The 72,089-nt window shown below is 36.7% G+C and overlaps 1 protein-coding gene across 1 annotated transcript; it reads right to left on the bottom strand.

Moving 5' to 3' along the window:
- Positions 1–23,566: 23,566 nt before the first annotated feature.
- On the bottom strand, positions 23,567–31,085 carry LOC141717829 (succinate dehydrogenase [ubiquinone] flavoprotein subunit 1, mitochondrial). Its single transcript, XM_074520034.1, has 16 exons — positions 30,867–31,085; positions 29,582–29,749; positions 28,983–29,070; positions 28,647–28,793; positions 28,414–28,554; positions 27,911–27,996; positions 27,733–27,825; positions 27,595–27,658; positions 27,378–27,521; positions 25,986–26,173; positions 25,719–25,893; positions 25,464–25,634; positions 25,118–25,187; positions 24,911–25,031; positions 24,789–24,826; positions 23,567–24,126 (listed from the first exon to the last, which is right to left on the bottom strand). The coding sequence occupies exons 1-16, from the start codon at positions 30,954–30,956 to the stop codon at positions 24,024–24,026; spliced, it is 1,887 nt and encodes a 628-aa protein (XP_074376135.1). The 5' UTR covers positions 30,957–31,085; the 3' UTR covers positions 23,567–24,023.
- Positions 31,086–72,089: the final 41,004 nt, after the last annotated feature.

The raw sequence follows: 72,089 nt of genomic DNA on the forward strand, positions 1-72,089 counted from the left end.
TAGCGGCCCAAGGTTTCCCTTCGTGCTAAGCTAACTCCTTGACCCCTTAACACTCGGGGCCTTGATGAATGTTACACAAAACTGCTAAGGTAAAAATAAAGCCGAAGATGCGATAAAACTATGCAAAATTGTTAGGCAAAAACAAAAAATGCTGACAAAGAAAATATGCATTTAAATTAAAACTTTGCCTGAAGGCAATTTGAAGTATAACGCCCCAAGGTAGGAAGTACCAACTACAAACAAAATTAAATTACAAGTCCAAATTTAGGATTAAATGTCTTCATCAAAAAGCTCCTCATCTTCACCATAGGAGACTTTGGGAGCTTCCACGGCTGCCCGACCAATGGGATCCTCCAGGATGTCATTCAACAACTACTTATAGCCCCAGCCAAGGCCATGAGCATTCTCCAAGACATAATCAGTGCCGAACTAGAAACAACGCTCTTCCTTCTGGTCTAACTGCTTCTTCGTCTTTCGTAGTTCCTTTCGGGACTTCTTTAGCTGGCCATTCTGGTGGATGATCCTCTTGTTTGCCTTAGCTAAGTCACGCTCCTGTCGCTGCCTATCCTCCTGCAGCACCGTATCCTGGTCGATCAAAGTCTCATTACGTAGCTGAACTCTTTTGAGATCCTTTTCGGCTGTAGTGGTCCTTCGCTCGAGCTCCTGCACTTGGGCCATTCTGCCTTGCATATCCTGAACCTTGTCCGCAACAACAGTAACACAAGGTTTGGCCAATAATATCAGTAAAGACCGAATGATAGAAATGACAGTGAAAAAACTGAAAGAAAAGTAAAAAATAAATCTTACAAGGGATAAGAAATACATAAGCTCTGTGCAGGCCTCCGTCAGAGAAGCCACCGCGAAGAGCGAGCGATCGGCCGGAAGCTGGAGACCTTGGAAGAGGTCGGAAGCCACCTCCTTTGTTGCTGTCATGGCCGGGTGCACCGTGTGATCGGTCATCAAGACACCCCAATCTGGGACAAAGGCCTGGACGATCCCATCCCGATTCTGAAGAATTTTGCTGGAGCCCCTTCGCCCATGAACTCCAAGTCATCCCCCTGGCTATCCTCCAAAGTGGGCGGGGCTTGCTGAATTGGAACCGCCTTCTCGACCTCCTCCTCTCCATCAGCAGTCGAAGGGTCTGGCACGATCTTCTTCCCTGCCGCTTTGGCCCTCTTCGCCTCCTCATCGGCTCTCTTCTCAGCCGCTCTGGCCTTCTTCCTTTCAATCAAAGCTTCTGTTAAAGACATTGAAAAAGACGACAGAAGAAGGATTAATACGAACTAATATGGCAATTACCAAGTATAAGATAAAAGGCAGAATAAAAAAGGAAAATCAGCCATGCAGTAAGCTAAAAGTAAAAGAAGACGATGAAAGAAAAGCTTTTACCCCCACCCCACAAACTCAGCAGCCAATCTTTATCCCGAAACTCTTCGGGGCTGAACTTATCTATCTTAGCGTCCACCAAGGCGGTGTATATGTCCTTCTCCTCATCGTCAAATTTGGCATCAGGAGCTTCGAGGGATCGACCTCATGCCATTCCGAAAACTCGACTAGTTTAGCCCACTGATGAAGCACCAGTATGTATGGGTAGTCTTATTGCTGGAGTTTGTGGCCGTCCAATCTGCTCGGCCATCCTGACGAGCGATGTTGTAGAAACCCGGGCTCCTAGGGTTCTTCCAAAAGTCATAATGGAACCAAAAGAGCCGGGTGAGTGGCTGAACACCGGCCTGGAGACATCGGTTGTGGAAACAATTAATGTGGATGAACCAATTCCGGTCCATCAATGTGATCCCCATCTGTGTGAAGAGCCTCTTCAAAATCATCAGTAAGGGCATTCTGAAGCCGCACTTGAAGGCCGCTTCGGATATACCAATGGCCCGATCACCATACCCCTTCGATACCGGTGGGGTGTCATAAATTCGCTCACGGGAAGCCGCGGGGTATAACCAAAAATAGCCCCGAAGGATCGAGTAGTCGGAGCACATAAGCCCCACCATCTCTTCGGATAGCTCCGACCGATTGTTGGCCGCCGGATATGCAACTATCGAGCTGAAGAGTCTCCTCCCTGTCAGTTCAGGTTGGGAGGTAGAAGTCGCCGTCAAAGTGTTCGCTCGGTCCATGTCCTTGTATTCGAAAATAAAAAGACTGGTTAGTCCATGTACTCGGATAAGCGACGAAGGAAAAATTAAAAAAGTACATGTCCTGGGACCGACCGAACGACTCACTAAAAGAAAAGAAAGAATGCTTAGAGTCGGCTCGGAAGGATGTTCTGCAAACAAGGTTTCCCGAAGGAAGTTCTTGCCTCCAGAGCACTTCGCATGCCATCTTTAAACTCAACAGGCTAAATAAAAGGAAAACCAAACACACTGGGTCGGCTTCCGAAGGATGTTCTGCAACCAAAAACCCCCCGAAGGAAGTTCTTGACCTAGAACATATCGCATGCCATCTTTAAACCCAGTGGTACCCCAAAAAAAGAGGAAACAAGTACCCAGAAAACCACTGACTACCAACCCGAAAAACTACCAACCATCTACCCACAAAAATTAACTCAAAAACATAAATAAACATGCATTGCAGGAAAAACACCCAAGACGGAAAACAAAAACAAAACATGTAGTACAGAAAAATTACTTCAAAGAGAGAAACTGAAAGCATCACTTATTGATTTCAAAATGTTGCTCTACTAAAATGGGATGATCCGGGAAAACGGAGTTAACACTTCCCGTCTTGAAGATTCTGGAGAGTATTGTTGTTGTTGTTGGTGTTGGGTTGTAAAAGTGGAGATAAGAAAAATTAAAATGATTGTGAAATGTATATATATAGGCGCCCAAAAAGAAACCCAAACGTTTGGGTGCCAAAAAACCATCCCTGGCCGTTTTTAAAATCAACGTCTTAGATCGAAACATTTGGGATTCAACAACCACGATCTTACCATAAAAAGACGTGGGTGACAGTTGTCCCACTTATTAAACCCCACGATGCCGCCACGTGGTCGAGCGAACCCATGGGAAGTCAGAACGAAGGCCCTAGGGTCTACCCAAAATGGGTCGAGATTAATGTCTATCGACCGACCGAAGAACAAGATGAAAGATTGGGACATGTTAGATATAGGCCCAATAAGGCCCAACAAGCGAAAGCCCAGCGGACATCCAAACCATTGGGCTGAAGGCCCAAGTCGCTCATGGACCGAAGGCCCACTTAGCCTATAACAAAGCTGTTCTTAGAAACATGATCAAAACGGCTCCCACTCTTGCTCCTCCAATGTTCATCCGGATTATACTCGTAACGGATAAATATTTATTACATGTTTTGGGTTTAAACACCCCATGGAATGTAAGAAACTGACAATTCTACACACACTCTCACAATCTCTCTGCATTTTTGTATTACCAAAAACCTACTTTACTTCCAGATTACTGATTTTGACATCGAAGGTGAATCGGGGGAACAATCCCTCGCATTCTCTTCTTTTCAGGTCAAAGCCGAAGGCTGTTCTTGAATGGCCGGAGACTGTTCTCCCACCCAAAGGAATCTGGGTGTAACACTTCATATGTTTAACCAAGGAAATAGAATCGTAAATAAATAAAAAAAATTACCGCCGAAGTTATACCGTTATTGTCTAGAATATTTGGTTGGCCGAGGCCGCGAGGTAGCGCAATATTCACATCTTTATTCAAGTGTAAAACTAAATAACTAATTTAATACATCCAAAAAAATGTAGCCAATTTAAGTCTTTTTGCAAGGGCGCAACAAAGATGAATTGTGGTCTTCATTTTTTATCCCTTTTGAGCCATTATTATAAATTCTATTACCAATCCGCATTATTGCCCCCACAATTTTTAATTATAAATTACAGCCTTAATCATTTTATTCGCTTCTTTTTCTTGTCACTAGTTGAATATAATAGTATCTTGCAAGAACTATAGAGTCCAACTTTAAACTTTATCGTAATATTATAATTTTTAGGCTATTTTTCTTTAACAATGGCGAACTTGTTGGTACCCCGCAGTGATCTTATTATTGTTAAAACAAAGCTATTGCTCTCTGAACAACTTAACTATTATTGATAGATAGCATTGGCTTATATAAAGCCTGACAAAACGAGAAATACATAAGTGTGCCGATAAACCAGCAACGAGCCTATGTGCCTATAAAATAGCAACAATCTAATTCTTATTTAAATAAACTTTGACTGACTAACAACTACTTACCTAAATAATAGAACAACTTTATTCAAATCAAAACTAATGCTAACTACTTCATTTCCTCCTCTAAACTAAACTGTATTTCATTACAGTTAGTTTACTTCAGGTACTTGGCATACTCCCAACTGTTCTCTCATCCTTCGGAAAGACTCCAACTTCAATGGCTTGGTTAACACATCGGTAATTTGATCATGTGTACCACAATACGTCAGCTGTATAATTCCATTATTCTGCAGATTGCGCAGAAAGTGAAAACGTACCTCTACATGCTTACACTTACCATGAAAAACAGGGTTTGTGGCCAACTTTATAGTTGAGCTGTTATCACAAAAAATAGCAGTACTTTCGTTGCCATCATAACCGAGGGTCCCCAGTATTCTCTTCATCCACACGACTTGAGTTGAACATCCGGCAGCAGCTACAAACTCTGCTTCAGTTGTGCTTAGAGTGACAATAGGTTGCTTTCGCGAGGACCAAGCTACTGCAGCTGAACTCAAAATAAATGCATAACTAGACGTACTCTTCCTATCATCGATGTCACCAATATAATCACTATCAGTGAATCCGACCAGCTCCCTATTTCCATCCCTGTTATAAAATAGCCCAAAATCAGAAGTTCCTTGTAGATAACGTAAAATTCTCTTGGCAGCCAATAAATGAATCTCTGTTGGTCTGGACATATATCTACTGATCACACTGACTCCATAAGCAATATCAGGCCTTGTGGCTGTGATATACATAATACTACCCATGATTTTCTAGTACAATCATCAATAAAAGAAATAAGATACCTCTTACGACCGTTTGATATAGGAGTGATTGGTCCGCATAGATCAGAATGAACAAACTCCAATCTCTCCGATGCTCTCCATGTGGTCTTCTTAGGAAACGGATTTCGATATTATTTACCTTTCAAATAATCAGTACACACAGCTCCACTTTCATCGATCTTAGGAAGCCCAATTACCATTTCCTTTTGTTGCAATGTCTTAAGACCTTTATAGCCAAGGTGGTCGTATCGTCGATGCCAACACTTTGTTAAGTCTTGAGCTTCCGTATTTAGACAAACCTCCGGATTTATTTCCTTATGCGATCGTCCTTCAAACAGCAAAGCGAACATTCTTTTTGCAGTCATGTTTGCTTGAATAAGTAAACCCCTTGATGGATGATAAATTCGGCACTGATTTGATCCGAATAAGACATCTAATCCTTTCTCTTGTAATTGACCAATGCTAATGAGAGGATTCTTTAACTCCGGCACATAGTAGACATCCGAAAGAATAAAGCTAGTGCCTTTTAACCATAACTTTACGTTCCTTTTTCCGGAAACATCCATCTTGGCATTATTTCCAAGTCTCACAACGTGTTTAAAACTTTCATCGATATTATTAAATATAGAATGATCACCACACATCTGATTACTACATCCAGAATCAAGAAACCATAGACCTTTAAAATTACCTCCGTTCATCTCTACAGATGCCATTAGCAATAGTTCCTCTGACTCCTCATGTTCTGCATAGTTGGCCCTCTTCTCCCACCTTGGACTCTCATATTGATAGTGTCCAAGAGTATGACACTTGTAACATTCAACTGTGGCTTTGTCAAATGCTTGTCGGCCTCCTCCCCTGCCTCTACCTCCTCGATATGATACTCGTCCACGTCCTCTTAAACTATATTTAGCTTCATGAGTAATCTTGAGTGCCTGCTCCTATTCATTATTCCTATATTTGAATTTTTGTTCATGAACCAATAGTGAGCTTTGCAAAGCATCCAAAGACAACTCATCAATATCCTTCGATTCTTCGATTGAACAAATAATAAAGTTCCATTTATTCGTGAGAGTTCTCAAAATTTTCTCAACTATCTTAGAATCCTACATGTCTTCTCCACAATTCCTCATGTCATTTGCAATGATTATAACTCGACTAAAATAGTCTACAAGTGGTTCATCTCTCTGCATTTCTAGCACCTCAAAGTTCCTGCGAATACGGTTGAGTTGAGCTTTCTTTACCCGCGTGTTGCCTGACACTTCATCTTCATGGAATCCCAAAGCTGCTTTGACGACTCTTTTTGTGTAATTGTTTTCAAAATCGTCTTATCAAGAGACTGAAACAAATAGTTTTTAGCCTTCAAGTCTTTCATCTTTGATTCCTCTAAAACTTTCCGTTGTTCAGCCGTCAGCTTCTCTGGTTTGTCAGGCTGCTCATAACCTGATTCCACCACATTCCAGTACTCCTTGGATCTCAACAAGTTTTCCATGACCATACTCCAATGATCATAATCTCCATCAAATTTCGGAATAGCAGGTTGAGCAAAATTGTTATTTGCTTCTGCCATACCCTTTTCACTCTATATTGTTTACCTCGCTCTCAACTTATATATTCAGATATAGCTCTGATACCAAAATATTAAAACAAAGCTATTGCTCTCTGAACAACTTAACTATTATTGATAGATAGCATTGTCTTATATAAAGCCTGACAAAACGAGAAATACATAAGTGTGCCGATAAACCAGCAACAAGCTTACGTGCCTATAAAATAGCCACAATCTAATTCTTATTCAAATAAACTTTGACTGAGTAACAACTACTTACCTAAATAATAGAACAATTTTATTGAAATCAAAACTAATGCTAAGTACTTCAATTATGAGAATAATAGTAAGATGGTTTGGTGAAGACTTATATCGGATAATAGGATTGAATAAAATTTGATTAATTCCAGTAAAATGGTTTGGTGGAAACTTATATGAAAAAATAGGGTTGAATAAAATTCGATCAACTCACATAAATCTATTTAACCCACCCTTTATTTCAGCAGGACGAATTGGACCATTATAAAGCTTAATTTAACTGTTATATCATTGTAGTAACTAAATAAACTATATGATATAAGTTAATCTATCATAAACCGGGTCCATATGACATGCACACTGGCAGAGTTGTTTTATTGAACCAAAAATGACCAATATTGTTATGAGTATTCGAGGAATAAAAGGGGAGACACAAGGATTGCGTCTGGAATTATAGCCAAATTTCTCTCTGACTTTTGGATAAAATATGAGACATTTATAGTGGGACATACTGTTCTATTTTCTCTCACGAACTTACAATCATCAAATTCACTCGATATTGTGTTAGGTTTCATTTCTTCATTCAATCATTTATTTTGATACTCCTACGTGGCTTATCCCTTTTCCCGAATTTTAAAAAGAAAGTAAAATAAGCATTAGGTAACTAAATTTTTTTACTTTCACTCGTAATCATGCTTCCAAATTTAAAAAAAAATGAAAACAAGTGATGATATATATAAATTTGACATACTTACTTTTACTCCAAAAATATGATGAAAACACTTTATTTTCTAATGACTTACTTAGCCCATTCTAAAAATTCGGGAGTGTAACATCCCCAGATCCGGGGTCGGGGATCCGGGTCATCACGGTCTTTCTTTCCACAATATCACTTAACTTAATTAATAATAAATAACCTCATGATGTGACCCCACACTAACACACACCACAACACGTTATAGTCTCAGAGATGAAATTGAAATAAGTACAAGTCCTTGAATCCACAATTTTAAAAGTTATTACAACCCAAAATGATTACTTGATAAGTTTACAGTTAATTGCCATTATCTACCACAAGTTATAATTATACATAATTGATTCCCAAAAGTAGAATGCCTGATCTACAAATAGATCTACCTCTGCAGCTATAGCAGCTACGATATCAATGGGAAGACGCGGGACGCTTCCCACGCGCTTGCGCTGGGTCTGCTTGAGTCTGGCCATCTTTCCTAACTGTTGTTGTGTGATGAAGAAATGAAGCAAGAGTGAGCATTACAGCTCGCAAGATAATATATAGCGTAAACAATAATGCAAGTATCTAAATGGATAACTTACTAGAAACCCTTATCAAGTGTAAGGTAATTACTTACTGGATATAAGCTTAAAGGAAGATGAAGTTACCAATTACTTCACTATACTTATACCATTTTAGAAAACTACTTGAACTACCACTGTTCAAAGTATAATAAGTTTTCGAAGTTCATCCCATAGATGAGACCGTAAGTTAAGACTTAAATAGATTCAATTTTTGAAATATTATTGAATAAAATGAAGTTACGAGATACTTTATTTAGTCCCGATATATATATCCACATATATATCTCTTATACATTTTCTGGAAACCTCTGTTATGTAAAGTATGAACAGAGTTTGCAATATCCAATGAATTTTGGAAAGGAAAGAATTTTGGCATAAACCCGATATCTTGTTGATCAGGCAAAGATACCAATATGTAACCTTTTCTATTAGTAGATGGATGAATCCCCCACCGGTCATCACCCTGGCCTCATTAGGACCTTGTGCTGGACCGCCACCCGGCCTCTTACGCGTTGATGGGCTGCCACCCAGCCACTTACACTTTGATATACCGTACCCCGGCCTTTCGCTTATGCTGACTCAATTTGATGGACTTACTTCCCGAACGTTGGGTAAGTAATCAATTCATTTATCAAAACAACAACCTTGTTGCTGTTTATAAAATACACCACAGAGCCGGATCCCTCAGGTTTTGAGCGAGTATTTAAATCCCCTTCGAAAGGAGGATCTTAAATATAAAAATGAGTTTTGGGATCCGCCCTAACTTTTAAAATCATTTTGAAGACTCGAAAACATTTTTTAAGAATGTTTGGAGTAATGCTGATTTAATAAAATAAACCAGTCTCAATATATTAGAAAATATCTGAATATTATTACTTAAATAATATTCTCATAAAGAATGATCTTTATAAAAATAATTGAAGTAAAAGTTTCAAAAACTCATACTTGAAATGAATAATAAATAACCAAAGATATACTTATACGAAAGTACGATCTTTATTTGAATAATCGAAAATAAGTTTGATTATCAAAACATTATTCCTTAATAAAATAAAGAATATTATTTAATAAAATAAGCGGAGTCATAAGTCCTCGAATGAATATTCAAAATAATATTCATTAAGTAAAATAAACAGAGTCATAAGTCCTCAAATGAATATTCAAAATAATATTCATTAATTAAAATAAAGTTATCGAATAAACCTTATTCGATTAATAGTTTTGGAAACTATATCTATATATATATAAATATATATATATATATATATATTATACTCGGGAACATCGACTCCCGGTTTAGAAAATGTTCATATTCGGGTCCCCTATACTAAGGGTATACGCAACTACTGCTTATCTCTAGCATAGGTATTATGCAACTTATAAGCATGAATCAACAATTAGATATCAATATTATGAAACATGTATGCATATAAACCATATCAGCATGCTCCAATATATCGCAAGATTTTGCTAATAACAATCATGCATCTATCACGAGATAATGCATATACATATATACATCACAACAACAGTATAACGGGTAGAAAACTTGCCTGAGCGACTGGGGGTGATAAAAGGCTTGGGACGAGTCTGGAAACCTATAAACAACATATAAGTTGGAATTAAACCAAAGTCGCTTATGAATCTATACTTTAACCAATTAGACCCTAACGTTCGCTTTCGCGCTTAACGATTCACTTAGGTCGCTCGAGTACCCTTGGCTCCACCATTTTTAATAAATTAATCATTAGGAATTTTAAGGCGATTCTTTCGCGAGTACCCTACCAACTGCCTAATCCACTTTACATAATTGTTTTATATCCCAATTAGTCATTTAAAGTCCTTAACCAATGTTTCAAAGTAAGGCGAAGGGTAATGGTTCGGTCGCGAAATGCCGTTACTTAAAACGGTCGTTTCTCCTAAACCGTACATCGGATTCAAGCGAACCACATATCAAAACGAAGCTCGTAACATGAACTATCTAATCATGGCATTGGTCAAAACCTAACAGTGAGTTCACGGGTCCTGATGTTAAGAACAAAAGCAGTTCTAAAGTAAATCGGGCATTACGACGACTATATTTACGCGATTACCAAATTTAAACCATTTCAATCAATTCACAATTCAACCCACAACACCACTACAACCAAACTTCATCCATTTTTTACTACAACATCCCCAACAACTCAATATTTCCAATTTATACTACTTCTCAATCATGAACTAAGAGCTTACTTAAGTTCATTAACTAATCATCAAGATTTACAACTCCAAAAACATTACAAAACCAACCAATATCTAAATATTCAATAATCATGCCTCTCATGAACTATACTACTCATAATAAACTCTTAACATTCGATAATTATGCTAGGTTAAGAGATTATACCTTTCTTGTGAGTAGGAGTAAGTAATGAGCTTGAAACAACCTTGGAAAATCCTTACTAAAGCTTTATCTAAACAAAAACACAAGACCAAAATTTCAAGTTCTTGAAAAATACTATTCACTCTCTTCTTCCATGAATTATAGGAAGAGATTGTGAAGGAATTTGAAGCTTAAACTTATAGGATATCTATATCTATGTACAAGGAACCTTAAATAATTACCTCACTAATTAACAAGGCTTGGAACTTGAATTTGAGTTTTTCTTTCTTTGAAAAATAAAAGGGGCCGAGAGCTTCTTGTGGAAAAGATGAAGTCAACTTGTGTTTTGTATTATGAATTGTTTTGCTTGGTTGTTTTGCCTTTTGTTTTGCTTAATTACCTTTTAACCATGGTAAATTTTGTGTGGTTTATAATCAACCAACACTTCCTTCCCTTTGGTCATGCTTATGTCATCCTCCTATGTCATCTTCCCACACTTGTCCTTTTCTTGTTGGTGTGATGACATCATCATCATTAACCTCTTTGATTAACTCCTAATTACTTAGCTAATGACCGCTGATCTGTTATACGGTTCGCTTAACTTTCGTTCTCGTTTATCGTTTGAGGGATCATACCCGGGATCTTATTACTTGGGTTTCCTTAACCTTTCTCAATACATTATATTCCTTTTATGATCCTCTCTATAATCCTTGAATTTAAATCCTTTTTATCCTGTTACCTTATATTCAATTCTTTTGGTATCTGGTGGATTTTCGGGAAAAATCAATGTGTTCGAATTTGGATTCTGACGATCTTTACATACACTTATATACCATATAGAGTACTAATAAGATCTCAGAATAACAATAAAAGAACCTCTACAAGGTGTGGCATGAAAAGTTTTCTTATTCAGCATAATCAGCAAAAACACTATTCACAAGGGTTACAAAAAAGTTAAAAATTTTGGGGTTATTACAGGGAGTATAAGGCTTATCAAAATAAATGAATGTGTTAAGAGATATTATTAATATATTAAAATAAAAAAAATATTGGGAGATAAATTAGAATATTAGGAAGATATGATTTGTTTATATTATTAGGATATATTATATTTATTGACCAAGTCTTGAAATTTCTATATATTAAATTTTTGTGAACGGGAAAAATATAATCTTAAGAGTATATTCAATCATAATGAAATATTTTGAGTCATATTCATATATTTAATTGAATATAATTTCAGTGTTAGTAATAATTTCAGTCTGATGACTTAAATAGTTAAATGCATTAACTTGATCCTTCAATTTTATGCCTTGATAAACTATTAACTCACGAGTTATATACATCGAAATGATATTGTACTCAGCTGGCCCTGACCTCAGGACAAGTTATGACATGCTATGTTCATTATATAAGGGTAAATATTTTTTTAAAAATAAATTTAGAAAGTAGTATGAATTTTTATTTTTTTTAAAGAAAGCCCATGGCGAATAAGCATTGAGAGTGCATCTGCCGTTGGATACCAAATTCTGAGATAAAAAATACACTCGTTCACTTGACATAAATAAGAGATAATCCTAATGAACGTACTGAAACTCAGGCCTTACATAGAAATAAATGAATTCTAATTTTTGAGTTTTTATTTAGTATAATTATTTGACACAAAATTATTGTTCTCTATCAAATTTATTAGCATGTTTTTGCAATATGAAAATATAAATATAATAGTTAGATAATTTATTTTGCTAGATAAATAAGATGACTGATTTTATTGCAGAGTCAAAATTTTTTGACACCTCATTGTGCATCTTGTAACTTTGTTCAAATATCATTAATTTATTTATTTTTCACACGCTTCAAAGTGTTTTTTTACTATAGTTAAGATGATAGATTTTAATTTTTTCTTGGATTGAATTAAAATTTATAATTCAAATGTTGATTTAATAAAATTTGAATCAGCTATGTCTTTCTTTAATTCCAACCTCATATATAATATTTAGTTGATATTTTGTTTCCTTCAATCCCATTCCTTAAACCCAATATATGGGCTTTTCATATTACAGGGGGAGATGAGCATGAGAGACATAAATTAACTTTATTTTATTATTTTCATCATTATCATTGTTTGATCAATTAATTTCAAATGTTTGATGTAAAACTTAATTAAAAAATTTAAAAAATATCAATAACATAAATTGAATTAATTTTGAATCATTGACAAAAAAATAAAAATTGTATATATTAATATCATAAATGATATCTCAATTTTATACTACTTTAACCCCAATACTGATTTCAACCCAATATCTTTTGCTGCACCAAACAAACCTGTAAAAGTGTGTGTATAAAAAATTTAAAGGGATTTTTTCCTAAGAATATGTGTATAAAAATCAAACGACCAAATAAGGCGAGGGAGTATACGTAATCTTGTAAAATCACCCAATTTGATAGCTTAATATAAAGCTCCCGGACATATTTGACACAGTTGAACATAAACTTCATTTTTTTTGGCACAGGTGTTCAAAAAATTCCAAAAGTGGCACATAACGCCACTTCCTCCAGGGTTCAACCCCCGAGGCCCAAAAGAAGTGGCGTTCTGGGGTAATTCTTTTTTTTTGTTTTGTTTTTTTTTCTTTCCTCCCAGATTGAGTTGTACTTGGTTGAATTGTTTGTAAGTTTTTAAGTGGGAAATATGTAATGGAGACCTAATTTTGAGTCTTCATATTAAATTGGGAAAAAATTATTTTGGTGTAATTTTTTTTTGTTGGGTAGTTCTGCAAGCCTATTTTTAGTACGTAATTTTTGTTTTAAAAAAAAGTGTATGTATGATTTGTTGTGCCCTCAAAAAGGGTACCTTGGTAGTCGGCAACGAAAATTTTCAATGAAGACTTAATATTGAGTCCTAATATTAAATTGAAAAAAAAATATTTTGGTGTAATTTTTTTTATTGGGGAGTCATGCAAGCCTATTTATAGTACGTAATTTTTTATTTTTTTTAAAAGTGTTTATATGACCTTTTGTGGCTTCAAAAAATGGTACCTTGCGAGTCGGTAAAGAAATATTTTTATGAAAGGGTAGCTAGTTTTTTTTGTTGTAATAGAAAACAATAACATCTTTTAGTAAAAATAACACGATGAAATCGACTTGTCAACTTTTAGAAGTCCGAATCTTCAGACAAATATGAAAAGTTAAAAGAAGTACTGTGTGTACGTAAAGGAAATGCAGATTTCCTAAATTCACGGGAGTAGTCACATGCAAATTTTAAAATGAATGACAGAGGTGAATAATTTCATTTTAAAAATTATAGGGTCAATAATATCAATTATTTCTTGATAGTCGGCAACGAAAATATTCAATGAATACCTAATTTTGAGTCCTAATATTAAATTGGGAAAAAAGCATTTTGGTGTAATTTTTTTTATTGGGGTACCTTGCGAGTCGGCAAATAAATATTTTAATGAAAGGGTAGTTTGATTTATTTTTGCTGTAATAGAAAACATCTTTGTAGTACGTAAATTGTACTTTAATTTTAAATTTTGTTTTGTAATGTTTTAGTTTCATGGAATAGTGTATGATAGGGGAATATTTTTTGTTGACGAGGCCTTATATTTGATATGAACTAATTTGCTGATAATGAATACTTGACTTGAAACACAAATTCAATTACATAACATCAGTTACATAATAGAACACTGTTGAAAAACTGCGTAGTTCGATACAGAATAAGATGATACATAAATAAAAATGAGTACGATGCAATAATACAAATATTAAGAGCCAACAATTTATGAACCGGATCAGTCATCTGCATCATCGGAGTCATCATCATCGAAGTCATAATCATCTTCATTGATTTTTCAGGTATAAGACTCGATGAACGCCTTCATTCTCTGCAATTCTCTCGTTGACTCCTCAAGTTCACGCTGCAACTCGCGGATTTCTGCAGAGTGGGCTACATTCTCTGTGGTAATTTCTTCCCTAAGAATTTTAATGAGAAATGCTGCACGGGGCTCCAGCGGCTCTTCGATCCAACATTCGTAAATGTAAGCACCGTCGGGACATTTGATAAATCGCCTTCTCGCGTCACTACCCTTCCAGTAGTGCGCTACAACAGCTAATTTTTCACAAAAATAATAATCCAAATTTGGGAGTGAAGACATAATTACTTTTAACGAGTGTGACTTTATGAGGTTGTAACTCTCTATTTATAAGTGATTTGGTAAAGAAGACATGAGGTACTTTGAAGGACAGTTCACGTGCTAAACATAGTATAAAATTATAGTTCATATTCAAAACTTGATTGTGACTTGTCATTGTTGCTCTCACATGCATTAGTTTAAAAATTATGGAATCATATATGCTGTAAACTCTGTACATGCAATGACTTTACATACAAAGCCTTATCTCTTCCTCTTTATGTCATGTATAGGATTTGACGTGTCATTTACTGTTTGAAAGTGTCAATTCACTTTAACTTTTTCACTGCTGACCTCAAATTATTGAAAATGCTTGCATGTAGTTTAAACTGTTTACTAATACGAAACAGTAATTCCAAAAAAAACTGAAATGAGCACCCAAATATTAATGATAATAATATTACAACAAAGAAATATACGACTAATATAGAGCCAGACAGCATAAATCCAAATAGGAAAATAAGGCCACTCAAATCAGAACACAATAATTCTTGTCAAGTTTGTTCATCAGATATGTAATCATCAGAAATGTAATCCTCATTCTGTAATAGTCTGTGTTGTTCTGCTTCCGTAAGCTCTCTACCGGAAGCACGAACTGAATCTTGTGCTAGTTCGAACATATAATAACGACTCCTACGCAACAACATTATGTTGTTTTCCCGTCGAATAAGGGTCACGGCTTTAACCACTTTTCGCCTAAATTCAGACCAAGGAAGATTTTCATGAGGCCGAGGATATATGGATAGAGAATGACGAAGCGGAACCCTTACACTCATCGCAATAAGATCATGTGTAAGGCTTTCAGATTCTTCACGTCGAAATGCCCATTCTCGGCGTACACCGGCAAAGTACTCAACTGGATCGCTTACCCTAAGACTATGGTAATCGTCATCTCTTTCACTTAGCAACCACTTCTTATTTGTGAATGATGATATCGTAGTACTGCTTGGATGTAATATGTGTGAGGGTGTATAATTTATATAGTGTAATTAGTCGGGTGATAACTAAAAGTTAATAAGACTAAGAGTTGTGGAACATAAAAGTAATGAAGATGTAAAGGCTATTAGTGTTGTTGATGTACGTGTCATTACTCCCACCCATGTGAAATATGGCAATAATTTATAGACCCTTTTCCCGTGAGTACATAGTAGAAAGCACATGCAAGCAAATTAAATAATTGTGCAGGAGGAATACTGAAAAGGGCCATGTGGATGTCAAATCATATTAATGAAATATAGAGGAAAGTATAACTATTTGATATGAGTTATCATTTTTTGCAGATGAAATCAATTAAAGTAATTGCATTGACGGTGGTCATGTTGTGATTGTGTTTTCATTTCACTTATTATGTTTTCGTTCATGTATTAGTTTATTTATTTTGTTTCATCCGTTTAACGTTATTTAGAGAATGTGACATTTTTAATTTCTTAAAGTATGTACATCTTGAATATTACTTAATAAACATCATGAAATATAATACCGTGAATTGAAGTGACTAGATTGTGGGGTAAGAAAAATAACAAGTTTGAAAATGACGAGAACTAATAAAAATAAGTCTGAACTGAATATGTAATGAAAAAATGGGAAACTAAAAATAACAAGTCTGCAAATATGGGAAACAGTACTGATCAGCCACAGAACCTCCCGCCAGTGTGGCATAGCCTCCCATTTCCTTTCACTGCTCTATGGGGTTGTTGTCTGAGCTGTATAGGAGGATCAGCTTCCTCATCATCGTCATCCTGCTCCTCACTATCACCCTCGACATCTGCATCCTGCATGATTGGGGGTGTATGCATCTCACGCCCCTGCTCATGACTCTGTGCGGAGGAATCACGTACTGACCAGGGGTCGAAGCCCCTAGGGGGGGTCTGGAAAGAGAATCCCGAACCACCTGTCTCGGGCGGGAAACTGTATGTAGGCTATGGAAAAGCCTGAACCAGATGACCGTAATGAGTCTGAGTAGAATGACCCCAACTAGATCCATTAGCCCAGGCACTAGGAACAGCATAAGAGGCCTGAGTAGTGTGGCCCATAGTAGATGCATCGACATAAGGGCTGTGGCGCTGAGTGGGGTGGCCAGAAGTAGATGTACCCGCATCATAACTCTGAGTGCTCTGCTCCCAAGAAGACCCACCAGCATCATGCACCTGTGAACTGTGACCCCAAGTAGTCGTATGAGGATCTCCCTCTCCCTGAATGAAGTGGTCCCAAGTACGGTCAGTATGTCAATGGCCCTGAAAGCTATGCTCCCAAGCTGAGCCAAAGGAGGTGTAGAACGAAGAATCCTTTCCACCTGATGGACGAGGCCAAGGCTCCCAACCATCCCGAGAAGCTGGTGCAGCATGAACCACACAAGTCTCCAAGCATGATGCATACATGACAAGGATTGGTGAAATTTCCCCCCTGGCCTTGACTATCTTGCAAGAATACCCGTTGAAAGGTGGACACTTTCCCACGATAATGGTGTTCGCTATGGTCAAACGACCACCAACATGCTTGCGGGTTTCAACGGAAACATAAGAAGGGCTCGTTTCCTTCCGGTAACAGCGATGATGGAGTACCTCTTCTACAAGGCGGTCATGATTATTGACACACATAGAAATAAAGTAGATGACGGTGTGCAACAGGGTCAACAGTTATGTGCGCGTTCAGCCGCCATGTTAGCAAAAATTCAAAGAAAGGCAACTGAACATACGGTTATTACTTTTCACCGTGCACGTGGTATCTTGAAATTAGTTACACATCAATACATAGCTGCTAAGGGAAGGGTAAAGGGAGGTAAGACCTAGGTCATCAACCTCAACGACCGTACATGCACGTGTGGAAAATGGGCGACGCATCACATGATGTGCTCTCACGCAATGGCTGGTTGTATAAGACATGGACTGAGTTGGGATCATTTCATTAAAAATTGCCATAAAAACCAGATAATGGAGAACTTGTACCGGCCAGTAATTTATCCCTTGCAACCAACCGAATACTGGAACTATGAATTACCCCCACTTTGGTAGGGGTATGGAAAGTTGGTAGCGGATCAATCATTGAAGAAACTTAAGCAAAAACGTGGAGATAAGGGCCAATCAGAGCGGATCCGAACGGAGATTGATGGTCCGCGGTCAGGAAAGAAATGTAGTGTATGCAACCAAGAAGGTCACACCAAGCGTAGCAAGAAGTGCCCAGGGCGCCCACACTTAACAACGTGAACTTCTACTTGCTCATTTCTTAGCTTCATTACATTTTCTTAACTTCATTTCAAATGTTGTACTACCATTATTATTTGTATAATCTAAGTTTTCTATCTTGCTATTTCGAACATTACATGCAAAAGTTGGTTATTATGTTGTTCGTTCGAGCTTCAAAATATGGAACTACTATCAGGTTTATCCCATTCAAAATAAACATTCCAATTAGGCGTTCAAATTGTTACTAAAATTATGCAACAAACATCAGAAAGAAGTTAAAAATCTGCAAGGTTTACAACATATTGATCCTCATCAGTTCCTGCACTCTCTACAACTTCACCCTCTTCTTCATCTGCATCTTCTCCAACGTCATGCCAGACCTGATGACCTTCAACATACCATGCAATTTCACTATCTTCTCTTTCAATCAGGTTGATTTCCATTTTGTCATATTTTTTATACACTTCATCGATCTGATGGATGCGTTCGTCCTCCGGCAGGGACCGATCATTGTAAGCCTTTCGGAGCTTTTCTTTATCAGCTTTTATCTCGCCCAAAATGTTTTGATTCACGCACTTCTTCTTCTTTCTGCCACTCTCATCTTCTTTCATTTTCTTTTCGTGACCGATACATTCCGCGATACTAAGCTGACGCCAAATGGACTTAGATGTGCTTGACGATGATCTTTTTTTACCCTTATCCATTTTATGCTTTCCAATTGAAATGACCAAGACATTTATAGGGCATGCTAACAACTACGTAACATTACATTTGTACAGTACTTCATACTAAATTTATCATAAACACTCACACACTATCTGAGTAGTCAAATCATTCAGAAATATAAAATAATAATTTTAAAAGTTCAAATTAATAAAGTACACTATCAAAATACAATATTCAGAAATATTACTCATCATCGGACAAGTAGAAATCGAAAATATAGTCGGGACTCGTAGCGAAATGATGATACATTCTTGCGCTGTGATGGTCACCATCTTCAGCAAACTCCCTACATTTTCTTTCTAGATCCATCCGGTTTAAACGCATTCTCATTCGATTCTCTTCCTCTCTTGCACGGAATAAAGCTAGTTCCAGTTGTTGAGCGGTGTCTCGCTACATGTGTATGGCGCGTTGTTTAGTTACTCGCACTCCATGTTCTTGACATTGGGCTACACATATTTGCGAACACCCTACACGCCATTCCCACTCCCTATGCATCGTGATTACTGAACCTCTTGAATAACGTAAATTTGGATCCATTGAATATCTAAAATCGTCATCACAAAACCATTTCCGACCAGTAGCTCGAATAATATCACCAGGAGTATAGCTCATTGCTCTTCTATTAGTATACAACATTAACTTCCGAACAACTTCATATTTACATAATATACAAGGACGAAATGCCACACAAATTAAGTAGACATGCCTGTAACATTCACGTGCTACTTACGTCTCATACTGCTTCGAAAGAGTTAACATTCATTTGTCACATCATACAGCTTTTACAACTTCTACTGCATTTGACAAGACTACTCAATTACTTTCTTGCAGTCTGCATGTGGCTACCTATCTGTGGAGGACCCTTCCAACTTTGCAGTTGCAGACTGGCATTCGTAAAAGTAACTTCTTTAACTTTCATCTCTAAAAAGTGAAAACTTCAGTCAAACTGTTGCATGTGATTTCTACTATGTATTCACGGGATACCTAACTCATTTCCTTGTCATTTTCCTTATCATCATTTTATACTTCCATTTTGGAATAGTCAAAACTCATAAATTTACCAACAAGTAATAATACATGCCTGTAAGATTCACGTGCTACTTACTTTTCCAAAAATACTAATACGTGGAATAAACTTTTTCCAAATATAAATTTACAACCACTTTTAAAAAAGTCATCAACTTTGGGAATATTATCACAATTAGTACAAATGTTTATGTAAAGTAGTAAACAAAAAAATGCAATAACGAGTGCATTTTCCATTCATCGTGGGAACAAATTACATTGCAAGGGAACATTGATTATGTAAACATATAATAAGAGAAATACATTACAGCTGAAAATTGGAAAATGAATGAAGCTCGCAATTTTTTTAGTCATCCGCAAGATTAACTACGTACTGATCAAACTCATCATCAACGTCCTCATCCTCTTGTATGTGAGGGGATGTTTGCATATGACCTCCCTCCCCATATCCGTAGGTCGAGGTGGACGTACTCGACCGAGTATCACGCGATGGCAATGCGTGGGGCCCCTGATTTCCATGACATATAGTTGTAGCCATACCAGCATCATCGTGTCCTTCAGAAAAATCCCCAAATTTGATGATATATTTCGCATATTTTTTGTCCCACTCCTTGTGCTCTTCACGTATCCTTTCAGCCCTACGTTTTGCGTATGCCCTCGTACTCCTTTTTCCTCATCTCAAGCTCGTCCTCCATGAAGTGGTAATGTCGAGACATTTCATTTAACTCGTACTCATGTTCCTCCTTTGAAATGTGACCAGAGTTGAAATTCTTATTAATGTTCTCTTCATACTCGATCGATGATTTCATAAACTTCAAGTGCATTTCCCCATAGCCAACGAACTGTTCATTATCACGTACGGCATGCCCTTGTGCGGCCCGTATACCTCGCATTCTTCTCACAAATTGTTTGACCTACCAAATTTCTGCTTGTTGAGCTTCATCCCGTGCTTAAGATTCGGTCCATTTATACCAATTAACTTCCCCGTAATCATGAATATCAGAACTAGCATCTCCCTTGCCCTTGTCCATGACCTGACTGTAGCAGCCTCAAAATTTAGAAACTAATGTACTACAAAGGGGGAAATTTAGTTGATGGCTTATAGTTTTGCAGCTATTTATAGGCATAATTTTACAAACATAGCATGTCGCAACAAAAGCTTGATTCAAGGCGTCAGCAAAACACTGCCGTCTGTTCCAAAAACAAAAGCTCCTTAGCGCCCCGGGACGGGAGTGGGGGACGGCCCTACGCGCAGGCAACAGCAGCACCGGCTCTACGAAGTCAGAATCGAATCTTTCTGTTGGCTTTCCCAATTCCATTCGTGAATGATAATTCAAGGGCGTGAAGCGAGCGCTTCTAGCTGCTTCGCCTGCTTCTTATTAAGGCGGCTATGTTGGCGTGGCGGAAATGAACGAAAAGCGAGACGAACGTGCTATTTTAAAATGGATTGATAGATATCCTTATTTTTTTTGATAGATCGAAAGATATAGAGAGGAAATCTATCAAGAATAAGGGGAAATCCCCTATATTCTGAATTCTTTAATTCAGAATAAAAGAAAGGGGCTCGCTTTGACGTTAAGAGTAGGTAATCCCTTCCCCGTCTTTGTTTCTATTGCATCTTGTTCTATCAAGAGAGCGGTATTGCTCCTTTTTTTATTTATTGGCCGGGATAGAACCAGCGCTTAGTAAGCGGCGGCGACAGCCCCTTGTATAGGTTGGAGCTATGAAGCTGACCTTATTCGTTATTAGAGAAAGGAGAAAGACCACCTATTTGTTCGTTTACCGGGTTCGGCACGAAATCATAAATAAGCTCTACCAAGGATTGCCAAGCAGATCTCAATCTAGCGACGGGCACCTGGAACCACACTGCTGCCTGTAGTTACGAATGTGGAAATAATTGATATTATTGACCCTATAAATTTTAAAATGAAATTATTCACCTGTGTCATTCAGTTCAAAATAAAAGTTGACTTGTCAAATCATTTCAAAAATTTGCATGTGCCTACTCCCGTGAATTTAGGAAATCTGTTTTTTCTTTACATAAATACGGTACTTCTTTTAACTTTTCATATTTTTCTGAAGATTCGGACTTCTAAAAGTTGACAAGTCCATTTCATCTTGTTACTTTACTAAAAAAATGTTATTGTTTTCTATTACAGCAAAAAAAAAATCAAACTATCCTTTCATAAAAACATTTCTTTGTCAACTCGTAAGGTACTCTTTTTTGAAGTCACAAAAGGTCAAATATACACTTTTTTAAAAAAACAAAAATTACATACTATAAATAGGCTTGCAAGACTCACCAATAAAAAGAAAATTACACCAAAATGCTTTTTTTCCAATTTTATATTAGGGCCCAAAAATAGGTCTTCATTGAATATTTTCTTTGCCGACTACAAAGGTACCCTTTTTGAGGGCACAAAAAGTCATACATATACTTTTTTTAAAAAAAAACAAAAATTACGTACTACAAATAGGCTTGCATGACTACCCACAAAAAAAAATTACGCCAAAATAATTTTTTCCCAATTTAATATGAAGACTCAAAATTAGGTCTCCATTACATATTTTCCACTTACAAACACTTACAAACAATTCAACCAAGTGTAATTCAATCAGGAAAGAAAGAAAAAAAATGAATTACCCCAGAACGCCACTTCTTCTGATCTCTTAGGATGAATTCCGGACGAAGTGGCGTTTTGTGCCACTTTTGAAATTTTTTAAACATCTATATCAAGAAAATGAAATCTCCATTCAAACTGTACTAAAAAAAGTCTGGGAGTCCTTAATATAAAGAGTGAACATGCAACAGTCTGCACAGCTGCATGCTCAATATCATTAATCTAATTTTAGATACTTTTGCGGGTAAGATTGGCCTGTTAAATACCTTAACAAGTCAACAGGATTTAATCAGTTTCAAAATTTTCAACTCAACTTATTCAATAAAAATCCGTAATCCAAATCGTATTAGAGCATTTTCAAGGATAATAGTCAAAATATAACATAATTATTTAAAATTTTGTTGAACCTGTAAGTAATTATACTTCATTGATATTAGTTATAACCATTAGCTATATTCAAAATATCATTTTTTTATTAATTTTAAATTTATATATATTAGAGAAAATAAAATAATAATATTTAATAAAACGAAATTTAATAATAATTTATAAAAAATTATATTTATATTAATATTTTAAACTAAACATTATAAAACTAAAAATAAATTATTTGTATGATTAACTGAAAGTATGATAACATATTTAAAAATAAATGAAATAAATAGATTAACAAACACTACTGACATATTAAATAAAATATACAACTAAAATATATCTTATATTAGAATTTTTATAAACAATAAAATAATATTTTTACACTTACCATTATATATAATATTTAAGTTAAATATTGGATATATAATTTAATATAATATGCTCATATTATGATGTAGCGTATATGTTTTTAGTTATCTATAATTATACCTAACAGGACTTAGCCTGTACATATTTTACATAATAGATATATTATACATATTATACCTAACAATAACATATTATACCTACATTGGAGATGCTTTTATAGTATATTAATTTGGGTCGGATTTTAATGGATGCTGGTAAATGTTTAAAATAAAAAACTTTATTAGCAACATCTCCAGAATTAAATTACATCACATTAGTTATTCAAAAATCATATATAATAATTTTAGTTATAAGTAGCATATTAATACTTGAACATATTAAACTGATATGACCATTTTGTTATGCATTTATTTTCTAAAGTTTTTTTAATGATAAATATATAAAGAAGAAGCATACAATAAGTTTCATTTTCAAACCGTTCGTAATTCGACCAAACACCAAAAATAACCGACAAATCCTACATATAAACGGCTGTACAAATTATTCATTCTGATCAATGTAACAATAAACCTAACAGCATACTTTAAAAGATTTCTGCAGAAACTTGGGCACAACAATAAACAGCATTGATCTGACACTTGGTTCAGATACAATGAGTCAATGACCATATTTGATGCAAAGTAACAAAGTATATGACATTATTTTGATACAACATAGTTACAGCAAATTTTTTGATCCAAACAAAGTTAGACCGATCAACTATCTATAATAACAAAATAACTCTTCGATTTAACTTCCAATTCCAGTTAGGACTAGTGATCAAAAGTTTAAGAGTCACTCTTGAGAGTAGTAGTGATATTTGTTGCTAGGAACATTATGACTATAAAGGTGAGGTATTCCCACACCCTTGCTCATGAGAGACAAGTTTACTCACCCTATTTCCGTTTGACAAATGATGTCATTATTGTCGAAGAATACTAGGTTTTAATGATTTATTGAAGAATTCTCATAAGAAAATGTTATCTTCTTGCCTACCCACATGTATCCTCCAAAGCCATATCTTAATACACACGAGCTTTAGGTGGGAACGTCTCAACCTCATCATCTAGTGTGTTCATGTGAACAGGCCTGTAGTCGAGCCGTACCTTCTCATTCTCCCAGTATCTGTCGATCACAAGACAAATGACTCCAAAGTTGATGCATAATTTTCAACAAAAATACAAGGGGGAAAAGGGCAGCTAACATCCAAGTGAAATTATCAGATAGCTGCACTTGATTTTGCAGTAACACATGGTATCTATATACTATTGTATAGCTTCCCTTGGATTCTCGCGAACACACCATATAGCCATGGCATAAAATCAAGCTCCATAGTCACTATTCTACATATTAATATATTATACACCATACTCATCATCCTGGATCGGAATCAAGATTTGGCGAGGATTTATGTAAACATAATTTAATCCAGTCATCTCCCAATATATAAATTTCAGGTAGCCCTTGATTTTATATATATTTTCAAACTACCTTCTAAAAGCAAGGTTAGGGGCAAGTAGTCGTAAGAGAATGGTACTTGGTAGTATTTGGTCAACATTCTATAAGTGGAAGTAGGCAACATTTCTATTATAGTTGAATTTTCAAATTAATTTCTAATAGATTGCTGAAATTTCATACTTCAAATATGAAACACAGAGGATACATATTTTATGAAGTAAGTTTGAACAGCATGCGTAGTATGCGTTATATAAGTAATGCGGAACCTAGAGGAGATGTTGAAATAATTGCAGTTGACTAGAAACCTGAAAATATAAATTAGGACTTACCCCAGTGAATGCTTCATCCACTTCTCATCATCTCTTTTCTGCATTGTCAGAATCATTAAATTATGTTAGTAACAGAAGATATTATAAGGACATTAGCGGTAAAATAGGCCAGCAAAACTCACGGTAAAATCTTCACGTGCATGAGCTCCTCTGCTCTCTTTTCTTGCTTCAGCCGAATGCATGGTAATAGCTGCATTGATCAACAAGTTTTCCAACTCTAATGTCTCTATCAAGTCAGAATTCCTGAAATAGGTTTATTAGAAAAAAGAAGTGAATAGAAGCTCGATATCTTAGTGATCTTATACAAACATGGTTCAGAGAAAATTTACCATATCAAACTTCGGTCCTTCACCTGAACATCATGAAAGCTATCCCATGTTTCATCAATCAATTTAACCCCTGCAACAACACAGACATTCAGGGGCAATGGGAAATGAGCGGCATAGGAACAGATATGAAATTGTAAGTCATAGGAGGAGTCCATAAATAAGCACATATAATTAGATTCTAAATACTTCGGCAGATACTATACTCCAGTAAAGCAACCACTTAACCAATTCTAAAATCTAAGACTTCATACAGAAAAAAGAGCTACACTGCCCTTTGGTATTAGGTCATTTTTGTTCAGATATGAATATGGTGAGGGCGTTGATTGAGATTTGGCTAGTGATTTACCTTCCTCTAAGGTCTCTTGTGTGCGGAATACAGCAGCATTATTTTGCATTACTCGCTGCATGTTTAATCGAATTTTTGAGGTTGGAAGTGAGCCATTTGAATTCCTTATCTTCTCCAACCACTCAATGGTCTTGGAACCAGCATCTTTCTCTAAAGGCTTTTGCTTTGCTCCTGCAAGATGACACATAAAGCCATTTAAACTTCTACTATACTTCCACAAATAACACCTATAGCAATTTAACAACTGCTAGTTACCGGGTCTTTGGATCTCTGCCACCCTATTTGCACAAGCTCTACCAAACACAACAATATCCAGAAGAGAGTTTGCACCAAGACGATTGGCACCGTGAACAGAAGCACAAGCTGCCTCTCCAGCAGCCATAAGTCCAGGAACTATTGCATCAGGGTTATCACCCTTAACTGTAACCACCTGTGGTTCAAAAGATCAGATAAACCAGGCTAAGGACACTTCTCACTATTTAAATAACCAATTTTGAGAACTACAGTAAATAATCTAATTACCTCTCCATGGTGATTTGTTGGAATACCACCCATGTTATAGTGAACGGTAGGTAAAACAGGTATGGGTTCCTTTGTTACATCAACACCAGCGAATATTGCAGCAGTTTCAGAAATACCAGGAAGCCTTTCCTTGAGGACCTCTGGTGGTAAGTGATTCAGGTGGAGATATATGTGGTCCTTCTGTGGTCCTGTTGACAAACAATATACGTATGATTAATAACAATAGAGGAAGCAGAAACTAATGTGCATCACATATTGACCTCTGTTACACCTGCATGTATATATGCATATCAACCAACTTAAAAAAATACACATGCACAGCAAAATTAATAAATTATTAAAGCTTATGTATAACTTTTTTATTGTGCATGCACACGGAAGCACAGTTGTCCATATCAAAATGTTTAGAAATCAAGGTCAACTATACTTCTTAAAGCAAACTAAGGGTAATACTACTTTCAAGTTGTGCTTTATGAATTTCACTGAGGAAGACTCTTAGGTTCAGTTGCAAAGATGTTATTATTTCCTTCAATTTTATGTTAAATGTTCACGTAGGATATACAAAAAGACTTTTGTAAACTTCAAAGATAAGAGAAGTACAAAATGAAATATATATATATATATAGTACAAAATGCTATATATATATACATAGTACAATTTTACCACATCTTAATAAAAAGACTACTCATCTGCCAGTTTTTAAAGTTCATCAGCACAGGAAAAGAAAAGTTAGACCGTTACTTGTTTTAATAAGACGATAAGTAAGAAATTTAAGTAGATTCCAATAAAGAGAAACTCAGTCTCAATGGAAATTACAGCTTTGTAAATGAGAAATCCAATACTTAGGAGCTAACATGAAGGTTTATAATGGCTAGGTTGTAAAGATATGCTGAGAATGGAGGCATGAATATGATGTTATTATCTTACAAAATAGCCAACTAAACTAGTTGCTTCAAAGATAGAAAATAATGAAGCCAAAGGACATATGCCAACGCAAACTTAATGGATTGTACAGTACAACAGTATGGAGAAATCATAAGAAACATTGGCAACAATAACAAAAATAGTTTAACCGTTTTAACAAAAGAATGAATTTTAGATACATACATTTAAATTTCCAAAAAAAGACCTATAAATGTAAAACTTTGTGTGAAGCCTGAAAAACTTCAGTCCGTAGGAGGACAAGTTTAAAAGCTTCTCCGTCCAAGACAATAAAAAAACAAACATAACCATCTCAATAAGTTACACAACAAGATTAAACAAGCTCACACATTATAAGACCGATGTTTCTTGCAAAATATCTTTTGATATTACGATGAGAATAATTTTTCTGCAACAAAGAATCCTAGAGTAAATTCTGAGTTAATTTAACACTGCTCATAAGATCATACCTACACCACGACCTTCCCGAATTTCCATAGTCATAGATCTTGAAACAACATCTCTTGAGGCAAGATCCTTAGCGGTGGGGGCATATCGTTCCATAAATCTTTCACCTTCACTGTTCCTCAGAATGCCACCTTCACCACGAGAACCTATACAAAAAAGGGAAAATGTAAGCATTGATCACTATAGTCGGATAGATTTCTGTGTGCCGAAAGTTTCCACCTTCAGTAATGAGGCAGCCAGCACCATATATTCCAGTTGGATGAAACTGCACAAACTCCTGATCCTGCAAAAAGACGAAACAAGTGGTAAGTAATGCTGAAGAAATTTGCTTGAAAGTAAAAAGACAGAAACACAAACCTCAAGAGGAAGTCCTGCACGAGCAACCATAGCATTGCCATCCCCGGTGCAAGTATGGGCGGAGGTTGCAGAGAAGTACGCCCTACCATATCCCTGACAAACATATAAATAATATAGTTATTGATATAATATCTCCTGTGAAAACAACATATACAATTGAAAATGAAGAGATGCATACTCCAGTTGCTAAAATTGTTGAAGATGCTTGGAAGCGATGCAGCGTCCCATCCTCCATGTTAAGGGCAATTACACCTTGGCAAGTACCTGTTCCAAAATATGCAAACATTAGGTAATCAATTATATATCAGCAAATTCGGAAAAATATTTTTATTGAGTTAGTCTCTTATATTTGATGACCAACTTGAACATTAGACCTTAATTAGAATTCACGCTCTATATTCTAAGATACATGTCATTAGTGATACATGTATGATATATAGACACTCACACACACACGAACACAATGTACTTAGGTTTGTTTGTCTTTTTTCTCATGTCATGAATCTGGCTACATGATTTCATTATAGATCAATTTATTTGCATGTTAAACAAATGTTGGCTTCCACATTCAATAAAATACATATTACAAAAGGTTTTACCTTTCATGCTATGTGGGAAGGTATTAAAGAAAAAATTATAAACTTAATAATATTGAATGCAGGTAAAAAGAGATGAAAATACCATCACTAGCCATAAGTAGATCCAAAGCAAAATATTCCACAAAAAATTGTGTGTTGTGCTTCATGGCCTGCCCATATAATGTGTGCAACAAAGCATGCCCAGTTCGATCAGCAGCACATGCACAACGGTAAGCTTGCCCACCTGGGAAACCACACATACAAATAGAGCTATATACTTCTCTTTCGAAATCAGGTACAGAAACTTCATAAAAATAAATAAGAGCTGCTGCGTACCTTTTCCGAAGTCTAAACTTTGACCACCAAAGGCCCTTTGATATATTTTTCCTTCTTCCGTTCTAGAAAACGGCAGACCATAGTTTTCAAGCTCAATAACAGCTTTTGGAGCTTCTCTGCACATATATTGAATGGCATCCTGATCACCTGCAAAAAATAGGATTTCAAAATAATCTGGATCAAGTAAATAAAGCTTAAGCTATAAAGATACGAACAAGAGAATTATGTGCCATTTGCAAAATGAAAGCCCTGAAGGAGTATCAATTTTTTTATATAAATTACATATATTTGAGAGTTAATGAGGTTAATGAGTGTCCATGTGTTAAAGCACATTACCTAGCCAATCACTTCCCTTGACAGTGTCATACATGTGCCACCTCCAGTCATCCTCACTCATGTTTCCTAATGCGGCATTTATACCACCCTGCACGCCAATTTTAACATAAGATAATGATTATAACATCTAGCACACACAAACAAAACTTAGCTTAATGCAACTAGACGTGAAGCAAACAGAAATATGGAATAAATTCTTTATGGCCAAGAGTCCGAAACAAAGAAAGAATTGATATTGGAAAAGTTTTAGTGGCTACTGCACATCATTATTCATGTAAGAGTTTCCATCAAATTCAGTATATTGCAGATTTTAAGACTGAGATTGTCCAATCGACAGTAGCAGTACATCTTAATGGCAAACTTCTGTATGCCACATACACAATATAAATTTTGAACATTATTAAGAAAAAAATGAGATTCTATATCAACATTGCACAAGAATGAATACATATGACTTGAGAAACTACCAAACTTTAGAAATCAGTTAATGACGATACAAGGCCTAACCACTCCACATTTACATAATTGATAAGAGTAATGTGATCAAACATAATAGAATAAAGTGATAAACTACAAAAGGAGATGCAAAAATCACACACCTGAGCAGCAACTGTGTGCGAACGAGTTGGGAAAAGCTTGGTTATGCATGCAGTGTTAAATCCATGCTCAGACAACCCTATTGCTGCTCTGAGCCCAGCACCACCTGCACCTACCACCACAGCATCATATGTATGATCCACTATAGTATAGGATGAGCCTCCCACTTTCTGTTACAAATCGTCAATACAAATAACAATTGAGTACATTGTTATTGAGAAAAACTTTGTCCAAGTTGAATTTGTGTGTAAAATAAATATAAGCACAAAATGTGTACTAATTCACATAGCTGCGGATTAAATCACCATAGCTAACTTAATAGATCAAAGATAAATTGACCTGTATATTAACAAAGAGCGGCAGTGCGGCACTAAGATAATTTCTCGATTTTGATACAAGAATCTAATTTCACCATTAACAAAAAAAACATATGAACTCCTATTACTATCTATTGTAAAGTGTGCTTATTTCCAGTTCTAGAGCAAAAAATCTTCTTCTTTGGTGGACTCTCTTTCTGTAGAACCAATAAGCAATATTTATTAACATATGAGGCAATAACTAATAACAAAAAAATATGACTACTCGTACTTTTAAAACCTAACAAAATGAAAAAGATATCAATTCATAATAATGAATTGTTCGAATAAATCATTTTTTCGAAAATATTAGTATATAAATCAATTCATATCCAACACCACGTTACTATAATTCCATCATATACACAACAACCACAGATTTTCAGTTTAAATCAACCCGGATTAGGCAAAATGAGAGTCACGCCAGATAATTTTATTCCATTAAAATAATACGGTTTACATCATGATACTAACTTCTGTAGTTGTGTCCCTCCTATATTCCAATATCTCCGCTATTAAGTACTAACATCAGCAGAACAAGTAAATTCATATCGAATACGACTTAATTATAATTTACGCACAAAATATAAGCTCATAACTATAACTAAAAGTCAAATAACCGACAATAAAACTTTACGAAAAAACGACTACCAATATCATTCAAACCTAACAAACGGATAAAATATAAAATCACGGTACTGACTAGTGGACATCTAATATTATAATTTCTCCGCCATAGCATCAGCAGAATGAATAGATTCGTATCCAATACTAGTTAATTATAACTGGATCATATTCATCAAAACTAGATACAAACAAACAATCGACATCAATAAAAGTTAGGCAAAACAAAATATAAAAATCTCAAAAAATTAAAATGAAGAATACGAACAAATAATTGACGAATTGAAACGAAAATTAAAATAGGTACCGCTTGAGTGGAGAACAATCTGGTAGTTGATTCGCCGGCGGCGGATCTCTTCGCCGGAATGCGAAGGCCACGAGACACAGCTCGCCACATCTTTAGATATACGCGTCTGTATGTATATGTGTGTGTATAATTGTGTTTATAATCGCAGAGGAGAGTGAAGAAAGCACAAAATGAATTGTAATGTATGTAGCCCCCTTTAAATCGCTATGGTAAAGACTGTTCAAGCCGAATACGCCGACTGCTTTTATAGTTCCACTCATGTCACAATCACCCTTCATTTGGATGAATAATTACCAATTTGCCATTTTACGGTATTTTAGAATGTAATAAAACTCTCTATTTTTTGTTTTCGCAAAATCAAAATTATCGTTATTTTAGAAAATAAAATTATATTATGTTCATTATCTATCTACGTTATTTTAGAAAATAGTAAAAAATATGTATTTTTTATTTTCGCAAAATGCATATCAACAAAGCATAAATTATATTATGTCCATGTATAGTAAATTAACCAGAATGAACTATAGATCCCTCAATTTGGTTTGACGTCATATTTCGGTATAAATTAACAAAATTTGATCTTATATGATAATTTTTTTAATATTTTAAATGCTGATTCTGCCAGTAGATCGGATAATTGTACACTATAATTAACTTCTAAAACTTAAGGGGTATTAATGTAGTATGCAGAAGGGAGAAGGCATGTTACTTGTGCAAGTGCAACATTTGGTCGTCCGATAGAATGGTCGGAGGAGTGGCCACGAGGCTTTATATATCACCGCTCGCTTCCTCAACTTTCCCCCAAACTCATCTTTCTACACCTATGTTGCATTTTATCTTGTGTTAATTAAATTATGCTTCGAACATGAGAATAATCAATTTCGTTACTTAATTATTTTGACGTAGTAAAAAAAGAGAATATATTTGGTGATGTTCTAGTACCTTTTTGGGGTCGTTTGATTCAAGTTTTTCTGGTATTAAGCATGTGTTTTAGTCATTTCAAACTCATATTTAGAGATGTACAAATGACCTATCGGGCCGGTTTTTGACCGAGCCTTAAAAAACTCGGACTTTGACTGGGCCAAACTTTTGGGACTTTGACGGGGTCGGACTAGACTTTCCGAAAATGTCAGAGCCCGTTTGGGCTCTCGAGGCGGGCCTCACCGGGCTTTTTTTGTGTCGGATTTTTTCTAATTTAAATCGGATCGACTTTTATTAGAGGTTCTAAAGATTACATGTGTTAGTAACTAGATCATCGTAAAAATGTATTAGTTTGCATGAAATATTATATGAAAATATTTAAGTTTGGCAAAAAATAAACATGTTTATAGAATAATATGTTTTATCAATGTTATCCATAGTGTACTTACTATATCTTCTTTCATTAATTATGCAATAAAGTATATATAAATAATATTATTAATCACGAATATGTAAATATATACGTGTTTAAAATATTATTTATATTTATAGTAAATATAAATTCATAAATATATAAGAACATATATTAGAATAATCAGATTTTAATCGGGCTTTTAATCAGGCCGGGCCAAAGACCGGGCCAGGCCGAAGCCCGAGCCTTTAACCGGGTCGGGTTTTGCCTAAAAATATAGGGCCCGTCGAGGCCCTAAGCCCAGGCCTGTCACACCCCCAACTTAAACAGCAAAATAAATATAGCTATTACAATATTTTAAAAGAAGAATACACAACCAAATCCAAGATCTTACAGTTTAGGGTTTGGAACAGCCCAACACTACCAACTATTACATCTGAATACAAATACCGAGTACTCACACAACTATTATTACTTATTCTACCTGAGCTCGAACATAAGCATCAACATCACAGGTCTTACGGGCAGTCTGCTTGAATCTAACCATAGCTGCTAGCTGTAATATCAGGGTAAAGCAAGAAGTGAGCCGAATGCTCAACAAGTGCTAACAACACAACACAAAACATAAATCGAGATATACTTTTAAGAATGCCAATGGAAAGACATAACTAATGATAACGAGAGATAAAACTATGTGAAATGGCATCATTTTGCTTGTATCAAAACAATTTTAAAAAAATCATGTCTTAATCAAAATCATTTTATGACGCTACGGATTACAGCCGGTGATCAGCCGCGAAGTAATCCCGAACCTCGATGGGTTCTAAAACATTAACGGGAATCCCTAGGCAACTTTTAAGCCTAATATAAGTGTGGAAAGGACTCGCGTCTCAGTCCAGATCCACTATTCAAAGAAAACATTTATCCCCCTTTGGGACTGAAAAACCCACATTTTATTTATTTCAAAAACTGATGCCGAATTATGACAAAATCTCTTTTTATAGTAAACAACTTTATCAAAGGATTATAGATCAACTCGAAACACGGGGAATTGGTGCTAACTCTCAGAGCCATGAATCACAAAACTAAACTCTGTGAGGGTAACTGAATGGTTTTCATGTATCAAAGTTTAGACCAGGGAATTTAGTGAGGCTATTGGATATCATGAAAGGAAGTGCCAAATTGGGCTTAAAGCAATGGTTTCTCATCAAGGTTCAAGTGCTGGATCATCAAGAATGTAAGCTTCATGAATACTAAGGGTGTTAAGGTATGAAGAAATGATTTTTAGCTCAGGATATATCAGAATTGACAAGCTTTAGGATAAGAAAGAGGGGTATCAATCAATTAGGAATCATGTTGGTAAGTTTCTGACTATCAGAGTTCAAGGTAAGGTTCTATAGGGGTTCAAGTATCAGGATGAGATATCAATACTTAGGAATCATCATCATGTTAATCAAGAGGATCAATCAAGTAATATAACAACTCTTTATTTTATCATGGCATTTAACTATCATGAAGAGACTTTTGAACTACTTGCAATACATACTTGAGGGTTCATGGCATCTCTATGTAATTCAAAGATAAGCGAGAGATACGCTTGATTTAAACATATCAAAATGACTCAGGATAATTACATCGATAAATATGAACTGTTTATAGTAAATATGAAGGTCAAGTTGAATCACTTGCATTGAGATAGGCTGGTCTGGTCTGACTGGTAGGAGCAACTGGAGCTTCACTCGACTTTTATGGCAAGTTTTCCCTCGTCTCGAGATCCTACATAAATAATAATAATCCTCATTATAATATATTCTTACCATCTCAACCTATTTACAACCCGAAATTAAACACGGATGGCACTTAGGCCTATATGCACTTAATTTATATCCACCTTTATATTTCAATTGTACACACGTAGCCACATAATCACATATCGTATATTAATACCAAATAACACCATAATGCAACACTAGGCTTGGATGATCTCGACTCACAACTTAAGTCACTTGGTCGCTAAACTAGACAAGATCTTCAAATTTTGGCTTCCTAACTCGATGTGCCTTTCCTAAATTATCCAAAATCTATTGACCCTGTAACACCCCCAGATCCGGGGTCGGGGATCCGGGTCGTCACGGTCTTTCTTTCCACAATATCACTTCACTTAATTAATAAATAACCTTATGATGTGACCCCACACTAACACTCACCACAACCCGTTATAGTCTCAGAGATGAAATTTAAATAAGTACAAGTCTTTGAATCCACAATTTAAAAGTTATTACAACCCAAAATGATTACTTGATAAATTTACAGTTAATTGCCATTATCTGCCACAAGTTATAATTATACATAATTGATTCTCAAAAGTAGATGGTCTGATCTACAATAGATCTACCTCTGCAGCTATAGCAGCTACAACATCAACGGGAAGACGCGGGACGCTTCCCACGCGCTTGCGCTGGGTCTGCTGGAGTCTGGCCATCTTTCCTAACTGTTGTTGTGTGATGAAGAAATAAAGCAAGGGTGAGCAGCAAGCCCACCAAAATAATATGTATAATGATTAATAGTATATGAGCCTACTCATAATACTCATGAAAGTCTTGGTCAAAAGAAATGAACCAAGTTTGATATCTTAATGCGATGAAGTCGTAAAATATTCAGTATATATACATATATACTTTTCAAAATATTGGAAGTCCTCTTCCATGCATAATATACACAAAGTCCCAGTGTATAACTGTATAAAAAATATCGTTGCAAGGTGATCTCATATATCTAACCTTGTCTCAACGTTTTTCTGAAAATCTTTGTCATTCATAAGACAATTATTAATTAGATATAAGTTTAAAAGATGAGGTTACCAAATACCCCAATATACTTATATCTTTCCCAATACCACTTGAACTACCACCGTTCAAGTTACAATCAGTTTCAAAAGTTCATCACATAGATGAGACTACAAGACAAGATTTGAATAGTGTTATTCCTAGAAGACTAACAATGAGATTTACAGAAGGGGGGTTGAATGTAAATCTCAAAACTTTTTCAAGTTTTGAGCAGTTTATAAAGTTGTGTGTTCAAGAAGAACAAGTGTGTGAATTGCTTTAAGCTAATACAGACAGATATATATTCAAGCACAAATGTAAAGAACACAACAGACCTTAAAAACTTTTCTGGTGGATTTGTTGTTCCACCAGAGATGGTATATTAGAAAATCTGTGTTCAACAATGTTGATCACAGCTGCATCCTAGTACAAACTAGATGAATTTTCTCTCAAGATATTTCTTAACAGCTCTGGAAAAAAAAAAAATTTCTAATTACTAGCTTCTTCTTGGTTCATATATATTACCAAGTGTACAAGTGAAAAACAATATAAAATTACAATAGTAAAATAAGTTCTTCACTTGCTTCTTTTCCTGTTCACTCAAGTACTTTGTTGACTATTGCAACTTTGTACAAAAGAAGAACGGCTGCTTTTTCTGTTGATCCTGAAATTCGGCTGCCACATCTCAGTTTTCTCTGTCAACCCACGTGCCTCTGCTTGTAGGTACAACTACCACTTATCAACGGCTGATTAGCAGAACATCCGTTGAAGCTTTCATCCGTTGATGACTTCATCCGTTGAAGGATGTTATCCGTTGAAGCTTTCATCCGTTGATGCTCTCATCCGTTGAAGGATGTTATCCGTTGAAGCTTTAGAGACATCCGTTGAAGCTTAGCTTCTCATCCGTTGAAGGTCTTTTAAGTCATCCGTTGATACCACTTCATTTATACAAAATTACAAGGCATGAAATATTTACAATTGGCCTTCCTATCTGCATATCATCTAGTAGTCAACATGACTCATAGTTTCTCTCAACTTCTAAGAATTACAATTTTAAATACAGAGACTGAGATATGCTACAATACTAGACTTATTTCTAAGTAAAGCTACACCATCAACGGATAGCCAAAGTGGTCTTATCCGTTGAGGCTACAGACACTAAATTTCTACTTAAGTGTTTTGTTAAACATATCATCAAACTAATGCACATATATTCCTAACAATCTCCCCCTATTTATGTCTATAAGAACTGTAGGCATAAATTCAGGGTTAACTTGATGATAACAAAACACTTAACAAATATTTGAATTGAAACTAAGTAGAAATATAAAAAGTGCTGCAAAAGTGTATGTACTAGGAGGTAATTGAAGATTTACAGTATTTCCAAGGGTGCTCCTCTAGCCCGAGCAAAACATCATTTTCTTCTTTGTTCCCTGGTTTTCTTTCCTAGCCCTTTGTCATTTCCCTCAATTTGGAGTTGGAGTTTTCTGAAGAATTCAGCTTCATCTTCATCACTGATATCCAACTTAGATTGCATTTCCTTGAGAGTTTCATTGCTGGCAATCTTGAGTTGGTCTTCAAGTCTGAAAAATCTTCTGACTCCTTTGTCATCTCTAAATTCCATCAACCAATGAGGTGATTTGTGAATTTTAGTTCCCCTTTCTTGTATGAGTAAGGTTCTGGGTAAAGCATTTGGTTCCCTCCAAGTCTTCCTTATGTTGGCAATCTTGTTGAGAATTTCAGTCTTGGCTGTTCTGGTAAAGCCAGAATCCTTTTTGATGGCTGAAAAGACTCTGATCAAGGTAGAGTAGCCTTCATTTAGAATCCTGTGGAGAGGCCATGTTCTTTCCCCAGCTCCTTTATATCTGAACACTAATCTTTCTGGTAACTGTCTGTAGGCAGCTATTCCCCTTACATCCTCCAGCTCATCCAGATAGAGTTCAATGTCTGAAATTTCTTTTATGTCACAGATGTGAACATAATCATCTTTAGAAATGGGTGACTTAGGTTTAGGTTTTTGTTTTTGAGTGAATTTCTTAGAGGTTGTGGGAGGTGTAGATTTTGGTTTTCTTTTCTGTTTCTTTGGTGGTGGAAGAGTGGTTAGAAAGGTAGGCAATGTGATGTTGTCCCAATCAATAGGTTCCTCTTTTGGAATGATTGGTTCACCATGGATATTTATAGAGGGATCAGTAACAAAAGGTTCAGGTATGGAAGGTAGTGGTTTAGATGTAGATTTGGTATCTTCAGGGTTATCTTCACTCCTTCTGTGTGCCTTGGCCTTTCTTCTGTTTCCCTTCTGCCATTCCTCTCTTTCCTCCATATTTTCACCAAATATGCTCCCAAGAACCTCATCTAAGTTAGCAATCTTTTCTTCACCCCTGACTTCAATTCCTTTCATTTCTTCAACTTGGCTTGACTTTAGCTGTTTTTCAAGCTTTGCTTGTGCTCTTTTGTCAGCCTTTAATTGCTTGGCTTCTTCTTTCTTAGCTATTGAGAATTTGGGATGTCCTTGCATCACACATATGCTCTTTCCCTCTCTAATGATAATAGCTCTATTTCTCCTTACAGCCTCATCCATGGACTTTTTGAGATAGGCAATACTCCTGCCTAAGATCTTGTTCTCATCATCTTTTGAAGGAGGAAAGTCCACTTCTTTTAAAGGATTCTTTGTTGAGTCCTTATTGGATCTTTCATTGGGCTTGAGGATTATAGCTTGTAGCTCTTTGGAAGAAGCTTCTCCATCCTTAAGACTCCCTACTGGCATGAGCTCCATGTTGATTGGTTCAATCTTTGTGCTAAATTTCACAGATGTTGATTTATTTTGTGTAGAACCAAACACCAATTGCAACCTTTCATCAATTCTCCTCCATTGTTCTTTCATTTGTATTTCAGCTGCTGCTAGCTGAATCAAATCAATTCCATCAGATTTTCCCTTGATTTGAATGATTGGAGAGGTAGTGATGGCAGGAACTAGCACTTTAGATATCTGAATCTTTGTAGAGGGCTCTCCTTCCCCTTCCCTTTTATTCTCCCCCTTTTTGTTATCATCAAGGAGAGGGGTCAAGCCTTGTGCTTTTGCCAGCTGCATTAGGAGATTGGTTTGAGATTGTTGGTTGAGAAGAAGGGTGGCCACAGAATCTTCAATTCCTTGAACTCTGTCTTCCAACTTGGCCAGCCTTTGTTCAGTAACTGATTCCTTTTTCAATCTCGAAACCAAGTCCTGCAAAGTACCATAGGGCATGACTGAATCCAATTTTTCTGAAGTGAAGGATTTCAAGTCAGCAATATCTTTCCTGAGATCATTTAGACTCATATCTTGCTTTACTTTCTGCAACTTCATGAGATGCAGTGAGTCCAGGTGAGCTTGGAGGATAGCCTTGATATTTGCATTTGAAGTGTTCTGAATGGCCTGTTGAATAGTGATGATTTGTTTGACCAGGTGGACATTGAATTCACCTGTTCTATGCTCCTTAGTCAGGGCCCATTCAGGTAGATTAGGAATGGAACTAGGGTCTTCATCTCCCCCTATGTTCATGCTTCCATCAGAAGAAATAGAGTCATCATCATCAGAATTTACTCCAAATTCCTCAGATGGCTCACCAGCTGTAGAAGGCATCCTGTTAATAGCAGCTTTATCCCTTTGAAGAGATTCTGTTGAGTGCACTAGATGTAGTGTCCTCTCTGCCTCCTCATTGCCCTGAGCAGCCAACAGTTGATAGGCTGTCACAGGATGAGTAAAAGTGTCAGCATCCAAGGAAATGTTATCAATTACAGCTTTGTAATGTTGCTGAAATTGTCTTTCCTTTTCAGCATCATCCACAATCATTGACTCATGAGCAATGGCTGGTTCCACCCTTGTATCAACTGTACCTGCTTTTCTCTCTTTTTCTCTATGTTCTTGCATCAGGGGCTCCCCCTGGCTCACACATCTCACTCCCTCACCTTCACCTTCTAAGGTGGTACTCCACTCACTGACTTTTGCCATGCTGGAAGAAATAGCATGCATTTTTGTGCTCTCAATCTCTCCTTTTGCCTGGGAGCAACCCAGCCTCTCACTCAAATTTTCACTCCCTGCCCTCAATCCTAAAAGTGATTGCACAGTATTCATGTCTTCTACACTTGGAATCATTTCAGTTATTTGTGTAGAGACTATCAACGGATGTGGAATATCCGTTGAAGTTGAAACTGTTGTTATCAACGGATAACTGCTGTTAAGCTTATCCGTTGAAGAGCAACCACTTGTCAACGGATGAGTGATATCCATTGAAGAAGGAAAAGAAGATGAAATTGAAAGTGATATAACTGTTGAATCTGTATAGATTGATTTGATATGTGTTGATACAGATCCTTCAATTATATCTGAAAGAATTTGCGGGTGATCCAACAAATCATCTAAAAGATGATGATCACCTGTATTTGAGTGGGGCTTCTCCCTGAGTTGTAAAGAGGGAGAATCAGGAATTGATGGGAATAGCATATCCACATCCAGAGATGGTGAAGAAGTATTTGGTGATTGATGTGTAGTTATTGTGAGAGAATGGGGCTGTGACTCCACATTTATTGGAGTCACATCAAACTGAGTTTGAGAAGGCACAGAGACAGATGGATGTATCTGTGCAGTGTGTGCACCCTGTGTAGAAGATTGGGTTCTAGCCTTCTTTCTTCTAATAAAGGCTTTTGTAGGTGAGTGTTTGGCTTTAGTGTCCCTCCCTCTTTTGTTCTGTGTTCCTGGATGGGAACTCTTTTCAATAGTAACATCCTTTTGGGAGGATGCTACTAGGGATGTGCTAGAGACCTTTTCAACCACCACAGCTTTTTGAGAAACTGGGGCTTGGCTAGCTTGGGAAGCACTCAACTCTCCTTCCTTATCCTGGGGGTTTCTTTGATGTTCACCCCTCCCCTCACCACTCACACCCTGATCACTTCCCTCAGGGTTAATGGTTGTTGTTACAACTGTTGTCTTTTGAGAAACAACAGAGGTGGTTTTCTTTGTCTTGGATTTTGAAAGTTTGGATTTGGTGACCTTGGTAGAAATCTGTTGGGGCATTGACACAGATTTCATGGCCACACTAGAAGATAAAGAAATAGAGGGGTTGGAAGAAGTAGGAGTTGTAGAAGCAATTACCTCACCTACCTGGGGTGCATTCATGATTGGTAAATATACCAATTGCACACTGCTGTTAAGATCCATTCTCTTCAAGTCTGCAAGAACTCTTTTCTCTTGTGCCCAGCACTTGAGTTTATTATTCTCATTGATTATGACTAAACCTTCAGCAACATGGTTAGCCAATAACATAAAGAATCTAGCATAATAGATGTTATTAGGTCTATTAGCTTTGTTACCTAATCTAGTACCTAATTCTAGCATCACATAGTTGCTAAAGTTAAAGTACCTATCAGAAACAAGCATATAGAACATGTTAACAAGAGATGAAGTTATGGCATCAAAATTACTAATTTTCCCAGAGAAAACCTTTATGAAGGCATCCCCAAGAAAACTCCATTCTTTCCTAAGGCCTTTTCGTCTAATACCCCCTAAATTAGCAGAGTTAAGAGAGTAACCTATGGAATCTAACATGCTGGATACATCACTATCAGTGTGTGGTGTCATGGCATTGTTCTCAGGTAATTTAAAACATGCTTGTAAGTCATCACAGTTTATACAGTGATTTTTACCTTTGAGAGTGAAGGAGATAGTCATATCCATGGAGTTGAACTCAGCAGTTGTCCAAATCTCCTCAACTACTTCACAGAAAATCGTTGGGGCTTCCAGCATTGCATAGCTAAGTTTACAGTTTTTGATGAAGTCCATCATTTTGTGATAATCTGAGTGGGCTTCATTCTTCTCTACCAGAGCTATGAAATTATTCTTCTCGTAGATGAACCCAGATTGAGACATAATCTTCACGACTGGTGCCATTGTTGTGAGTAGAAATTGCAGAGAATAACTTGAGGGTTTTGCAGAGAGAAAATGGTAAATGCTTGAAATTCTAAGAAAGCGTAAAGTAATAATGAACAATCAGAAGGGCTTATATGCTTTCAAAGAAAAAAAATAAATAAAGGATTAATCAATAAATAGGTGTTAGTGAATTTCAGCCGTTTAAGAATAAACTGTAAGTATTCTAATAACTACCTTTAAAACCAATACATACAGATGTATGTATGGTATCAACGGTTAAGAAAATAGAATCAACGGCTGTGAAACACCTCAAACGTCTGATGTGACATTTCAACGGATAATGTAAATTGTCATCCGTTGAAAGGTACTTCAGCTTTATCCGTTGACGGATAAAAGTTCCAGAGATATACTTGTCTTTCAACGGATAATGAATATCCGTTGATAGAGCAATTTTGACTTTCAACGGATAGGGAACATCCGTTGATGGAATAAACTTTGTTAAAAGTCAAATTTGTTCTAGCAACTAATATATTTCAGGCTCCACATCAAATTGCAAAGAAGACATGAATTTTAAGAGTAATTAAGCATACCTAGCTCACTTACCAATCTTGTGAATGTTGATTCATCAAGTGGCTTGGTAAATATGTCAGCAATTTGTTGTTCACTTGGAACAAAATGTAGTTCTACTGTACCATTCATGACATGCTCCCTGATGAAGTGGTACTTAATATCAATGTGCTTGGTCCTTGAGTGCTGCACAGGATTCTCTGTTATGGCTATGGCACTTGTGTTGTCACAAAAGATAGGTATTCTATCAACATGAAGTCCATAATCAAGGAGTTGATTCCTCATCCATAACATTTGAGAACAGCAACTTCCAGCAGCAATGTATTCAGCCTCAGCTGTAGAAGTAGAGACTGAATTTTGCTTTTTGCTAAACCATGATACAAGCTTGTTTCCCAGGAATTGACAGGAGCCTGTTGTACTTTTCCTGTCTATTTTGCAACCTGCATAGTCTGCATCTGAATAACCAATTAGATCAAAGCCAGATTCTCTAGGATACCAAATTCCTAAATTTGGTGTACCCTTGAGATATCTGAAAATTCTCTTGATAGCAATTAAGTGAGACTCCCTAGGATCAGCTTGAAATCTCGCACACAGACATGTAGCAAACATTATATCTGGTCTGCTAGCAGTTAAATATAAAAGTGAACCAACCATGCCTCTATAACTTGTAATGTCCACAGACCTTTCAGTCTTATTTAATTCAAGTTTGGTGGCAGTGGCCATGGGAGTTTTTGCAGATGAACATTCCATTAAGTCAAACTTCTTTAAAAGATCATGAATATATTTAGTTTGACTAATGAAAATTCCATTACTAACTTGTTTAATTTGTAAACCAAGAAAATAGGTTAGTTCTCCCATTAGGCTCATTTCATAATTACTTTGCATTAGCTTAGCAAACTTCTTACAAAGATTATTATCTTTAGAACCAAATATTATGTCATCTACATAAATTTGAACAAGTATACTAGAGCCATTAACATTTCTAAAGAAGAGAGTTTTATCAACAGTACCTCTAGTGAAGTGATTCTCCAAAAGAAATTTTGATAATGTTTCATACCAGGCTCTAGGTGCTTGCTTCAGTCCATAGAGTGCTTTCAACAGATAATACACATAGTCTGGAAAATTTGGATCTTCAAATCCTGGAGGTTGACTTACATAGACTTCTTCCTCTAATTTCCCATTTAGAAATGCACTCTTGACATCCATTTGATAGACTTTGAAATTGGCATGGGCTGCATAGGCTAGAAAGATTCTGATAGCTTCAAGTCTTGCAACAGGAGCATATGTCTCATCAAAATCTATTCCCTCTTGCTGAGAATAGCCTTTAGCAACCAATCTGGCTTTATTCCTTATGATAATGCCATTTTCATCCATCTTATTTCTGAATACCCATTTTGTATCAATAGGACTCTTGTTCTTTGGTTTGGGTACCAGCTTCCAAACTTGGTTTCTCTCAAATTGGTTTAGCTCTTCCTGCATAGCTAATATCCAATCTGGATCCAATAAGGCTTCTTCCACTTTCTTAGGTTCCTCCTGAGATAGAAAACTACTATACAGACATTCATCTTGAGTAGCTCTTCTTGTTTGCACTTTAGATGATGCATCACCAATGATCAGTTCAAAGGGATGATTCTTGGTCCATTTCCTTTGAGGTGGAAGATGAGCTCTAGATGAGGTGATCTCAGTATTGTCATGATGTGAGATAGAGTTTTGATTAGTTGAAACTCCCCCTGAGTTGTTGGTCCTTTGCAGGGAACTTGGAGTTCCATCAATTAATGATGTAAATTGATTATCAGTTGATGAGCTATGATCAACGGATGTTTCATTAAGTACTTCAACGGATGATGCACAATGTCTTTCAACGGATGCTGAATTTTGTGCATTATCCAGGAGCAAATTTTGTATTCCTTTTGAAGTGTCGTCTCCATCAATCTCTTCTTCACTATCATCACAATATATTTCAATATTGTCAAATTTGAGTCTCTCATAATGTTCCTCATCTGTTAGTCCATCAATCTTTTTATCATCAAACACAACATGCACAGATTCCATAACAATGTTGGTTCTTAGATTGTAGACCCTATAAGATTTTCCAGCTGAATAACCAACAAATATTCCTTCATCAGCCTTTGCATCAAACTTCCCTTTATGGTCAGATTGATTCCTTAGTATAAAACATTTACATCCAAAGACATGAAGAAAGTTTAGAGTTGGTTTTCTTTTCTTGAACAACTGATAAGGAGTCATGCCTTTAGCTTGATTGATCAGAGAAATATTTTGAGTGAAACAGGCACAATTAACAGCTTCAGCCCAAAAATATGTTGGTAACTTTGATTCTTCAAGCATTGTTCTGGCAGCCTCAATTAAAGATCTGTTCTTTCTTTCAACTACCCCATTTTGCTGAGGTGTTCTTGGAGCTGAGAACTCATGCATGATTCCATTTTCTTCACAGAACAGCCTTAATGTCAAATTCTTGAATTCAGTTCCATTGTCACTCCTGATGTTTCTTACTTTTAAGTCAGGATGATTATTGACTTGCCTGATGTGATTGATAATGATTTCACTTGCTTCATCCTTTGATCCAAGAAAACAGACCCATGTGAACTTTGAGAAATCATCTACAATCACTAAACAATATCTTTTTCTTGCTATTGACAATACATTGACTGGTCCAAACAAATCCATATGTAACAGCTGTAATGGTTCATCAATTGTTGTTTCAAGCTTCTTCTGAAATGATGCTTTCCTTTGTTTGCCTTTCTGACAAGCATCACACAGACCATCCCTTGAGAATTCAACAAGAGGAATTCCTCTTACTAAGTCCTTTTTGACTAGATCATTCATTGTCTTGAAATTCAAATGGGATAGCTTCTTGTGCCATAGCCAACTCTCAACTGAACTTGCTTTGCTGAAAAGACAAGTAATAGATTCTGCATCTGTAGAGTTGAAGTCAGCTAAGTACACATTTCCTTTTCTAACTCCAGTTAGAACCACTTTGTTGTCTTTCTTACTAGTGACAACACAGGCTTCAGAATTGAAGGAAACTGTATTCCCTCTATCACATAGTTGACTGATACTCAGTAAGTTGTGCTTGAGACCATCAACTAATGCAACTTCTTCAATGATGACATTCCTTGTTGAAATCAAGCCATATCCCATAGTAAACCCTTTGCTGTCATCTCCAAAGGTTATGCTGGGGCCAGCTCTCTCTTTAAACTCTGTGAGCAGGGAGAAATCTCCAGTCATGTGTCTTGAACAGCCACTGTCCAAGTACCATAGATTTCTTCTATTTTCCTGCACACCACAAAATCAATCAATTTGATTTTGGTACCCAAGTTTCCTTGGGTCCATTCTTGTTAGCCTTTCTCCTAGACTTCATTCCTCCTGCATCTTTAGACTTAGGTGAGTTTGAGTCAACCTTGGTCTTAGATGTGGTTGGTTGAGGTGTAGGGTTAGTCACAACATTATCCAGCACATTTATAGTATTATTAGGCATGGATTGTGCATACATGTTATTCCACATTGGCATATTGTATGGCAATTGAGGCATACTGAATGCAGCAAGATAAGAATTGTTAAAATATGGCATGTTTGCAAAATGTGCATAAGGATTTTGTTGAGACATAACAGGCAGAGCATGTAGAGGTGATACAGACATGTTAGGCATGGAAGAGGGTACAGTTATGGGAGATTTCTTAATAGATTTACAGTTAGCAGATAGATGATTAACACTACTACAATGCACACAGCTTTTTCTAGGAGCATACTTGTCAGGTGTGTAATTGTTATGTTTGTTAACTCCTACCTTCCCATTTCTGTTGGATTTCCTTTTGGATTCCTTTTTATCCTCAACCATCTTGAGCCTATTGTTTAACTGTTCTAAGGTCATGTGCCCTACATTCACCTTTCTGACATCTTTGGATGTGCTTGCTCCTTCTTTGACAAAGTTCTTTGAAGTTGAACCAAACTTTTTGTTGAGTTTCTTTAGATTTTCTCTTTTAGAAACATCTGCCTGTTTTAATTGAGGAACCTTCAACGGATGTTCCTTTTCTTCCTTCAACGGATAACTTTCATCATCCGTTGATTCCACATCCGTTGACAGTCCATCAATTAATTCCAGTTTCTTTTTATTTTTATCCCAGGCAGTTTCACAGAATGATTCAATTCCTTGGACTTTGGCAATTTGAGCACTTACATCCCTAGATGTTTTCCAGGCTTTAATCACCTCTTGCTCTTTCTCTAATTGATTGGAAAGTATTTCTACTTTCTTAATAGATTCAGCTAGTTCATTTTCAACAGATACACAATGCAGCTTAGTCTTTTCTAGGTCAATTAACTTATCTTCTAACACAGCATTTCTATTACTTAAAAACAGATTGTTCTCTTTAATCCTACTATTTTCTTTAGCAAGAGATTTAAGAGATACACGCAAATGATACAGTTCAGTAGACATGTCATTAAAAGCATCATTGCACTCTTCTTTAGTAAGCTGTGTTATATCAGTAGTAATTACCTGGTTGCTTGATGAACTAACTTCATTCTCCTCAGAATCAGCCATGAGAGCCAAGTTAACATATTCCATGTCTTCATCCTCTTCTTCTCCATCAGCTGCCCAGTCTCTTTCTTGAGTAATGAAAGCCCTTTCCTTCTGTTTGAGCAGATCAAAATATTTCCTTTTGTAATCTACTTGTTCAAATTTCTTCTTTTCAGAGGTTGGCTTTCTGCACTCACTTGCAAAGTGTCCACTCATACCACAATTAAAACACTTGAACTTGGATTTGTCCACCATGTTCTTATGGGGTTTAGTGGCTCTAGTGTTTTTCCTGAACTTCATCTTTGCAAATCTCCTGGACAGAAATGCAAGATGCTCATCAATACCATCAGAGTCATCTTGACTGGAGTTGTCTTCATTTTCAGCAACTTGCCCTTTACCCTTGTCTGATTCTGGATTTCTTACACCATCTTTGGAGCTTGATGTAGATCTCACAGTTTCTTTTCTGCATTCTTTCTCATTTTCAGCTACCAATGCAACTGAACCTCCTTTCTTTCTCCCCCTCTCCAATACCTCATCCTGTTCCAACTCTAGTTCATAAGTCTTCAAGATTCCATATAATCTTTCAAGAGTAAAGTCCTTATAATCTTGAGAGTTTCTTAAGGAAACAGTCATGGGTTTCCATTCCTTTGGTAAGGATCTCAAAAATTTAAGATTTGAATCCTTCACCTGGTACACTCTACCATACAGCTTCAGTCCATTCAACAGTTTTTGGAATCTATTGAATGTGTCATTTAAAGATTCATTTTCTTCAAAATGAAAGTGCTCATACTGTTGAATGAGAAGCTGCATTTTGTTCTCTCTTACTTGTTCTGTACCTTCACACAGCAGCTGAACTGTGTCCCAAACCTCTTTGGCAGTTGAACAATTTATCACATTATCAAACATATCCTTGTCAAGACCATTAAACAAAATGTTCATAGCCTTCTTATCCTTGTGGACTTCTTCTGTGTCTTCCATTGTCCATTCTGCTCTGGGTTTTGGAATGGATTGACCAACAGCAATTGTGGCCGTAGCAACTGTGGCTACTTTGTGGGGAATGTGAGGACCATTCTCAATGCAGTTTACATAACCTTCATCTTGGGAGAGTAGATGAAGGTGCATTTTCACCTTCCAGTGGTGATAACTGTCTTTGTCAAGAACTGGGATCTTTACTCCAATATCCTTCTTACTCATCTTTGTTAGATTCCAAGATCTTTAAACTCTTTGTGTGTCAAGAGCCTGCTCTGATACCAATTGTTATTCCTAGAAGACTAACAATGAGATTTACAGAAGGGGGGTTGAATGTAAATCTCAAAACTTTTTCAAGTTTTGAGCAGTTTATAAAGTTGTGTGTTCAAGAAGAACAAGTGTGTGAATTGCTTTAAGCTAATACAGACAGATATATATTCAAGCACAAATGTAAAGAACACAACAGACCTTAAAAACTTTTCTGGTGGATTTGTTGTTCCACCAGAGATGGTATATTAGAAAATCTGTGTTCAACAATGTTGATCACAGCTGCATCCTAGTACAAACTAGATGAATTTTCTCTCAAGATATTTCTTAACAGCTCTGGAAAAAAAAAAAATTTCTAATTACTAGCTTCTTCTTGGTTCATATATATTACCAAGTGTACAAGTGAAAAACAATATAAAATTACAATAGTAAAATAAGTTCTTCACTTGCTTCTTTTCCTGTTCACTCAAGTACTTTGTTGACTATTGCAACTTTGTACAAAAGAAGAACGGCTGCTTTTTCTGTTGATCCTGAAATTCGGCTGCCACATCTCAGTTTTCTCTGTCAACCCACGTGCCTCTGCTTGTAGGTACAACTACCACTTATCAACGGCTGATTAGCAGAACATCCGTTGAAGCTTTCATCCGTTGATGACTTCATCCGTTGAAGGATGTTATCCGTTGAAGCTTTCATCCGTTGATGCTCTCATCCGTTGAAGGATGTTATCCGTTGAAGCTTTAGAGACATCCGTTGAAGCTTAGCTTCTCATCCGTTGAAGGTCTTTTAAGTCATCCGTTGATACCACTTCATTTATACAAAATTACAAGGCATGAAATATTTACAATTGGCCTTCCTATCTGCATATCATCTAGTAGTCAACATGACTCATAGTTTCTCTCAACTTCTAAGAATTACAATTTTAAATACAGAGACTGAGATATGCTACAATACTAGACTTATTTCTAAGTAAAGCTACACCATCAACGGATAGCCAAAGTGGTCTTATCCGTTGAGGCTACAGACACTAAATTTCTACTTAAGTGTTTTGTTAAACATATCATCAAACTAATGCACATATATTCCTAACAAATAGATTCAATCTTTGAAATATTATTGAATGAAATAAAGTTACGAGATACTTTATTTAGTCCCGATATATATATATCCACATATATATATCTCTTAAACATTTCCTGGAACCTCTGTTATGTAAAGTATGAACAGAGTTTGAAACATCCAATGAATTTTGGAAAGGAAAAGAATTTTGGCATAAACCCGATATCTCGCTGATCAGGCAAAGATACCAATAAGTAACCTTTTCTACTGTAGATGGATGAATTCCTCACCGGTCATCACCCTGGCCGCATTAGGACCTCGCGCTAGACCGTACCCCGGCCCCTCACGCGTTGATGGACTGCCACCCAGCCACTTACACAATAATAGACCGTACCCCGGCCTGTCGCTTATGCCGACTCAATGAGATGGGCTTACTTCCCGAACGTTGGGCAAGTAATCAATTCATTTACCAAATCTGCAACCTCGTTGCGAATATAAAATACACCACAGAGCCGGATTCCCCAGGTTTTGAGCGAGTATTTAAATCCCCTTTAAAAAGGAAGATCTTAAATATAAAAATGAGTTTTGGGATCCGCTCTGACTTTTAAAAATCATTTTGAAGACTCGAAAACACTTTAAAGAGTGTTTGGAGTAAGGCTGATTTAATGAAGTAAATCAGTCCCCAGAATATTTAGAAAATGACTGAATATTATTATTTAAATAATATTCCCATAAAGAATAATCTTTATAAAAATAATTGAAGTAGAAGTATTAAAACTTATACTTGAAATAAACATTAAATAACCAAAGAAATACTTATATGAAAGTATTATCTTTATTTGAATAATCGAAAATAAGTTTGATTATTAACACCTTACTCTTTAATAAAATAAAGAATATATTACAGCACATAATCGGAGTCATAGATCCTCAAATGAATATTCAAATAATATTCATAAATAATATAAAAGAGTCATAAGCCTTCGAATGAATATTCAAATAATATTCAAATAAATAAATAAAAGGAGTCATACGCCTTCGAATAATATTCGAAATAATATTCAATAATAAAATAAAGTTAAAGTTATCGAATAAACCTTATTCGATTAATAGTTTTGAAAACTATGACCATATATATATATAAATAAATATATATATATATATATATATATCCATATCCATATATACAAAATCTACTCGGGATCCTCGACTCCCGGTTTTAGAAAATATTTTCACCTTTGGGTCCCTATACTAAGGGTATATGCAAGATACCGCTATCCTCTAGCATAGGTATTATCAACTGAACCAACAGATATATATTTCAAGAATATGAAACAGGCATGCATATATACCATATCACATGCTACAATATATCGCAAGAATTTGCTAAATAACCAACATGCATCTATCGCAAGATAATGCATATACAAGTGTATTCATCACAACAACAGTATAACGGATAGAATACTTGCCTGAGCGACTTGGGGGTGAGAAAGGCTCGGGACGAGTCTGATAACCTATAAACAAAAAGTAAGTTGGAATTAAACCAAAATCACTTGTAAATCTATGCTTTAACTAACTTAGACTCTAATGCTAGTTTTGCGCTCACCGATTTGCTTAAGTCACTCGGGTACCCTCGGCTCCACCATTTTTAATAATTTAACCTTTACGAGTTTTAAAACGATTCTTTCGCGAATGTCTTACCAACTGCCTAACACACTTACCATAAATGTTTCACACATTAATTAACCCTTTTTGGTCTTTAACCTACATTCCAAAGTAAGGCGAGGGAAAAAGTTTCGTTCGCGAAACGCCGTTACTTGAAACGGTCGTTTCTCCTAAACCGTAAATCGGAATCGAACGAACTACATATCAAAACGAAGCTCGTAACATGAGCTATCTAAACATGGCAGTGGTCACAATCTAGCAGGGGGTTCTCGGGTCCTAATGCTATGCACAAAAACAGTCCAAAGAAAATCGGACGTTACGACGGCTATGTTTACGCGATTTCCCAATTTTATACCATTCAATTCCATCACCAAACAACCCCAATCCCTTCATACAATCAAAGTCCATCCATATCACATCCTAACAGCCCCAAAACTCAATATTATGAACTTTATACTACCCTCAAACATGAACTAAAAGCTATACTTAAGTTCATTAACCAATAATCAAGATTTACAACTTCAAACTCATTACAAATCCAACCACACTCTAAGTATACAAGGATCATGCTCCTCATGAATTATAACAATCAAAACCATTCCTAATACTCAAAAGTAAAGCTAGGGTTTGAAGTTTTATACCTTCTTGAAGCTTTTAATCAATGAAAGATCCTTGGAAAGCCCATGGAAGCCTTGATCTATGCTTAAGCTACCTTGTCCTTACAAATAAAATCAAGAATCAAAAATTTGTTCTTGAAAGTTACTATTCACCCTAAACTTTTAGGAATTGATTAACTAGGTAAACCTTGGATTCTTGGATCCAAACTTATAGCATAACTAAGTTATGAATTATGGAAGCTAAAGAAACAAACCTTATAATTTTTGAAGGTGTGTAGCTTGAGTTTTTAAAAACTCCTCCTTGTTTTTCTTGAAAAGGCCGAGAGCAAGATGAAGAAGAAAGAGAGATTTTTGTGGTTTTGCTTTGATTTGATTTTTGGTTGGTTGTTTTTGTTTTGTTTTAGGTCAATTACCCATTTACCCTTGATTTTGTGTGGCTAATATTCCACCACATTTCCTTCCCTCTTATGTCATGCTTGCAACACTTTGTGATGTCATCACCCCTCCTTTGTCCTCTTTCTATTGGTTGGATGACATCATCCCCCACTAATCCCTTTGATTAGCTTCTAATTGTTTGCCTAATGACCGCTGATCTGTTATACGGTTCGCTTAACTTTCGTTCTCGTTTCTCGTTTCTCGTTTGAAGGATCATACCCGGGATCTTATTACTTAGGTTCCCTTAACCTTTCTCAATACATTATATTCCTTTTTATGATCCTCTATTATAATCCTTTAATTTAAATCCTTTTTATCCTGTTACCTTATACTCAAATCTCTCCGTATCTTGTGGATTTCCGGGAAAAACTAAAGTGTTCGGATTTGGATTCTGACGATCTTTACATACACTTATATCCCATATAAAGTACTAATAAAATCTCAGAATATCCATATCAGAACCCCTACATAGTGTGGCATGAAAAGTTTTCTCATTCAGCAAAAACACTATTCATAAGGGTTTCAAAAATTTCTCAAAAATTGGGGTTATTACAGTCTCCCCTCCTTAAAAGGATTCCGTCCCGGAATCAGATAGAAAGTGAATAGGGATACTCTCTTAGCATTGCACTTTCTAACTCTCGAGTAAATTTTTCCACATTGTGGTTCTACCATCAAACTCTTACTAGTTTGATAACCCTTCTCCTAAGCACTCGTTCCTTTTTACTCTATACCCTTCCTGGTTGCTCCATATAGGTTACGTCTAGTTGCATGTCTATGCGCTCATATGCCCCTATTTGTCTGGCATCCGAATTACACTTCCTTAACATTGATACGTGGAACACGTTATGAACTTGCTACAGGTTCGGGGGTAGGGCTAGCTCATATGCTAACTTCCCAAACGTCTTAATATATCCAAGGGTCCAACAAATTGTAGACTTAGCTTTCCTTTCTTTCCGAACCTCATCAATCCTTTTCAAGGGTTTCCAAGGGGATACCTATAACATTACTAGGCCCCCTATTTCATACTCTTTGTCCTTTTTTTTTGAGTCAAATCAGCATACCTCTTATGTCCATCTTGGGTTACTACCAGCCGTCCTCTGATTAGATCTATTATATCCCTGGTCCTTTGGACTACTGCGGGTCCGAGCATCTTGCGCTCTACAACTTCATCCTAACATAAGGGAGATCGACATTATCTTCCCTCAAGGATCTCATAAGGCGACATCTCGATAATGACATATGATCTATTATCGTAAGATAACTCAATCCGAATTAAGTGATCATTCCAAATTTTTTTCAAGTCTATTGCATAGACTCTCATTATAGCTTTTATCATTAGAACTTTTGCTTCTCAATACCTATTCTTTTCCAGTTCGTAATCGCTACTACCTTCCGTTCCTAATATTATACGGGTTATACTTTTGCTCGTTAGCGTTCTATAACCTTTTAATAACCACGTCAACCTTAGTATCACGAATGTGTTCCCATTCCGCATACTACCACCACTTTATTACTCCTTTTTCAGTTATTTCTATTTTCCAAAGTTTGATTAATCATATAGAAGTAAAGGAATTTGTTGAGAGATCACTATGATCATGAACACTTGTTATATCGCATAGTTAGTACAGAAGGTGGCCAGCCTTTAGTACTTGACAAGCAATTAAACAACATGTGGTATCCTACTAGGCTTCTATCACAAAGATAGATAGTCATTCGGCAATACCTCCCCTTCTGGAAGGGTTGTTCTTCTCAGCTTACATGAAATGAAAAGAAGAGAAAAGAACGAACTGAAGAGAATTGTATATATGAAAAAAAAAATATACTGCCACAAAATATCTGGCTTGGAATCTACCTCTGAACTATAGAGGTTTGTCATAGAAGAACAAAACATATATGTATTTATATCAACATCAAGTATTATAGCATCGCATTTCACGTGCTTAAATATTTTCGCTATCCCGTCCATCATTCTATGGACCCATGCTCTTCCTTGAGCTTATACACAATTACCTTTGAAACTCCCTCGACATCGAAAATCGAATCTGGGATCTCATTCTAGACATCATCGTTACTTGAATTCTATGCTTGCACCGCAACCTTCCTCGTATAATAATACGACCCTCTATTGATAAGAAAGAATAATAATTCACTAGGTAGATACTCTACTTAATTAGTCTATCAATGATAACTTATACACTACCACGACCCGATTAGTGGTACTCAATCTCAACACCCATTCAATACAACTCTCACGGTTGTAAACAGCTCATTACTCGCAGAATCATTGCTACCTTACTATGGTCCACCACTGACCTACTGTACTCATTCATTTTCCATGAAGTCTTAATAGCTAACCATACGGAGTCCATACATCTCGTATCAAATCCTTCTAAGGAGGTAACATAATCACCATTCCTGATTCATGAAGAACACTCCTGATCCTGACATACATACATGACATGAAGCAGATAAAAGTGCAGAAGAGTTTCAATCAAAGCAACGATAGCAGGTTAATACTATTCTTAATCATACGCCCTAAATAGAAGAATTAACTCAAGGGTTCATCTAGTCCTTTTTGAAACATGGTCCTGGATTATCTCAAGATAGGACCTTCTAAGATAGATAGCCCGTTCATGGCGATTACATGAATTAAACCTTTACCAACTACTATTACGGTTGGGTATTGCACAGTCATCAGAAGGAATGACAATCTTCCTAACCATAATTCAACCTTCACATTTTTAACCATCATCACTATATTCTTTTGGCACACGCGCCTATAATTATCCTCTTACCTTTAAAGTGTCGGCCACCTCTTTGGCCTTTCCTGATAGTAAAATTTCCTTACAGTCAATGTCACATTAACCACCTCCAATAAATTTCTACCTTATTTCAATCACAGCTTATGTGAAGATGTTTTCCTTAACATCTGATAAGAAAAAAAAAATCACCATTTTTCCATAAGTTGTTGCCTCAGTCTTTAGAGGTTAATCATTGTCATGACTGACTCTCAATCATAATTAGAACATCTTTTATCTTAAGTCCTAATTGCCCTGAATAATTTCGACCATTACTGGTTCGATCCATACTTTCTCGTGGTTTAACACGTGCCCCACTTGGCAACATTATAATTATGTCATATTTCCTTTATCAACATTTTTATTCTTGAGAATTTCGAATATTACCTTTTTCCTTATAAAACCTCTAAGGTTATCCTTCAATCGTTCCTCCTGTATTCCCTAGATACAGGGCATATCACAATACCATTTACTAATAGTAGAACCATTGTCTATATACTTCTGCAAAATTTCTCCACTGATTCTTAAAGGTTGTTGTTACCTTAACCCTTTCCCAATCATACTGTCAAAACTCATATTGTCCCTATTAAGGGTGACATGCCAACCTTTATGCAGTCCCCTAGGATTCATTTTAAGTTACCAATGTTCTATCCTTAATTCCACCTTTAAAAGGTACCTGCATCCTTCCACGAATAAATCAAGTCATATTTCCTTGATAGATTATCTTATTCATCATTCCCACCTCGATAGTCTATACCTAACTTCATAATAGCATCCTTATTCAAATTGAGGTCAATCCATATGGCCTCCAAAAGATAACAATGGTCATCCGCTTTTCTTTCCTGATTTGGTAATGATAACATGGATGTTCTGGAAGATATTGGTCATGTTCAACGTGAACTTCTTCTTAATAATTCCTTATTTACTTTTGTTGTTTATCTCAACAGTCACCTCAATGTTGGGATACCTCCCATACCTGGCGTCTCCCTTTCTGGGTATCGAGCCACCGGTCTTACATTTCACATTATTGAAGGTCACTTCCTTCATCCAATTTTTCCTGATTTCTTACTTTCTTGTCTCCTCAGTCTATCCGTGTCTTAATATTTATCCTTCGAACTATCTCAAGGTTTCCTCGAATCCTCCCAACTTAAAGGGGGTACAATATATGTATCTCTTATGCCTTCAACCATCAATTTTAACTCATGGTGGATCATCATCCTGACGATTACATACTTTTCTATTTCTATTGCTATGAGTCTTTAGGGTTTCCTCATACCCAACTCCCTTATCATTCCTCAAACTTTGTTGCCTTTATATTCCTTTCCACTTCAGTTTCTTTTTATTTTCCTTTCTCTTATCATTATTTCATGGACCAACACAACATAAACATTGATTTCATACATCCCGTCATTCTGGATTCGTGTCCTCAGAACGAATCTTGATAACTTTTACAACTTAGATTCATAATTCATCATACTCGTCTGCCTTTGTTCTGTCTCTAAAGCTTTTACACTATCTCCATAACCTTGGAAAGTACTTTCCTAAAACAATTGACTGAACTTAAATCAGTTTATTCTAACCTCTGGCTCCGTGCCTTTCTTGGTCTTTCACCAGCGGGTGGTCTCTCTCTTAGGAGGGTAAGTGACAAAATAGTCTTTTGTGGTTCATCAATCATTTAGAATCTCAAATGATTCCTCTATTTCCTTTAGCCAGGCTCTTGCCTCGACTGGGTCAGCTTGTTCCTTGGAACTCTGAGAGCTTAGCGACTTAGAGGTCCTGAAAGAATTTCACACCACATTGTTTCCTCAAGGTGGTGGTTGGGGATAATAGTCTAAGTTCTGTCTAGACAGGTCCATGAATTGTCGTATAGGAGTACCGTCTCGGGTCTCCTTTCCTTACTCGACTTTCTGTTTCCTTAGTATGAAATGTTTCATCCTACTCCCCATAATTGGGGTCATCTTTTAATTTAAAATCCTCATTTTCCACTTCATCATGTTATGGGTTCCTTTTTGTCTTGGTGGCAACCTCCCTGACTATCACGTTCAGGGTTTGCTCTAACTCTTATTCCTCAAACTAGCTTTCATCTAAGATTTCATCTTTAAGCTCTTAAACATTTGGAACCCAAATTCTATGGGAATACCTCATTATTCCCTTATCATCTCTCTCGGTATTAATCTCATATCTATTTGTTGGCTCTCTGCCTTCATTCATCACTTTTACTGGCACAATATGTTCTTTTCCAATAATTCGGGCTGTATTGCTATCTCAAACAGCTTTTCGGTACCGGCTCCAGTTACCTTCACTACTATTTCCATTTTCTCATAATCTCTTATAAACTCTCCAAAAGACATTATCATCTTAGTCTCTCCTTTTTACTAAGGGCATCAGCCACCATATTGGCTTTCCCCGAATGATAAAGAATCTCCCAATCATAATTCTTGATTAGCTCTAACCGCCTCCTCTGGCGTATGTTGAGCTCTTTCTACGTAAGAATGTACTAGAGCACTTATGGCTTAGGTAATTCTTGCACTTCTCTCCATACAAGTAGTGCCTCCAATCCTTAGGGTAAAACTATTGCCACGAGCCTAAGCTCATGAGCGGGGATATCGAATTTCATATTACCTTAATTGTCTTGACATGTACGCGATTACCTTACCGTGCTGCATAAGCACGCACCCTAAGCCCTTGTGCGAAGCGTCACTATACTTCACAAAATCTCTTTTTCCATCCGGCAACGCCAGGATAAGGGCCATCACCAACCTCTGCTTCAGTTCTTGAAAGCTGTTCTCGCATTTCTCTGTCCATTCGAACTTCTCAGTCTTACGAGTAAGCCGCGTTAAAGGGGCTACTATCTTTACAACTTGAACGAACCTCCGGTAGTGACCGGCCAATCCTACCTCTGGTAGTCGACCAAACCATGGTCATCAATTCATCAGTGGTCCTTTATCCAATCCTGTCAGGATCCTCCATGGGATCCTCCTCAATAACTATCCCTTCTAGGACAACATCCTCAACCGCTAAATCCTCAATATCAACATCGTCCGGTCCTGCATTAGGACACTCTATCGGATCCACAATCCGATCTCCAATTAGTAATAAAATATCATCGCGATGTTTCTCCTCAACGTCAGGGTTCGGAGTCCCGCTACCATATACGATAACGAACTACGCTCCTATCACGATATTTATAAGGGTTCCCATAAGGGTTTTAACTGTCAGTGCTACGTTAGGTAGCCCGACTATGAACTTGGCAAGAGTTCTTATTATCTTAGTGAACTTATTATCTTAACGTCCCATCATCTCTGAGGTTTATAACGCTTAGCTCTGATACCATTTCTGTAACACCCCCAGATCCGGGGTCGGGGATCCGGGTCATCACGGTCTTTCTTTCCACAATATCACTTCACTTAATTAATAAATAACCTTATGATGTGACCCCACACTAACACTCACCACAACCCGTTATAGTCTCAGAGATGAAATTTAAATAAGTACAAGTCTTTGAATCCACAATTTAAAATTTATTACAACCCAAAATGATTACTTGATAAATTTACAGTTAATTGCCATTATCTGCCACAAGTTATAATTATACATAATTGATTCTCAAAAGTAGAGGGTCTGATCTACAATAGATCTACCTCTGCAGCTATAGCAGCTACAACATCAACGGGAAGACGCGGGACGCTTCCCACGCGCTTGCGCTGGGTCTGCTGGAGTCTGGCCATCTTTCCTAACTGTTGTTGTGTGATGAAGAAATAAAGCAAGGGTGAGCAGCAAGCCCACCAAAATAATATGTATAATGATTAATAGTATATGAGCCTACTCATAATACTCATGAAAGTCTTGGTCAAAAGAAATGAACCAAGTTTGATATCTTAATGCGATGAAGTCGCAAAATATTCAGTATATATACATATATACTTTTCAAAATATTGGAAGTCCTCTTCCATGCATAATATACACAAAGTCCCAGTGTATAACTGTATAAAAAATATCGTTGCAAGGTGATCTCATATATCTAACCTTGTCTCAACGTTTTTCTGAAAATCTTTGTCATTCATAAGACAATTATTAATTAGATATAAGTTTAAAAGATGAGGTTACCAAATACCCCAATATACTTATATCTTTCCCAATACCACTTGAACTACCACCGTTCAAGTTACAATCAGTTTCAAAAGTTCATCACATAGATGAGACTACAAGACAAGATTTGAATAGATTCAATCTTTGAAATATTATTGAATGAAATAAAGTTACGAGATACTTTATTTAGTCCCGATATATATATATATCCACATATATATATCTCTTAAACATTTCCTGGAACCTCTGTTATGTAAAGTATGAACAGAGTTTGAAACATCCAATGAATTTTGGAAAGGAAAAGAATTTTGGCATAAACCCGATATCTCGCTGATCAGGCAAAGGTACCAATAAGTAACCTTTTCTACTGTAGATGGATGAATTCCTCACCGGTCATCACCCTGGCCGCATTAGGACCTCGCGCTAGACCGTACCCCGGCCCCTCACGCGTTGATGGACTGCCACCCAGCCACTTACACAATAATAGACCGTACCCCGGCCTGTCGCTTATGCCGACTCAATGAGATGGGCTTACTTCCCGAACGTTGGGCAAGTAATCAATTCATTTACCAAATCTGCAACCTCGTTGCGAATATAAAATACACCACAGAGCCGGATTCCCCAGGTTTTGAGCGAGTATTTAAATCCCCTTTAAAAAGGAAGATCTTAAATATAAAAATGAGTTTTGGGATCCGCTCTGACTTTTAAAAATCATTTTGAAGACTCGAAAACACTTTAAAGAGTGTTTGGAGTAAGGCTGATTTAATGAAGTAAATCAGTCCCCAGAATATTTAGAAAATGACTGAATATTATTATTTAAATAATATTCCCATAAAGAATAATCTTTATAAAAATAATTGAAGTAGAAGTATTAAAACTTATACTTGAAATAAACATTAAATAACCAAAGAAATACTTATATGAAAGTATTATCTTTATTTGAATAATCGAAAATAAGTTTGATTATTAACACCTTACTCTTTAATAAAATAAAGAATATATTACAGCACATAATCGGAGTCATAGATCCTCAAATGAATATTCAAATAATATTCATAAATAATATAAAAGAGTCATAAGCCTTCGAATGAATATTCAAATAATATTCAAATAAATAAATAAAAGGAGTCATACGCCTTCGAATAATATTCGAAATAATATTCAATAATAAAATAAAGTTAAAGTTATCGAATAAACCTTATTCGATTAATAGTTTTGAAAACTATGACCATATATATATATAAATATATATATATATATATCCATATCCATATATACAAAATCTACTCGGGATCCTCGACTCCCGGTTTTAGAAAATATTTTCACCTTTGGGTCCCTATACTAAGGGTATATGCAAGATACCGCTATCCTCTAGCATAGGTATTATCAACTGAACCAACAGATATATATTTCAAGAATATGAAACAGGCATGCATATATACCATATCACATGCTACAATATATCGCAAGAATTTGCTAAATAACCAACATGCATCTATCGCAAGATAATGCATATACAAGTGTATTCATCACAACAACAGTATAACGGATAGAATACTTGCCTGAGTGACTTGAGGGTGAGAAAGGCTCGGGACGAGTCTGATAACCTATAAACAACAAGTAAGTTGGAATTAAACCAAAATCACTTGTAAATCTATGCTTTAACTAACTTAGACTCTAATGCTAGTTTTGCGCTCACCGATTTGCTTAAGTCACTCGGGTACCCTCGGCTCCACCATTTTTAATAATTTAACCTTTACGAGTTTTAAAACGATTCTTTCGCGAATGTCTTACCAACTGCCTAACACACTTACCATAAATGTTTCACACATTAATTAACCCTTTTTGGTCTTTAACCTACATTCCAAAGTAAGGCGAGGGAAAAAGTTTCGTTCGCGAAACGCCGTTACTTGAAACGGTCGTTTCTCCTAAACCGTAAATCGGAATCGAACGAACTACATATCAAAACGAAGCTCGTAACATGAGCTATCTAAACATGGCAGTGGTCACAATCTAGCAGGGGGTTCTCGGGTCCTAATGCTATGCACAAAAACAGTCCAAAGAAAATCGGACGTTACGACGGCTATGTTTACGCGATTTCCCAATTTTATACCATTCAATTCCATCACCAAACAACCCCAATCCCTTCATACAATCAAAGTCCATCCATATCACATCCTAACAGCCCCAAAACTCAATATTATGAACTTTATACTACCCTCAAACATGAACTAAAAGCTATACTTAAGTTCATTAACCAATAATCAAGATTTACAACTTCAAACTCATTACAAATCCAACCACACTCTAAGTATACAAGGATCATGCTCCTCATGAATTATAACAATCAAAACCATTCCTAATACTCAAAAGTAAAGCTAGGGTTTGAAGTTTTATACCTTCTTGAAGCTTTTAATCAATGAAAGATCCTTGGAAAGCCCATGGAAGCCTTGATCTATGCTTAAGCTACCTTGTCCTTACAAATAAAATCAAGAATCAAAAATTTGTTCTTGAAAGTTACTATTCACCCTAAACTTTTAGGAATTGATTAACTAGGTAAACCTTGGATTCTTGGATCCAAACTTATAGCATAACTAAGTTATGAATTATGGAAGCTAAAGAAACAAACCTTATAATTTTTGAAGGTGTGTAGCTTGAGTTTTTAAAAACTCCTCCTTGTTTTTCTTGAAAAGGCCGAGAGCAAGATGAAGAAGAAAGAGAGATTTTTGTGGTTTTGCTTTGATTTGATTTTTGGTTGGTTGTTTTTGTTTTGTTTTAGGTCAATTACCCATTTACCCTTGATTTTGTGTGGCTAATATTCCACCACATTTCCTTCCCTCTTATGTCATGCTTGCAACACTTTGTGATGTCATCACCCCTCCTTTGTCCTCTTTCTATTGGTTGGATGACATCATCCCCCACTAATCCCTTTGATTAGCTTCTAATTGTTTGCCTAATGACCGCTGATCTGTTATACGGTTCGCTTAACTTTCGTTCTCGTTTCTCGTTTGAAGGATCATACCCGGGATCTTATTACTTAGGTTCCCTTAACCTTTCTCAATACATTATATTCCTTTTTATGATCCTCTATTATAATCCTTTAATTTAAATCCTTTTTATCCTGTTACCTTATACTCAAATCTCTCCGTATCTTGTGGATTTCCGGGAAAAACTAAAGTGTTCGGATTCGGATTCTGACGATCTTTACATACACTTATATCCCATATAAAGTACTAATAAAATCTCAGAATATCCATATCAGAACCCCTACATAGTGTGGCATGAAAAGTTTTCTCATTCAGCAAAAACACTATTCATAAGGGTTTCAAAAATTTCTCAAAAATTGGGGTTATTACAGACCCTCACTTGTGCCTTTTGCTCTACTGACCTTATACTATCTTACAACTATGGTGGTCGACCTAATACTCACTTCTAAGTGTTCTAAAACTATGTGATAAGTGAAAGTGCTCACTGGTGCAAATTTCAGAATGACAACTATGGTTTCTTGAGTACATTAGACACTCTTAAACCACAAGCTTTCCTTCAAAACTTTTACACAAGACTCTCCTGACCTAAGGGCATCTCACAAACTTGATGTGGCTCAAGGGCCTGGCTTGGGCCTTCTTGGGCCTAAGCTAAAAGTCCAAGGTTCCCCTGTTTTTCTGGGCAGAAAATGCCCTGACTTGAATTAACTTGCGACACATGGTTCTGACTCATATCCTATGAACTATGGCTGGAAAAACTTCTCTGACACTCCCTCTAACTAAGGCCCAATTGGGCCTAATGAGGGCCTACCCATGACACGGTCAAATCTCCCTATTTCTAAGTTGCAACAAAACTGTCCTCTGCTGGACAGATTTTGTTATTCTACTTGTGCCCCTAACCAAATGACATGCAAACCTCCAACCAACTCCTAAAACCTTTTATATACTCCCAATACTAACTTCTGGTAGCTTGGGCCTCAAAGTGCACAACAATGACATGGTCAAAACTCACTCTAAACCTCAGGGTGCTAAACTGATTTTCTGTAGAAACTATAACTCTCATTTCTCCAAGATTTTGACTTGACCAACTCAACTACCAAAAACCCAATACTCAAACCAAGACTTAAATATGGTATTCTACTGAACTAACTCCCTTATTCTCAAAATAACCTTGGTGAGATCATCCTTACCTAAGGTACAATTATGGCAAAATAAAAGAGACTACACTTCACAAATCACAAATCTTCATGCTTTTGAAACAACAAGATATATATTTTTATAAAAGATAACCACGAATTATTACCATGCAACAAGAAGCATAAATCAATATTAACACATTATTCCTACTGAAATTAAGGCTCACTAACAAAATCTTTCCAAATGATCAAAATCTTACAACATTCTAAGAGAAATCCACATGCATGCATGCCTTCGGGTTTTTCAAACCAAAACAACACATTTTCTACATATGTTCTATCATAAAATTGACATGCAAGCCTAGCATAAGATATACCTAGATGATCACTTAGCATGCAAAGAGTTTTATCAAGACTTCACTAATATTTTCATGTTATCATCACAAAAACACACAAAGTGGAACATGACAACCAAAACACCATCCATTCGGCTCCTATCAAGTCATGGCCGAATGGATTAGGGTGAAAACAACAATTGCATGAGTGCAGCATACTCATGTCTAGCCATTCTCAACCCTTTGCTACTATAACTCATGGTGAAAGCCTTGAATTTACAAGAATCAAGTATATTCACTTGGAGTTTTAACAAAACACCACCATGCAAGGTCAACACATAAGTTTTTCTACTCTAGACTCTTAAGATATACAAGAACAACATGTAGGGAGTAGGATTACTTGATAATAGGATGATTGTTTGAGTGAGAAATGAAGAAAGAAGGGGATGGGGCTCGGTTTTTGGGAATTGCCGAGAGGGGAGGGGGAAAAACCGAGAGGAGGGGGGAGGAAAGGAGGAATGTGGAAATGGTGGGGTGAATGTGGAGTAATAATCATGTTAGTTTGGTTTTTATTTGGCCAAAAAGTGAGTGGATTTGAGATTTTACAAGAGTAACCTTCCAATATAGTTAGGTAGATTTGCATGCAAGGGTAAAGGGGTAATTTGGTTAGTAGAATGAAAGTGAGTGGGGTTGGAAATGTCTTCCTTGCCCCTTAGTTGAATTGGAAGAGTATTTGCATGCAAGGGTAGCCACGTAATTTGCTAATTATAACAAATAAAATTTATAAAGATTTATTTTTATAAAATAAAATACAAGTTCAAAAATTATAAAATTTATATCATAAAATAACTTGGATTTTTAGAGACTTTATAAAATCATTTTCAAAATTTGTGAACAAAATACCTTTTAAAAGAAATTTTTTTCAAAGCTTAGAATATTCCTTATAAATCAAAAATAAAGAAATTAAATAAACACTTGCTTTGAAAAATCATATACTACACAAAGCAAATTTATAATACAGAAATTTTCACTCACACTAGCGTACAATCATTGAATATATTTTCATTTGACTTTAATATTATACCCAATCCACAAATAATATTACATAAAATGCCGGTCGTAACATCCTCTCCCCCTTATGGGATTCTGTCCCCAGAATCTAAGAGAAAAGATGAGGATGCCGGGAACGCATATCAGACTCTAACTCCCAAGTCGACTCTTCGACCTTAGGGTTCCTCCAAAGTACTTTTACTAACTTTACTGACTTATTTCTAGGACTCTTTACTTGCCAATCAAGTATTTTAACCGGTTGCTCCACAAATGACAGGTCTGCCTGAATTTCTACAGGTTCATATTTTATCACATGGCTAGCGTCAGGATTGTACTTCTTAAGCAACGATATATGGAATACATTATGCACATGCTGATACTGAGGTGGTAAGGCCAACTCATAGGCCACCTTTCCCACTTGACTCAAAATCTCAAAAGGACCTATGTATCTAGGTGCTAACTTCCCTTTTTTGCCAAATCTCATCAACCCTTTTCTAGGTGACACCTTCAGCAACACAGCTTCGCCAATTTGGAATTGAACGTCCTTACGCGCTGGATCCGCATACTTCCTCCGTCTATCTTGAGCAGCAAGCAACCTTTTCTGAATTAACTTGACCGAGTCATGCAACTGTTGTACCAATTCCGAGCTGAGAATTCTTCCTTCTCCCACTTCATCCCAACTTGTTGGTGATCTACATTTTCGCCCGTACAAAGCTTCGTATGGTGGCATGCCGATACTGGAATGATAGCTGTTGTTGTAAGAGAATTCAATCAACGGCAAATGGTCGTCCCAACTTCCTGCAAAATCGATTGCACAACTGCGCAATATGTCTTCAATCATTTAAATTATCCTTTCGCTCTGACCATCAGTCTGCGGGTGGTACGCCGTGCTCATATTCAACTTCGTGCCAAGACATTCCTGAAATTGCTTCCAGAATCTCGAGTTAAATCGGGGATCTCTGTCTGAAACTATTGATACAGGTACTCCATACCTTAGTACGATTTCGCGCACATACAGATGAACCAACTTGTCCAGTGACGACTTCTCATTTATTGGAAGGAAATGCGCCGACTTCGTAAGACGATCAACTATAACCCATATTGCGTCATGTCCGGATTTCGTTCGCGGTAGTCCTACTATAAAGTCCATAGCGATATTTTCCCATTTCCATTGTGGAACCTTCAGGGGCTGAATTAATCCGCTTGGTCGTTGATGTTCTGCCTTTACTCTCTGACAAGTATAGCACTTCGCAACCCATTCTGCCACGTCTCGCTTCATATTTGGCCACCAAAAGTTCTTCTTTAAGTCTCGATACATCTTGGTGCTTCCCGGGTGGATTGAAAATTTCGAATTGTGGGCTTCATGGAGGATCTCATTCTTTAATTCAGGTACATGGGGAATCCATATTTTGGATGAAAACCTTAGTATCCCTTGCTCATCCCTTTGAGTGTTAATCTCCTCTCCAGGTAACTGATTCTTCTCTTTTTCCATTACTTTCTCTTGACACTTCTTTATCTTTTCCACTAGTGTTGGCTGAAAGGTCATTGCACGACAAACTTCCTCGACTTTTCCATGAGCACAAAGTTCCAATTCCAATCTTTCGATTTCTTCAGATAACTCTTTTGATGTTATCATCATATTCAATCTCTCCTTCCTACTCAGAGCATCGGCCACTACGTTCGCCTTTCTAGGATGGTAATTTATCGAACAGTCATAGTCCTTGATCAATTCCAGCCATCTCCTCTGCCTCATATTGAGCTCTTTTTGAGTAAAAATGTACTTTAAACTCTTGTGATCCGTGTAGATTTCACACTTCTCTCCATAGAGGTAATGTCTCCAGATCTTGAGTGCGAACACTATGGCGGCTAGTTCCAAGTCATGCGTCGGGTACTTTAACTCATGCGGCTTCAACTGTCTTGACGCATATGCGATCACTTTACTGTGTTGCATCAACACACAACCCAAACCCTTATGTGAAGCGTCGCTGAATATTACAAAATTCCCTTGATCATCTGAAAGTACCAACACCGGAGCTGTTACCAACTTCTGCTTTAACTCTTGAAAGCTATCTTCACATTCTGCACTCCATTCAAACTTTTGATTCTTTCTGGTTAACTTGGTCAATGGCGTGGCGATCTTCGAGAAATCCTTGAAGAATCTTCTATAGTATCCGGCCAATCCTAGAAAACTTCGCACTTCCGTAGGAGTCTTTGGCCTCTCCCAACTCATAACTGCCTCAATCTTTGCCGGATCCACTTTAACTCTCTCATTTCCAATAACATGCCCCAAAAATTGAACTTCCTTTAACCAAAACTCACATTTGGTAAACTTGGCATACAACTTCTCTTGTCGGAGTATCTCCAATGCTATCCAGAGGTGCTGCTTATGTTCTTCTTCTGACTTAGAACAAATAAGGATGTCATCAATAAATACCACGACAAATTTGTCCAAATACTTCTTAAATACCCGATTCATCAGATCCATAAATGCGGTCGGAGCATTGGTCAATCCAAACGGCATTACTAGGAATTCATAATGCCCATATTTGGTCCTAAATGTGGTCTTAGGAATATCTTCTTCTTTGATCTTTAATTGATGGTATCCCGATCTCAAATCAATCTTCGAAAAGCATTTTGCTCCCTTCAACTGATCAAAAAGGTCATCTATCCTTGGTAGCGGGTAGCGGTTCTTGATTGTCACCTTATTCAACTCCCGGTAATCTATGCATAGACGCATACTCCCATCTTTCTTCCTTACAAACAAAACAGGTGCTCCCCATGGCGACGTACTTGGTCGTATCACTCCTTTATCCAATAATTCTTGCAGTTGGCTCGCCAACTCTTTCATTTCTGCTGGTGCCATCCTATATGGGGCCTTTGAAACTGGTTCCGTGCCTGGAGCAAGGTTGATCTCGAACTCAATTTGTCGATCTGGTGGTAAGCCTGGTAGTTCGTCGGGAAACACATCGGGGAACTCGTTAACTACAGGAATATCTTCCATTCTGAGGCTGTCTCTCTCTGAATCCACTACATATGCTAGGAACGACTCACAACCTTTTCTAAGTAACTTCTTAGCCTGAACAATCGTAAGAAATAGTTGCTCTTGCCTCTGCCCCTTAAATACTACCTTCTCTCCACTCTTCATCTTTAAATACACTCTCTTGGTCTTACAATTTATCTGAGCGCTATTCTCTCCTAACCAATCCATTCCTAAAATTATATCAAACTCTCTCAACTTGAAGAGTATCAAGTCGGCTGAAAACTTATACCCCGAAATATCAATCTCACACTTTGGACAAAATTGATTCACAGGAATCTTCTCTTGGTTCGCAATTACCACATTTACTACCTCACTCATAATCATTTTATCACATTGGAGCTTATCAACAAAAGATTCCGATATGAAAGATCTTGTTGCTCCCGAATCAATCAATACTTTAGCTTTGACATTATTGAGTAAAAGTGTACCTGCTATCACCTCAGAATTCTGAACAGCATCCTTCATCTTCAAATCAAATGTCCTTGCTGTTGCTTGCGGGGTTGGTGCAGGTGGTGGAGGTAATACCAATATCTCAGTTGGCACGCTTGCACTGGTACTTGCCACGTTCATCAGAGCTTTGACTGGTCTGGTTGCCTTACACTCCCTAGCCATGTGTCCAGTCTTCCCACACTTGTAGCACGTAACTCCTGGCTTCGGCATCTTGCACTCATTCGCCAAATGTCCCTTCTGATTGCACCTATAACAGGTCATGCTCAGCTTATTGCATACTCCGGGGTGTCTTCTTCCACAGTGCTTGCATTCCGGTCTCTGGAACCTGTTTTCTCCAACTTGCCCTTGGCTTGCCTGGTTGTTCCCTTTTGATTCTTGCCTTTTGCCCAAATTTCCCTTCTTTTGAAAATTTCCGCCCTTCTGGAAACCAATCCTCTTTATATTCCGATCTTGCGAACTTCCAGCTTCAGATTTTTCTCCATAAAATGGAACCTTCCTCTTCTTGTTATCCCTCTCTTTCCTTGACTACATCCCATTATTCTCAATCAGAGCAGCTTTCTGTACTACTCCCGTATAAGTTTCAAGCTCAAACATAGCCACCCTATCTCTGATCCAAGGCTCCAGTCCTTGCTGAAATTTCTTTACTTTTTCCTCCTCAGTGCTGGTATACTTTGTCACAAACCTTGACAACTCAGTGAACTTCTTCTCATACTCCAATACAGTCATGTTCCCTTGCTTCAACTCAAGAAATTTTAGCTCCATCTGATTCTGCATGTACTTAGGGTAATACTTGTCCAGAAATAGCTTCTTAAATCTCTCCCAAGAAACCTGCTGAGTGACTTCCATAGCCTTTACTGATTCCCACCAATAGATGACTTCTCCCTTCAAGAAGTAAGCAGCATATGGCGTCTTCTGATCGTCTCCTAACTGTACCAACTCAAAAGCCCTTTCCATCTCCTTGATCCATGTGTTAGCTATCACTGGGTCAGTGGTATCATGAAATGCAGGTGGATTCACATTCTGAAAAGCCTTGAAGGTGACAATTTGTCTAGGTGGTACTGGTGGTTCAGGTGGTTGGTGTGGCTCACGGTTATCTTGGTTTTCAATTCGTTGTTGAAGAGTTAGTTATTGTTGAGCTATAGCATTGGTTTGTTGTTGCAAGGTTTCCAGTAGTCGAAGAATATTTGGGTCTGTGGTGGAGGTGGTTATTGGGTTCTTCTTTTTGGGAGGCATGATCCTGAAATAAGAGTTGTGTCAAAACAGATATGAATGATAAAATGATTCGAGGGTTTCACATGGCATTCTCATTTACATATGGGGTCAAGTTTCCAAATTAAGCAGATATGATGATAAAAACATAAAATAACAGTTGAGAGCAAATGGAACAATAGCACATAATTATTGAAATTTTAAAGGTCACAGTACATAGGATTAGGACAAGGTCTGATTCTAGGAATAACAGGTTTATTTAAAGGAAACAACGGAAACAACTGGGGATTCCACAGAGTCTGACAGTACAACAACATGAAAGGTAAATGGAAAGAACTAAGGCTCCACTCCATCTGAACGGGGCTTGGTATTCTTTTCCTCTCGAAGCGTCTTCACAATGCTCTGGAGCTCATCTACCACCATCTGAATGACATACTGGCTGGTACGGTCCCGGTGCGCTGGCATCTCCTCAAGCTTAACGTTGACGTACTGAACCAAGGTCTCAAGTCTCGCAGTCATCTGCTCCTTGGGCTTCCCTTCGTAGTTTCGGCTGTCCGGATACACGTTCTTCAGTCGGTCAATCAGTCGGTCGTACTTGCCCTGAAGCATGTCGAACTCGCGCCTCAACTCAGCATACACTGTGAAAGCAATAGTGTCGTCCGACCCAGAGGATGACGAGGAATGCGCCCTTTGCTGACAACCAATAAGAGAAGTATTAATAATAATTTACTTAACTTACTCTCTCGCATAATATCTATAACCTACACACAAATCCTATAACCTATTTGGGCTGTCCAGGGACTCTAAACCGTAGCTCTGATACCAAAACCTGTCACACCCCCAACTTAAACAACAAAATAAATATAGCTATTACAATATTTTAAAAGAAGAATACACAACCAAATCCAAGATCTTACAGATTAGGGTTTGGAACAGCCCAACACTACCAACTATTACATCTGAATACAAATACCGAGTCCTCACACAACTATTATTACTTATTCTACCTGAGCTCGAACATAAGCATCAGCATCACAGGTCTTACGGGCAGTCTGCTTGAATCTAACCATAGTTGCTAGCTGTAATATCAGGGTAAAGCAAGAAGTGAGCCGAATGCTCAACAAGTGCTAACAACAAAACACAAAACATAAATCGTGATATACTTTTAAGAATGCCAATGGAAAGACATAACTAATGATAACGAGAGATAAAACTATGTGAAATGGCATCATTTTGCTTGTATCAAAATAATTTTAAAAAAATCATGTCTTAATCAAAATCATTTTATGACGCTACGGATTACAGCCGGTGATCAGCCGCGAAGTAATCCCGAACCTCGCTGGGTTCTAAAACATTAACGGGAATCCCTAGGCAACTTTTAAGCCTAATATAAGTGTGGAAAGGACTCGCGTCTCAGTCCAGATCCACTATTCAAAGAAAACATTTATCCCCCTTTGGGACTGAAAAACCCACATTTTATTTATTTCAAAAACTGATGCCGAATTATGACAAAATCTCTTTTTACAGTAAACAACTTTATCAAAGGATTATAGATCAACTCGAAACACGGGGAATTGGTGCTAACCCTCAGAGCCATGAATCACAAAACTAAACTCTGTGAGGGTAACTGAATGGTTTTCATGTATCAAAGTTTAGACCAGGGAATTTAGTGAGGCTATTGGATATCATGAAAGGAAGTGCCAAATTGGGCTTAAAGCAATGGTTTCTCATCAAGGTTCAAGTGCTGGATCATCAAGAATGTAAGCTTCATGAATACTAAGGGTGTTAAGGTATGAAGAAATGATTTTTAGCTCAGGATATATCAGAATTGACAAGCTTTAGGATAAGAAAGAGGGGTATCAATCAATTAGGAATCATGTTGGTAAGTTTCTGACTATCAGAGTTCAAGGTAAGGTTCTATAGGGGTTCAAGTATCAGGATGAGATATCAATACTTAGGAATCATCATCATGTTAATCAAGAGGATCAATCAAGTAATATAACAACTCTTTATTTTATCATGGCATTTAACTATCATGAAGAGACTTTTGAACTACTTGCAATACATACTTGAGGGTTCATGGCATCTCTATGTAATTCAAAGATAAGCGAGAGATACGCTTGATTTAAACATATCAAAATGACTCTAGATAATTACATCGATAAATATGAACTGTTTATAGTAAAAATGAAGGTCAAGTTGAATCACTTGCCTTGAGATAGGCTGGTCTGGTCTGACTGGTAGGAGCAACTGGAGCTTCACTCGAATTTTATGGCAAGTTTTCCCTCGTCTCGAGATCCTACATAAATAATAATAATCCTCATTATAATATATTCTTACCATCTCAACCTATTTACAACCCGAAATTAAACACGGATGGAACTTAGGCCTATATGCACTTAATTTATATCCACCTTTATATTTCAATTGTACACACGTAGCCACATAATCACATATCGTATATTAATACCAAATAACACCATAATGCAACACTAGGCTTGGATGATCTCGACTCACAACTTAAGTCACTTGGTCACTAAACTAGACAAGATCTTCAAATTTTGGCTTCCTAACTCGATGTGCCTTTCCTAAATTATCCAAAACCTATTGACCCTCACTTGTGCCTTTTGCTCTACTGACCTTATACTATCTTACAACTATGGTGGTCGACCTAATACTCACTTCTAAGTGTTCTAAAACTATGTGATAAGTGAAAGTGCTCACTGGTGCAAATTTCAGAATGACAACTATGGTTTCTTGAGTACATTAGACACTCTTAAACCACAAGCTTTCCTTCAAAACTTTTACACAAGACTCTCCTGACCTAAGGGCATCTCAGAAACTTGATGTGGCTCAAGGGCCTGGCTTGGGCCTTCTTGGGCCTAAGCTAAAAGTCCAAGGTTCCCCTATTTTTCTGGGCAGAAAATGCCCTGACTTGAATTAACTTGCGACACATGGTTCTGACTCATATCCTATGAACTATGGTTGAAAAAACTTCTCTGACACTCCCTCTAACTAAGGCCCAATTGGGCCTAATGAGGGCCTACCCATGACATGGTCAAATCTCCCTATTTCTAAGTTGCAACAAAACTGTCCCCTGCTGGACAGATTTTGTTATTCTACTTGTGCCCCTAACCAAATGACATGCAAACCTCCAACCAACTACTAAAACCTTTTATATACTCCCAATACTAACTTCTGGTAGCTTGGGCCTCAAATTTAACACCAATGACATGGTCAAAACTCACTCTAAACCTCAGGGTGCTAAACTGATTTTCTACAGAAACTATAACTCTCATTTCTCCAAGGTTTTGACTTGACCAACTCAACTACCAACAACCCAATACTCAAACCAAGACTAAAACATGGTATTCTACTGAACTAACTCCCTTATTCTCAAAATAACCTTGGTGAGATCATATTTACCTAAGGTACAATTATGGCAAAACAAAAGAGACTACACTTCACAAATCACAAATCTTCATGCTTTTGAAACAACAAGATATATATTTTTATAAAAGATAATCACGAATTATTACCATGCAACAAGAAGCATAAATCAATATTAACACATTATTCCTACTGAAATTAAGGCTCACTAACAAAATCTTTCCAAATGATCAAAATCTTACAACATTCTAAGAGAAATCCACATGCATGCATGCCTTCGGGTTTTTCAAACCAAAACAACACATTTTCTACATATGTTCTATCATAAAATTGACATTCAAGCCTAGCATAAGATATACCTAGATGATCACTTAGCATGCAAAGATTTTTATCAAGACTTCACTAAGATTTTCATGTTATCATCACAAAAACACACAAAGTGGAACATGACAACCAAAACACCATCCATTCGGCTCCTATCAAGTCATGGCCGAATGGATTAGGGTGAAAACAACAATTGCATGAGTGTAGCATAATCATGTCTAGCCATTCTCAACCCTTTGCTACTATAA

The sequence above is a fragment of the Apium graveolens genome, chromosome 4 (assembly GCF_009905375.1).
Source record: "Apium graveolens cultivar Ventura chromosome 4, ASM990537v1, whole genome shotgun sequence".
In the NCBI taxonomy this organism is placed as follows: domain Eukaryota; kingdom Viridiplantae; phylum Streptophyta; class Magnoliopsida; order Apiales; family Apiaceae; genus Apium; species Apium graveolens.

What these genes read in the sequence shown, in the direction of transcription:
- LOC141717829 (XM_074520034.1), bottom strand. Translation starts at nt 30,956, where the DNA reads ATGTGGCGAGCTGTGTCTCGTGGCCTTCGCATTCCGGCGAAGAGATCC. An exon ending in AAGGACCGAAGTTTGATATG is followed by an intron (nt 25,032 to 25,117) that starts GTAAATTTTCTC and finishes AACCTATTTCAG; the next exon opens with GAATTCTGACTTGATAGAGA. An exon ending in ATGCACGTGAAGATTTTACC is followed by an intron (nt 24,827 to 24,910) that starts GTGAGTTTTGCT and finishes CTGACAATGCAG; the next exon opens with AAAAGAGATGATGAGAAGTG.